Source organism: Heptranchias perlo, unplaced genomic scaffold (assembly GCF_035084215.1).
Source record: "Heptranchias perlo isolate sHepPer1 unplaced genomic scaffold, sHepPer1.hap1 HAP1_SCAFFOLD_56, whole genome shotgun sequence".
Lineage (NCBI taxonomy): Eukaryota > Metazoa > Chordata > Chondrichthyes > Hexanchiformes > Hexanchidae > Heptranchias > Heptranchias perlo.
In genome coordinates, this window is record NW_027139581.1 from 3,926,399 (window position 1) to 3,998,487 (window position 72,089).

A 72,089-nucleotide genomic window follows, 5' to 3' on the forward strand; every position below is an offset into this window, starting at 1 on the left:
AAATCAGTTTCTGGGTTGGACTTAACAAATGTGCGAAAGACAAAAAAGGATGGATTGAAGCAGATCAAGTAATGGTCAGTAAGGCTGCATGGGACCTGATATTACAATGGTCAGTAGTGATACATGGGACCTGATATACAATGGTCAGTAAGGATACATAGGGGCTGATAATACGGTGGTCAGTAATGATACATAGGGCGGATAATACAATGGTCAGTAAGGATACATTGGGTCTGATAGTACAATGGCCAGTAAGGATACATAGGGGCTGATAATACAATGGTCAGTAAGGATACATAGGGGCTGATAATACAATGGCCAGTAAGGATACATAGGGGCTGATAATACGATGGTCAGTAATGATACATAGGGCTGATAATACAATGGTCAGTAAGGATACATTGGGTCTGATAATACAATGGCCAGTAAGGATACATAGGGGCTGATAATACGATGGTCAGTAATGATATATGGAGGTTGATATCACAATGGTCATTCTGGATACATGGGAGCTGATAATACAATGGTCAGTAAGGATAATAGGGCTGATAATGCAATGGTCAGTCAGGATACATTGGGTCTGATCATACAATGGCCAGTAAGGATATAGGGGGCTGATAATACAACGGTTAGTATGGATACATTAGGGCTGATAATACAATGGTCAGTAAGGGTAAACGGGGGCTGATAATACAATGGTCAGTAAGGATACATGGGGGCTGATAATACAATGGTCAGAAAGAATATAGGGGGCTGATAATACAACGGTTAGTATGGATACATTAGGGCTGATAATACAATGGTCAGTAAGGGTACACGGGGGCTGATAATACAATGGTCAGTAAGGATACATGGGGGCTGATAATACATTGGTCAGTAAGGGTACATGGGGGCTGAGAATACAGTGGTCAGTAAGTATACATGGGGCTGATTACACAATGGTCAGAAAGAATATATGGGGCTGATAATACAACGATTAGTATGGATACATAGGTCTGATAATACAATGGTCAGTAAGGGTACATGGGGGCTGAGAATACAATGGCCAGTAAGGGTACATGGTGTCTGATAAGGTTATGGTCAGTCAGGATAAATGGGGCTGATAATACAATGGTAGGTACGGATAAATGAGCGATGATAATACAATGGTCATTAAGGATACACGGGGTCTGATAATGCAATTGTCAGTATGGATACAGGAGAATGATAATACAACGGTCGGTTATTATAAATGGGGCTGATTATACAATGGTCAGAAAGGATGCAGGTGGATGATAATACAATGGTCTTCAAGGATACATGGCTCTGATAATACAATGGTGAGTATGGATACAAGAGGATGACAATACAATGGTAACTAAGGATACCGAAGGATGATAATACAATGGTCAGTAAAGATACATGGGGGCTGATAATACAATTGCCAGTAAGGATACATGGGGGCTGATAATACAGTGCTCAGGAAGGATATCTGGGGTTGATGATACAACGGTCAGTAAGGATACATGGGGCGGATAATTCAATGGTCATTTAGGATATCTGGGGTTGATAATACAACGTTAAGTAAGGATACACGGGGTCTGATAAAACAAACTGCATTAAGGATATTTGGGGCTAATCATACAATGGCCAATGTTGATACATGGGACTGATAATACAATGGTCATTAAGTTCCAGAGGGGTTGATAATACACTGGTCAGTAAGGATACCTGGGGACTGATAATACAACGGTCTGTGTGGGTACACGGGTGTTGATAATACAATGATAAATAAGGGTACATGGTGTCTGATAAGACAATGGTCAATCAGGGTAAATGGGGCTGATAATTCAATGGTCATGATGGATACATTGGTGCTGATAATACAATTGTCAGTGAGGATACATGGGGTCTGATAATACAATGGTCAGTAAGGATACATGGGGGCTGATAATACGATGGTCAGTAAGGATACATGGGGGCTGATAATACAATGGTCAGTAAGGATACATGCGGTCTCATAATACAATGGTCAGTAAGGTTACATGGGGTCTGATAATACAACTGTCAGTGAGGATACATGGGGTCTGATAATACAATGGTCAGTAAGGATACATGGGGGCTGATAATACAATGGTCAGTAAGGATACATGGGGGCTGATAATACAATGGTCAGTAAGGATACATGGGGTCTGATAATACAACTGTCAGTGAGGATACATGGGGTCTGATAATACAATGGTCAGTAAGGATACATGGGGTCTGATAATACAACTGTCAGTGAGGATACATGGGGTCTGATAATACAATGGTCAGTAAGGATACATGGGGGCTGATAATACAATGGTCAGTAAGGATACACCGCGGCTGATAAAACAATGAGTAAAAGGGCTGTCAAAGGAAGCGTGGGACTGATTTGTGACAAAAAGGGAGATCTTCTTGTGGAGGCAGTGGGCATGGCTGAGGTACTAAATGAATGCATCGCATCAGTCTTCAAGTGAGAAGAGGATGCTGCCACTGTCACAGTAAAGGAGGAGGTAGCAGCGATATTAGATAGGGCAAAAATAGGTAAAGAGGAGGTACTTGAAAGGTTGGCAGCTCTCAAAATAGAAATATCACCCGATCCTAACCAGATCCATCCTGTGTGGCTGAGGGAAGGAAGGGTAGAAATTGCAGAGGCTCTGGCCACAATCTTCCAATCCTCCTTCGATACGGGGCAATGCCAGATTATTGGAGTAACGCAATTGCTATACCCCTGCTCAATAAAGAGGGGAGAGATAAACCCGGCAATTATAGGCCAATCAGCCGAACGTCAGTGGTGGGGAAACTTTTAGAGACAATAATCCACGACAAAATTATTTTGCACTTGGAAAAGAATGGCCTAATAAGTGAATGTCAGCACGGATTAGTCAACGGAAAATCGCGTTTGAATAAATTGATTGAGTTCTTTGATGAAGTGATGGAGAGGGTTGATAAGGGCAGTGTGGTAGATGTTGTAAATATGGACTTTCAAAAGGCTTTTCATGAAGTAAACTTAACAGACAAAATTGAAGCATATGGAATTAAAGGGACAGCGGCAATGTGGATAAAATATTGGCATAGGGTCAGAAAGCAGAGAGTAATGGAAAACGGTTGTTTTGCAGGCCGGAGGGAAGCATACAGTGGTGTTCCCCAGGGGTTGGTGTTAGGACCATTTTTTTTTATTCGTTCACGGGATGTGGGCGTCGCTGGCGAGTCCACATTAATTGCCCATCCCTAATTGCCCTCGAGAAGGTGGTGGTGAGCCGCCTTCTTGAACCGCTGCAGTCCTTGTGGTGACGGTTCTCCCACAGTGCTGTTGGGAAGGGAGTTCCAGGATTTTGACCAGGCGACAATGAAGGAACGGCGATATATTTCCAAGTCGGGATGGTGTGTGACTTGGAGAGGAACGTGCAGGTGGTGTTGTTCCCATGTGCCTGCTGCTCTTGTCCTTCTAGATGGTACAGGTCGCGGGTTTGGGAGGTGCTGTCGAAGAAGCCTTGGCGAGTTGCTGCAGTGCATCCTGTGGATGGTACACACTGCAGCCACAGTGCGCCGGTGGTGAAGGGAGTGAATGTTTAGGGTGGTGGATGGGGTGCCAATCAAGCGGGCTGCTTTATCTTGGATGGAGTCGAGCTTCTTGAGTGTTGTTGGAGCTGCACTCATCCAGGCAAGTGGAGAGTATTCCATCACACTCCTGACTTGTGCCTTGTAGATGGTGGAAAGGCTTTGGGGAGTCAGGAGTTGAGTCACTCGCCGCAGAATACCCAGCCTCTGACCCGCTCTCGTAGCCACATTATTTATATGGCTGGTCCAGTTAAGTTTCTGGTCAATGGTGACCCCCAGGATGTTGATGGTGGGGGATTCGGCGATGGTAATGCCGTTGAATGTCAAGGGGAGGTGGTTGGACTCTCTCTTGTTGGAGATGGTCATTGCCTGGCACTTACCTGGTGCGAATGTTACTTGCCACTTATGAGCGCATGCCTGGATGTTGTCCAGATCTTGCTGCATGCGGGCTCGGATTGCTTCATTATTTGAGGGGTTGCGAATGGAACTGAACACTGTGCAGTCATCAGCGAACATCCCCATTTCTGACCTTATGATGGAGGGAAGGTCATTGATGAAGCAGCTGAAGATGGTTGGGCCTAGGACACTGCCCTGAGGAACTCCTGCAGCAATATCCTGGGGCTGAGATGAGTGGCCTCCAACAACCACTACCATCTTCCTTTGTGCTAGGTATGACTCCAGCCACTGGAGAGTTTTCCCCCTGATTCCCATTGACTTCAATTTTACTAGGGCTCCTTGGTGCCACACTCGGTCAAATGCTGCCTTGATGTCAAGGGCAGTCACTCTCACCTCACCTCTGGAATTCAGCTCTTTTGTCCATGTTTGGACCAAGGCTGTAATGAGGTCTGGAGCCGAGTGGTCCTGGCGGAACCCAAACTGAGCATCGGTGAGCAGGTTATTGGTGAGTAAGTGCCGCTTGATAGCACTGTCGACGAAACGGTCCATAACTTTGCTGATGATTGAGAGTAGACTGATGGGGCGGTAATTGGCCTGATTGGATTTGTCCTGCTTTTTGTGGACAGGACGTACCTGGGCAATTTTTCACATTGTCGGGTAGATGCCAGTTTTGTAGCTGTACTGGAACAGCTTGGCTAGAGGCGCAGCTAGTTCTGGAGCACAAGTCTTCAGCACTGCAGCTGGGATGTTGTCGGGGCCCATAGCCTTTGCTGTATCCAGTGCACTCAGCCGTTTCTTGATATCACGTGAAGTGAATCGAATTGGCCGAAGACTGGCTTTCGTGCTATATGTGATCTACATTAATGGCCTGGACTTAGGTATACAGGGTATAATTTCAAAGTTTTCGGATGATATGTAACTCAGGAATGCAATAAGCAATGTGAAGGCTAGTAACAGACTTCAGGAGGACATGGAAAGAGCCAGAGGCGACATGAAGAAAGATTGTTTTAATGCAGATATTTGTAATGATGTGGAATGCACGGCCTGAAAGATGGTGAAAGCAGATTGAATAGTAACTCTCAAAAGAGAATTGGATAAATACTGGAAAAGAAAAAAAAATAGAGGCTCGAGGGGCTGAATGGCCTCCTCATGTTCCTCTGTTCCGAAGCTAACTCCACTTGCCCATGATGCCTGTAATAGCCATATTATCATTGTTTAATGATAAAACCGATGTAGAGCCACAGTTATTTTCCAACAATGGTAACTTATTTTAACCCTGGCCAATGGTTTTCCTCTTGAACGAACGATTGACTTGGAAATGTGACACACACTGACCGCCCATTATTCTCCTATCATTGGTCACCGCCCACCAGCCGCCCTCCTGTGTCCATGAAGATGAGTCTGACGGACAGATTAATCCCATTTTAAATGATCTTCCTCCACATTTACCAGGAATACAAGTGTCTGCCGCCTTCCACAAAGAGGCGCGAGGCATTGTCTGTGACTCCGTGCAGTCGCCTCGATGGGAAGTTTAAACCAAAGGGAAGCAAGTCTGAAACTGCAGATAAATCCTTGTGACTGTAGTGCCTGGATGTCTGTCCCATTCACCAAACACCTGGGTTCGGGTAAAGATACATTGATCACCTATTCCTCTATTACCCGGATATTCTTGAGGCTAAGATCCTGCCCAGGTTTGGCTGCTCCCTCGGGAGCTCGTTTGCACTGTCGCTCTATGCTTGGCCATCCGTTGCCAACCTTTGCCCTTTCTCCCCCAGTCTCCCCTCTTCCACTGTTTAAGTTCCCCTGGCTCCAATGGTGGGTGCATTATTGCCCTAACTACAAGTTCAAGCTGCAAGTTTAAAGTTACCTGGGCCCACTGCCCATCCCCCGACCATGCCTACTCTTTGTTTTCATCACTGAGGCTGGATCTTTGCTCAAATTTGAATTCCAAATTCCTGGCCTTCTCTGCCGTCAAGACGACGCTTCTCCACTGGACTACACTGCAAGACTCAGCTGCTGTGACTCTGATCTGCTATTCAGTTGCTTAAGTTTTCAGGTAACTTTGTCCAGACACACAGCCCAACCCCCACCACTGCTGTTATCTGCTGAGCTGATGACTGTCCCATTGGTCCTACTGGTTTTTCAGTTTTATTTTACTGAAGTGAGAATTCCTGGCCAGAAATTCACTCTCCTGGGCCGTAGTCCATCTCTCCACCGCTTCTGGATCTTACAATGACCTCCAACTTCGCCACCGTTTTTCTGCCCCGCCATCGATTCTGCACACATCCGGGCTCTTCATTCTCACGGAAATACCTCCAGCAGTGCCTTCTCTGGTACTTCAAACAGCTTCTGGATTCTCTCTCCCTCCACACCTGTCTCCGAACCAGGACATCATTTCGTCGATGCTCCAAGCTGACTCCATCCTATCTACGTCACCTTTATCCCACCACAGGATCACTGACTATAACTTTGTTCTCCCTCCTATTGTCGCCTCTATTCTCTGTTTATTACCAGGACATTTCTATCCCAATCTTGCTCTGTAACCGCGCCTATGTAACTTGAGTTTCCCTGTGTCCATTCACGTGTGTGTTTTTGCTGCCGCTCCAGACCCGAGCCCATCGCTTCTATTTCCCCTTTTTTCTTCTTTTCTCTTTACCCCTCCTAGGCCCCTCCCTCCTGTCGTCATGCCTCCTTTCATTTCTCTCCTCTCGGCTACTCTGCCCCCCCAATCCCTATCCCAAACCTTCAGCACTCCTCCACCTTCCTACTCTCCTACCGCCATCCCAGGCTTGACTGCCTCTTAGATAATCCCACAGCTTCCTTCTGTGCCTCTCTTGACATCCTCTGAAGGGCCCATTGAGACACTCGTCGCTACCTCCTTTTGAGCAGCAACCCCAACTGCCCCTTCCGACTCTCTCACCGACCTTCCAACCCAACGTATCCGCTGTGGGCTACCCTTCCTGTCCCACTCACCCCTCCCAGCGCTGACACTGTCGATTCTACCAGTGGATCAGCTATCGCCGCCCCTCTCCGCATCTCCCTCCAGAATGTCCGTTCACTTGTGATCAAAGCCCTTGCGATCCATGATCTTACTGTGGATGATTGCATCGATATCATGGCCTTGACAGAAACCTGGCTGACGGGTGATGACACTTTCCCCCTTAATTGAGCCTGACGCCTGGTTATATCTATCACTTGACCCGCCCAGACCGCCGCGGTGGCGGTGTGCATCTTATCACCAAATCACTCCAATGTCTGACCCCCTACTCCACTGGCACCTTCTCCTCCTTTGAGCATCTCACGTTGTTCCGCTCCTCTCACCTCTCCTATAAAATCCTCGTTCTCCACAGCCACGCAAATCCCACGCCAAGTTTCTCACCGAGATATCTTCACTGCTTTCCTCCCTCAGCCTCTGCACCGAGCGACTTCTCATCCTCGGTGATTTCAATCTCCATCTCAACTCATCATGTTCTCTCTTCTCTGAGTTCACTGCCCTCCTATCCTCCCTTAATCTCTCATATGAACATACGAACTGGGAATCCATGAGTTGCTGGGGGCCGTCAGCAGCAGCAGCAGAATTATATTCCAGCACAATCTGTAACCTCATGGCGCGGCATATTCCTCACTCGTAAGAGGACATTCGGCCCCTCGAGCCTGATCTGCCATTTGATAAGATCATGGCTGATCTGATTGTGACCTCAACCCCACTTTCCCGTCTGCCTACAATAACATTTGACTCCCTTGATAATCAGGAATCTATCTCACTCAGCCTTAAAAATATTCAATGACCCTGCCTCCCCCGCTCTCTGGGGAAGGGAGTTCCACAGACTCACGACCCTCTGAAAGAAAAAAAATCTCCTCATCTCCATCTTAAATTGGTGACCCCTTATTTTTAAACTGTGGTCCTAGTCTCTCTAGTCTCTCCCACAAGGGGAAACATCCTCTCAGCAGCTGCCCATTCCAGTCCTCTCATGATCTTATGTGTTTCAATGAGATCACCTCTCAGTCTTCTAAACTCCAGTGTATACAGTCCCTACTTGTCCAACCTATCCTCATAAGATAACCCCCTCATCCCAGGAATCAGTCGAGTGAATCGCCTCTGAACCGCCTCCAAAGTAATTATGTCCTTTCTTAAATAAGGAGACCAAAACTGCACACAGTATTCCAGATGTCGCCTCACCAATGCCTGTACAACTGTAGCAAAGCATCTCCACTTTTATTTTCCATTCTCCTTGCAATAAATGACATCATTCCATTTGCCTTCCGAATCACTTGCTGTACCTGCATACTGACTTTCTGTGATTCTTGTACTCGGACACCCAGATCCCTCTGTACCTCAGAGTTCTGCAATCTCTCTCAATTTAAATAATATACTGCTTTTCTATTCCTCTTGCCAAAGTGGACAAGTTCACATTTTCCCACATTATACACCATCTGCCAGATTTTTGCCCACTCAACATAATTAACCTATTTATATCCCTTTGTAGACACCTTATCTCCCCTTCACAACTTACTTTCCTACCTACCTTTATGTCATAAGCAAATTTAGCAACTACACATTCGGTCCCTTCATCCAATTCATTGATATAGATTGTAAATAGTTGAGACCCAAGCACTGATCCCTGTGGCACTCCACTCCTTGTAACTTGCTATCCTGAAAATGACCCATTTTTGTCTACTCTCTGTTTCCTGTTAACTAACCAATCCTTTACCATAAGGTCGCTCACCGTCCATATAAATTCCCCATTCAATTTCATAGCCACCGCCTCGACCTTGCCAGCTCACGTGACCTCTCTTCTCCTATCGTGTCAATCACGGATACGGCCATCTCTGACGACGAAGTTGTATCCCTCTCCAACCGGATCGCCCTACCCCCTCCCAACTGCACTTCTTTCTGTGTTCGTCCCTGGAACAAACTCTCCCCCAAATCATTTACAACGGCATTTCCATATTCACAACTGTCTAGCCTTTGCCCCTCCAATCACACCCTCACCTCCACCTTTGATGCCCTTGTCCCCATTAAAACCATTATTCTCTCTCACCCGGGTCGCGCGCCCTGGTACGGCCCCCGTCACCACTCCCTTAGGTCCAGTGGACGCAAACTTGAACGTTTCTGGTGGACAACTGGTATAGTCATAAAGAAAATATAGGATCAAATATAAGAGTAATATGGGACATGACATGTGGTAAGTGTAACATGGTTGAGAGGAACAGGTGACTTTGGACCTTGGGTTCCGAAAGCTCTCCACCACTGGGGTTTCCCTCCCCTCATGCCTGGGTCTGATGTTGATAATTTATTGAGATTGATTTTCATGTTTAGTTAACAACTCGATTAACATTGCATCATGCGACTACCCAGGATGGTAGAAGGTCAACTAGATAGTCCTTGGTCTTTCTTTCCTTTTGGAATTTTTATGTTCTTTAAACCACAAGGCCGCTTTGAAAATGGGAACCGCCTCTGGAAACTTGTCACGCTGCAATTGCACCCACCCACCAGCAGTGGCACTGCAGGGCCTTCACTGGCAAGAGAGTGTAACTGCATCGTGCCAAGTTACGTCGGCGTTTCCCATTCCAAATGTGGTACAATCACATTGTTAGTGATATTCTTCGGCTCAAATTTGATGATTCTGAGCATATTGGCATGCAAACTGTAAATCAGCGATCTTGATTATTACATGTCTGTTTAACCATGTAAGTAAACAAAAAACATTAAAAAATCACAATGAACATGTCTGCTTTGGAATACACAGAGGAAGTCCCGCTCACCCATCACCATTGTCCTCGCTGTCCCACATTGTTTCCCAGTTCCCCAACGCCTCCAATTTAAAATCCTCATCCTCTTCTTTAAAACCCTCCATGGCCTCACTCCTCCCTATCTCTGGAACCTCCTCCAGCCCTTCAACCACCTGAGATCTCTGCGCTCCTGCAATTCTGGCGTCTTATCCACCCCCACACTTTTCTTCCAACCATTGGCGGTCGTGCCTCCAGCCTTCAAGGCCCCAAGCTGTGGAATTCCCTCCCAAAACCGCTCCACCTCCTTCAAGACCCTCCTCGGAAACCCCCTCTTCGCCCAAGCTTTCGGCCGATCCTCATAATACCTCATTCTGTAGTTCAGTGTCCATTTATATTTGATTATGCATCTGCGAAGCGCCTTAGGTGAAGAAGTTTGCAGATGATATAAAAATTGACCGTGTTGTTGATAGTGAGGAGGAAAGCTGTAGACCGCAGGAAGATATCAATGGACTGGTCAGATGGGGAGAAAATTGACAAATGGAATTCAATCTACAGAAGTGTGAGGTAATGCATTTCGGGACAGACAAGGCAAGGGAGTACACAATAAATGGGAGGATACTGAGAGGTTTAGGGGAACAAAGGGACCTTGGAGTGCATGACCACAGACCCCTGAAGTAGCAGGATAGGTAGATAAGGTGGTTAAAAAGGCATATGGAATACTTTCCTTTATTAGCCAAGGCATAGAATTGAAGAACAGGGAGTTTATGCCAGAACTGTATAAAACATTGGTCAGGCCACAGCTTGAGTACTGCGTATAGTTCTGGCCACCACGTTACAAGAAAGACGTGATTGCACTCGAAAGAGTTCAGAGGAGATTTACGAGGATGTTGCCACTTCTGGAGAATTTCAGCTATGAGGAAAGATTGGAAAGGCTGGGGCAGTTTTCTTTGGAACAAAGGAGTCTGAGGGGAGATTTAATTGAGGTGTTTAAAATTATGACTGGACTAGATAGAGTGCATCGGGAGGACCTATTACCCTTAGCAGAGGGGTAATTGACCAGGGGACATAGATTTCAAGTGATTGGTAGAAGGATTAGAGGGGAGCTGAGAAGAATCTTTTTCACCCAGAGGTTGGTGGGGTCTGGAACTCGATGCCTGAAAGGGTGGGAGAGGCAGAAATCCTCAACTCATTGAAAAATTACTTGGATTTGCACTTGAAGTGCCGTAACCTACACGGCTATAGACCAAGTGCTGGAAATTGGGATTAAGCTAGATAGCTCTTTTTCGGCCGGCACGTACAAGATGGGCCGAATGGCCTCCTTCTGTGCTGTAACTTTCTCTGTTTCCATGATTCAGCCCCTCGTATCAGTTACAAAGGAACAGTCGGAAGCCTCGTCAGACCCCTTCCCTGTTACACAGGAACAGGAGGATGCCCATTAATCCCCTTCAACTTGTTATACAGGAACAGGAGGAGTCCACTCTGCCTCTCAAGCCTGTTACACAGAAACAGGAGGAGGCCATTCAACACCTCGAGCCTTTCCCGCCACTTTATTAAATCTTTGCCGATCTGTATCTCACTCCATTTCCCCGCCTTAGCTCCATATCCCTCGATCCCCAGGTCAAATAAAAGGGGAGGTTTTATTCCTTACTACTTTGTACTGAAAACAGAATCTGATCCTGTTCAGAAACTAGAAACCAGGGAAACAGACAGACTAAGTGAGTGGGCAAAACTGGGGCAGAATTGATGTTTAATGTGGGCAAGTGTGAGACCATTCGCTTTGGGTCAGAGAAAAACAAAGGAGAATATTTTCTTAATGGGGAGAGATTAGGAACCGTGGATGAGCAGAGAGATTTAGGGGTTCAAGTACACAATTCACCAAAATTAATCAAAAGCCCATTGGGCTGTTGGCCTTTATCTCAAGAGGGCTGGAATACAAAGGGGTGGAAATTATGCTTCAATTGTTTGGAGCTCTGGTCAGACCCCATCAGGAGACTGTCTTCAGTTCTGGGCACCGAACCTCAGGAAGCATATATTGGCCTTGGAGGGGGAGCAGCGCAGATTCACCAGAATGATACGGGGGCTTAAATCGCTGCATTATAAGGACAGGTTGCATAAAATTGGCTTGTATTCCCTAAAGTTTGGAGGCTTGTGCGGAAAACTGATCGAGGCGTTTAAAATGATCGGGGGATTAGATCGGGGAGATACGGAAAAACTATTTCCTCTGGTGGGGGATTCCAGAGCAAGGGGGCTAATCTTAAAATTATAACTAAACTGTTCAAGGGAGATGTCAGAAAGCATTTCTTCACACAAAGAGCAGTAGAAATCTGGAACCGTCTCCCCGAAAAGGCTGTGGATGCTGGGGGTCAATTGAAGCTTTAAAGACTGAGATTGATAAGATTTTTGTTGGGTGAGGGGATCAAAGGAGACGGAACAAAGGCGAGGAAGTGGAGTTGAGGTCCAGATCAGCCACCATCTAATAGAATGGCGGAACAAGCTGGAGGGTCTGAATGGCCTCCTTCTGTTCCTATGCTCATGAGTGATTAAAGTTAGAGGTACGGCAAGCAACACAAGTGGGGTCTAATCGCGTCGACACCACCCCCGCAACAGCTTGTTACAACAACAATTTGCACCTGTCCTCGATCCCTTCTGAAACTACTGACCTTGTCTCTCTTCCCATTGGGTATTTTGACAGCTGATTTTCATTTGTCCCTTTCCGTAACTAATTTAATCCTAACTATATTATGATCACTATTTCCCAGATGTTCTCCCAATGAAACACACTCCACCTGCCCTACTTCATTCCATAGAATTGGATCCAGCCCTGCTTCCTTCCTCTTTGGGCTAGAAACATACAGATTAAGAAAGTTCTCCTGTTCACATTTTAAGTATTCTTCACCCTCCTTTCCCGTTACGTTGGTTTCCCCCAGTCTTCTCTGTTTCTGTGGAAATAGTTCCAATATCTAACCCGAATACAGTTTCCCTTCCTGGGCTTCATTAGAGTGAATCTGCACTGTGCTCTCTATGGCTTTAATGTCGTTTCTATAATGGGATGCACAAAGCTGCACACAATACTCTGGAAATGTAGGCCAACCCATGTTTTGTACAAATTTGTCATTGCTTCTTTATATTTGTACTGTTTGAGCTACTTATAAAATTCAAAATGCTGTTTGCATTTGTTTATCATTTATGGAGCTGCCGTCACAATTCCATGGAATTACACATTTAAGTACTTAATTCTCACTTTTATTCAACATCATTCGGCGTCTTTTCATTAACTGTATACACAAATTCATTGATTTGCTTCAAATATGTATCACTTAGCATTAAAATGCAGCTTCCTCGTGTCTGCTCAATCCAGACAAGCCTTCTACATCGTTCTTTAATGTTGTTATAGTCTTCCTCATATTTTGCCAAACCCTGCTTTTGTTTCCCAGCAAAATTAGAGATTGTCCTCCGTCAGTCTAAGTCCAAATCATCTCGACAAACCGTGGGACTTAGTGGGGTTTGGCACATGGACAGTCCTTTTTTAACCCGAGCACTGCAGCCTGCTCCACTGTTTTCGATCCAATGATGGATTCTAAGAGTCTCTCCACAAATAAGGTTAGAACCTCTGGTCGACACGTATCCAATGGATTTCTCTCTCCCTCCCGTACCAATAACAACAATCTAATTTCATACCAAGTCAACACAATGTCAGAACATACGGGGTCTTTCTCAATCAGCCCCAGGGAGCAGTGATATCGCAGATTGGATGGCAAAAAGTGAAACAGTCCCTAACCGAAGAGAATAACTATTAAAGCTTCATCCTTGTCATCAGCCAGGGTGCAGTAAAATCAGTTATAACCAAAGAGAAAAAAGACAAATAACGAATAAATCATCATCTTAGTCACTGTAGCTGGTCTCATCTTAGATAGCAGACTCCCTAAAGGTTGTCTCACAAAGGGACAAACTTATTTCAATGTGTTGTCTGTAGACAAACCAACTTATGTTGTTCTAACAAAAAGATTTCTCCGAGTAGTTGCCGAAATTAATGTATCTCATCAAATCCGCCTATTACATAAATCTCTTTCTGGTACAAGAATATTAGCCCAGTAATTACTTTTGCTCATACAGTGGACAACTAATGAACACATTCCAATAAAAATCAACAACAACTTGCATTCACAGACCGCCTTTAATGTAATAAACATTCCCAAGGGGATTCACAGGGGCTGGAAGTAAAACAGGCACAAACGGAATCAGGAGGTATGATGAAATCTTTCGGCAAGGAGGGTTTAAGGGGAGTGTAAAACGAGAGACGGAGGGGATAAGGTTGGTTTTAGTTGTGTGAAGGAATGGCCACCAATGGTGGGATGAAGACAGAGGAGGATGGTAAAGTATAACAATAACTACCTGGATTGATAAAGCGCCTTTTGCATGGACAGAAATTAAAGGTGCTTCACAGAGATATAATCAGACAAAAATGGTCCCTAGCCAAAGATGGGGATATTCGCAGAGGGACAAAAGCTTGGAGCAAGAGATGGATAGAACGAAAGAAAGAAAGTTGCATTTATACAGCGCAGTTCACAATCTCAGTATGTCCCAAAGTGCTTTGCAACCAAAGAAATACTGCTTTAATGTGAGAAACACAGCGGACATACTGCACACAGCAAGATCCCACAAACAGCAATGTGAAATTGAATAGATCATCTGGTTTTAGTGATGTTGGTTGAGGCATAAATATTGGCCCAGACCACCGTGGAGAACTTCCCTGCTTTTCTTCGAATAGTGCCATGGGATCTTGTACATCGACTTGAGGGGACAGACTGGCCCTCGGTTTAACGTCTCATCTGAAGGACAGCACCTGTGACAGTGCAGCATTACCTCAGTACAGCACTGAAATGAAGATATTGTGTTCAAGTCTCTGGAGTGGATCTATGAACCCACAACCTTCTCAACTTCTAACTCAGAGGCAAGAGTTCCACCCACTGAATCACAGCTGATACCTGAAAGTGAGTAATGGAGATGGGGGGAGTGAGGGAGCACATTCTGGGGCGTGGCTGTGGCTTAAGAATAAGCTGCCAATAGTAGGCCAAAGAGACTGTGGATACACAAGCAGCCAGGGGTGGAGGAGAAGAGAGAGGGGCTGTAAAGCTGGGGGCGGTTGCAGAGATAGGGAGGGGTGAGGCTCTTATGTATTTAAGTTTCTAAGAAAGAAATAAATAAATACTTCGGAGACTGGAAGCCAATGCAGCTCAGTGAGGTCTTGGATGATTGGTGAAGGAGTTAGTGAGGGAATGGTTACAGACAGCAGAGTTTTGGATGAGTAGAAATTTTTGGAGATGCCGGAGAGGAGAACAAAGGCCAGAGAGGGTAGATAGGCATGGTAAGGGTTTTAGTAGCAGATTGGCAGGGCGAGTGGAACGGGAGTTATTCCGGACCCGGAAGTAGGCGGTCTTTGTGATCAAGAGGATATGGGGTCAGAAGCTCAGCACGGGGTCGAATACGACGTCAAAGTTACGATAAGTGAGGAATCTCAATGGGGCACTTTCAGTCTCCGTCCCTTAATATCACCCACAGTCATTTCTAGGCTGCAATCCTCAACCTGCCCTTTAAATCTCCTCGGGTTAGAGACTCAGAATTCATATTATAACTGGGAAACTGCAGGAAAAGAGTGAAACGGGCCTGGTTGAGACACTGGATTTAATGTACACTGCGGATAAATCGGTATAAATCATAAATGAATCGCTAAGAGTTAATATGTCCAATACAATTATATGAAAACTGTAAATGAAGCCGCTCATTATTGTTGGATCAGTCCTGACTGAGCACAGATTTTAACTTTATTCCTGAGAGAGGTCTCATTAAGATAATGTCCTGGACTTTGAGATGTTTGTGTTAAATCCACCGCATTATTTATATCGGAGTCAAAGCTGCAGATATAATGTGTTTGTTTAAGTGACTGTAACTAATAGCAATGATCACGAGTATAACCGTGTCAGTGGAGTCTTGTCCCCTGTATAAATCAGGGTTCATTGGAATGTATCAGCTCAGAGTACCTGCCGGACTTCTGGTTTCCAGAACAACGGAAGTGACTGCTTCTCACAGAAATGGAATATCCAATAATTTATCAGATAGAAGATATTTACTATCCTGCCCTTGCAGTAATTGGAGTGCCGGGTAAGCTGTTATCTCAGCTGTTAATGGTGTAAATCGGTGTTAACTGTGCTGCTGTACTTAGCAAAATATGTTTGCTCCCTGAATGTCTCACACAGTCGCCTGTTCTGTTCTACCAGTTGACTGATGGAGTCTCTGCTCTTTCAGTTACAGGACTGAGCAGGAATGATCTTTGTGTATCCAACCATGACCTTGTCACTGGATAATTGTCTGCACTAAGTGTGCTGTTCAATAATGGCATCTCTTCAATTGTAAACTTTCGGTCTTGTAGCAATTCCATTATATCTACAATGAACTTTTTATGTCCAACCCTGGCATTGTCACTGAATTATTCTCTGTACTAAATGTATTGGAATCAGGTGTCTGGGCTAAGAGCTGGTATCAGACCATCAGGAGCTCGGAACAGTTTCATGTTGTGGAACGAACGTGTCCTGCAGATTTTTTTCAAAAATGTGTTTTGAGTGATTGATAACGAGACAGCTCACGGTCTCAGTGTTACAAGGAGGCAGCGCAATGTCCTCCCTCCCCAGTTTCATGGTTCAGCTTAACTGGGATTTCAATGTATTTATTGGTTCTCACTCTTATGAAATATTATTTCATTGTGTGTATCTGGCGCAGCTCCAAAGTTCTGGCTACTGAACTGAGTTTGCTGCTGACTCTTTCACATCTCCTTCTCTGTGTCACGGTGGATGAGTTTATTGTAAAATGCAATGTTTTGAGGGTATGATAAATCAGTTTGCACTGTATCCATTGGAATCCTGAGCCCTTCTATTTATCTGTCGATTCTTTGCAGCAGCGGTGATGTTGGCGTTTTGTGAATTGAACAACAGCTCCATCTAATGGTGTACTTTATAATTACAATTGTAAACAATTTTACAACACCAAGTAATAGTCCAGCAATTTTATTTTAAATTCACAAGCTTTGGGAGGCTTCCTCCTTCGTCAGGTGAACGATAATTACAGGAGAAGGAATTTCAATTATTGTGAGGTCTGTCTGGAAGAGACATTTGATTCTGTTTCTTCCATGATTTGCAGATGAAGTTAACAGTGTAGGTGTACAGGTGGAGACTTGGATCTTCTGTAGAAACATTAAACTATTCCACAGAGGATTCACAATTTAACAAACTGACACTGAGAATCGGATCCGTGGAACAGAATGCGCTGCAGGATGTTAGGATTGAATCGGATGTGAAAAGGGGCATTGAGAAAGAGTAGAGATTGCAGAATAATAGATAGAGAAGCGATAGAGACAGAGACGGAGACGTAAAACGAGAGGGAGGGGGAGAACGAACGTGAGAAGAGAGAGAGAAAGAGAGAGAGAGAATGGGGAGAGACAGAGATAAAGCGGCCATGCGGTGAATCATTCATCGGAATGAACTGTTGAAGCTTCCAGTACAATTATGAAGAGGAAATGTGACTTGAGGATGTCAATAAGAAGTTGTCAGATTGTGAGAGTTTTATTGCACTCTCGCTGGGTGTGTTTATCGTTATCAGGGCATCAGTCTGTTTTGGTGATTATTACTTTTCCTTATTCACTGACTGAATAAATAAACATAATTCAAATGTATTTAAAGAATAGAATTAGTGATTTCTTGATCCTAATGAATTATTAGGATACTGTATTCAAAAACTCAGAATCAGCAGAATTCACTGAAGAACGTGGTTGATTTAATTCATATATTTTAATTTAGTTTTAATTGAATGTGCAAAGTAAATTTAATGAACACATTTTATATCCAACCAGCTGTTCCCTGACACCAATAACCACTGAAGTGAACCGTTCAATGTATTAGTTGGATTGTGTTAGTGGGACCGATAGATTAGATTTCCTCTCACACTCTGCTGCAGTCTCTCCCTGTGAATCCCAGCCTCTCCAACCACCACATTGAATCCTCTGTCTCCTCATCCATTGCTTCAGTTTATCCGCGTTCTCACACAATCTGCTCCTAACTCCCCTCCTGCTCCGACATGTCCTTTTCCTTGTCTCCCTCCCAATCTCACTCATTGCCTCTGTCTCCAGCTGCCTCTTCCAATCCGATCCGAAGCCTCAAACTCACGGCCACCGCTTTCGGCCTTTCCCCGTTTTGTGCCAGCCTCTGTCGGTTCTCTTAACCCAGGGCAACAAACCAGCTGCACCTCCCTTGTCCCCTTACCTTCCCGGCCTTCGCTCTCTTTCCCGTCAATCTGGAGCCCAAATTCGGCTTTAACCCGGATTCCCGCTCGGTAAAACTCCTTCTCCCTTCCCCACCGGCACTGCGCTCTCACTCGGCCCTTCCAGTAGATCCGGTGCTCATTTATTCACTTTCTTTATCGCTCTCACAATTCGTTATTGATAATTGAGTTTATAAACATCTCTCAGCCTGAAAGCGCTGTCCAGGTTAATGAATCAGTTTCCACCGTTCGATGCAGCAACAAAGCTGGAAATTTAACCTCAGATCCTGTCAAATTGCTGCTTTGGCTCCAGGTCTGATCAGTAATTTCTCTGCTTCCTTTTCTCTCTCTTACAGTTAACTTGTTGGCGATTGTGATCCTGTCCCGAGGAAAGTGCGGGCTCTCCAAGTGTATCAGTCGCTACCTGCTGGGAATGGCAGCGGCCGATCTCCTGGTCGTTATCACTGATCTGATATTGACACGGGTTGGTCTAAGTTATTTCCCCAATTCATTCTTGTTCATTACTCCCGTGTGTCGTCCGATTATGTTCTTGGGTTCTGCAGCCACAGTGGTTTCTGTCTGGCTCACAGTCGCTTTCACCTTTGATCGATTTGTGGCCATTTGTTGTGAGAATCTTAAAAGAAAATATTGCACCGAGAAAACGGCGGCTGTAGTTATAGGAACAGTGAGTGTGTTGGGCTGTTTAGAGAGTGTTCCCTGGTACTTTATATATCAACCTTACCTTATAATTGATAATGTTCCCCGGTATTGTGTCTTTAAACTGAACTTCCGCACTTCCCCAGTGTGGGCCGCATATGAGTTCGTTCACCTCATTTTAACCCCTTGTGTCCCGTTCTTTCTGATTTTGCTGCTCAATGTTCTGACGGTCAGACGTATTTTAGCAGCCAGTCGAGTCCGCAGGGGACTCCGGGGCCGCAGCAATGAAGAGAATCAGAAGGATCCAGAGATGGAGAACCGAAATAAATCCATCATTTTACTCTTCAGTATATCGGGCAGTTTTATCCTATTATGGGTGACCCAGGTTGCAAATAACATTTATCGGCGAATTTCAGACACTCGGTATTATAATCCCTACACTGACCCTCGTTATATCACAGAAGCCACATCACGAATGCTGCAGATTCTCAGTTCCTGCACAAACACGTGTATTTATGTCCTGACCCAGGCTAAATTCAGAGAGGAGCTGAAGAACGCGGTGAAATACCCACTCAATCTAATTGTTAAATTCGTTAAATCGTAGAAAGGGCTGAAGGGTTTCAAGCACAATAACTATTTCTAGCCATTTCATACTCCACCCCCTGCACTACCCACCGGATGGAAAGTACATTTTATATTCGCTGAAATAATCTTGCATCTGATTCTGATGTTACATTATATTGATAATCTGCCCCATTGAGGCGTGATTCGCTCTGCAGACAACGCATGAATTGTTGCTCCAACAGGCGGCACGAAAGAGCTCAACTGGACTTCAACGAAATGGCCGCCCTGCAAAATGGGCAAACCTGTCAATGAAAGTAGCTACTGTGGGCCTGATCAGAATGGGTGCACTCCACATAAATGGAGAGATAGACAGAGAGAGATAGACAGACAGACCAACAAACAGATAGATAGATAGTTAGATAGATAGATAGATAGTTAGATAGACTGATAGATAGATAGACAGATAGATAGATAGATAGATAGATAGATAGATAGATAGATAGATAGATAGATAGATAGATAGATAGATAGATAAAGGCATGGAGAGGAAGAGACAGGGTTACACATAGAGATAAACTTACATATAGAGGCAGATAGAAAGGGGAAATGAGAGACAGTTAGAGCCATAAACAGAGAGAAAAGCAGATCATTGAGAAAGACCTAGTGAAGAAAGAGATAGAAAGGAAGACGTGGAGAAAAAGAAAGTGAAAGTGACCGAAGAGCAGAAAGCGGCAGAGAGAAAAGGACAGTTAACAAGTTGAAGAAAGACGGAAAGAAACAGAGTAAGAGATTTGGATGGAGAAACATCTCGAGACAATCAGAAAGAAAAATAAATAAACAGAAAAGAGGGAGAGAGGGAGAAAGAATAAAGGGCAGAAACAGAGAGGGGACAGGAAGATAAATAGAAAAGACAAGAGAGATGGAAAAACATGAAAGGAGAAAAATATAATGAGAAAGAAATACAGGGAGAAAAAGCACAAACAGGAAAGGAGCATGTATACATTAGAAATCAGAGACAGGAAATTAATAACACAGATTAAGAGAAAGAGAGGGAATTTACCAGCGATAGCTAGTTGAGAGAAACAGGTGGACAAATGGAGAAAGAAACTCAGAGGTGCAGAAGGAAAGTGGACAGGAAGTGAGAGGCACACAGGGAAAATTGCAAAGAGAGATTGAAACAGGGCGATAGAGACAAAAGAAGTGAAACAAAGAGAACTGGAGACACAGAAAGAATCAGTGCAGGAGAGAGACAGACTGCAAAAGAGACAAAGTGAGACAACAAAAGAAAGAGGCGGATATTTGCTGGTCTACAAATGGACAATGTAATTCATTAAAACGCAATTTGTACAGTGCCCTTTATATTAACACATCTCAAAACACTTTGCACAATGAATTAATTCTGAACTGCGGAGACAGCTATGTAAATAAATATGTTTATGAATATAATTACTATATATGTATCTGAACAGAAGAAATGGGTATTTTTATGTTGAAAAAAAATCCAATTTTACTGTTACTTTTTCTTCATTTGTATAAAAGATAATGTTGGACTTATTTGCAAGAATTAATGATACATTTACGTAGTCTGCGAACAACGAAATTAAAGTTGATTGTGAATTCATAAAAAAGAAGGAAATGGAGAAAGTGAAGAGAGAAATAAAGAAAAGGAGAGACAGAACAGAGAGAGTGAAAGGCAGAGCGAAAGAGAGAGAAAGAGTTGAAAAGGGGGTGAGAAGGCGAAAAAGACAGATAGACAGAGAGAGTGGGGAGAGAACGAGCGAGAGGGACAGCGAGGCAAATGGAAAGAAGAGATAAAGATGGAAGACATAAACATAGAGATATAAAGAGAGAAGCAAAGGGTGACAGAGAAAAAATGTAGAAATGGAACAGTGATACAGGGATAGAAATTAAAAGAGGGTGAAGTAACAAGAGAGAAAAATGCCAGAAAGAAGACTGAGAAAGATAAATATATTGACAGAGAGACAGAACCAGTGAAAGGCAGACAGATAAAAAAAACAGCAAGGTAGAGACAGGAATGTGATTAACACACAGAGAGCACGAAATAATCATAAAACAACTCATTGTAATCAGCTTGGAGTGGGTGAGTGCAGAAGCAGAACAGCAGCAGATGAAGCAGGCGAGCCAGTTAATGTCTGTTCTGGGGGAACAGGTTTTGGGTTTAATTTTGACAGTTGCAAATATGATACCTGGAGGCTGCACAATAAAGTCACTCAGTCTTGTGTAACTGACCCTGCCCTTTATTTACAGCAGGAGTTTTACCAGCTGCTCTGTACAGTGTGTAACTTTCCCAGTGACCTGCTGTATTCTGTATTAAATCAGCCTGTACTCTTACCCCTTCTGCTGTGTTAGTAAACTGGACAGGGTCCCACAGCACTGTAACAAAAAGCAAAATATTCTAAATCTGAAAGAACAAAGGTTATCGTTTCGGGCGTGGAGAATCTTCTTCATCAAAATTCATCCAATCAGAAAAATAGACGTGGGCTATCTACACGTATATAAATTTTTAAAAAACAATATTTAAGTATGCAAAAAGCACAAAGCAAGAGAGGAATCATGGGTAGAGGGGTGTATCAGATAATCTCAGTCAAATGACCCCATGCAGAATGAGAAAGATAGAAAGTCTTGCATGTCTATAGCGCCTTTCCCAGTGTCACGTTGTCCCAAAGCGCTTTGCAATCAATGAAATACTTTTAACTGTACTCACGGTTGTAATGCAGGCAGCCAATTTGAGCACAGCAAGCTCCCATAAACAGCAATGAAGAACATGATGAGATAATCTGTTTAGATGTTGGTTGAGTGATAAATATTGGCCAGGACATCGGGGAGAACTCCACTGCTCTTCTTCGAATAGTACCATGGGATCTTTTACATCCACCGATGAGGTCCTCAGTTTAACGACTCATCCGAAAGACGGCATCTCCAACATTGCAGCACTATCTCAGCACTGCAATGGAATGTCAGGCGAGATTTTATGCTCAAATCCCTGGAGTGCAAACTGTGCCCAGGCAAGGACCATTTTTTACCAATCAATATGTGAAAGTTAAGCGTCCAGCAATCAGGCATCAGCTCATGTAACCTGAACTCCAGGTTACAACAATTCTCTCAAAATGATTGCTGATTTTATTTTCATCCGCCATTTGCGGAGTGTCCATAAAATAAGGTAAACGGAATAAAATGAAAACAAAAAAGATTCTTCATGATAACATGAATCAATACCACCAGTGGTAATATAGGGAATGGCATCAAACAGGGAATGGGAGATGCATGTTACAAGGGTACTGTAGTAATCATGGGTGACTTTAATCTACATCTTGACTTGGCCAAACCAAATTGGTAATAATACTGTGGAGGATGAATTCCTGGAGTGAGTCTGAGATGGTTTTTTAGACCAGTACGTTAAGGAGACAACTCGGGAACAGGCTATCCCTAATTGGATATTGTGCAATGAGAAAGGGTTAATTAATGATCTTGTTTGCGTGGTCCTTTTGGAAAGAATGGCCATAACATGATAGAATTCTTCATTTAGATGGAAAGTGAAATAGTCCAATCGAAACTAGGGTCCTAAATCTAAACAAAGGAAACTACGAAGAATGAGGAGTGAGTTGGCTGTGATAGATTGGGGATTACCATGATTGTGGTTAGGCAATGGTTAACATTTAAGGAATGAATGCATGAACTGCATCAATTATACGTTCCTTTCTGGCGCAAAAACACAAAAGGAAAAGCGGCCCAACCATGGCTAACAAAAGAAATTAAGCATAATTTTAGATCCAAAGAGGAGTCATAGAAAGTTGCCAGAAAATGTTTCAAGTCTGAGGATTGGGACCAGTTCATAATTCAGCAAAAAAGATTAAAAGGGGAAAATAGAGCATGAGATTAAACTTGCAAGCAACATAAAAGCAAACTGTTAAAGCTTCTACAAGTATGTAAAAAGAAAAAGATTAGTGAAGACAAATGTAGGTGCCTTACAGTCAGAAACGGGAGAATTTATAATGGGGAACAAGGAAATGGCAGAGCAATTAAACAAATACTTTGGTTCTGTCTTCACGGAAGAGGACACAAACAACTTCCCAGATATGCTCGGGAACCAAGGGTCCAGTGAGAAGGAAGTGTTGAAGGAAATTGGTGTTTGTAAAAGAATAGTGCTGGAGAAATTAATGGGACTGAAAGCCGACAAATCCCCAGTGCCTGATAATCTGCATCCCAGAGTATTAAAATAGTTCGCTATGGAAATAGTGGATGCATTGGTTGTCATCTTCAAAAATTGTATAGTTTTTGGAGAAATGCCTGCAGATTGGAGGGTGGCAAATGTAACCACACTATTTAGAAAAGGAGGGAGAGAGAAAACAGGGAACTACAGACCGGTTAGCCTAACATCAGTAGTAGGGAAAATGCTCGAGTCTGTTGTAAAGGATGTGATAACAGGACACTTCGAAAATATCAATGGGATTCGACAAAGTCAACATGGATTTATGAAAGGAAAATCTGGTTTGACAAACCTACTGGAGGTTTTTGAGGGTGTAACTGGTAGGATAGATAAGAGGGAACCAGTGGATGTGGTGTATTATGATTTTCAGAAGGCCTTTGAGAAACTCCCACATAAGAAGTTCGTGTACAAACTTAAATCACATGGGATTGGGGTTAATATACTGGCATGGATTGAAAATTGGTTAACAGACAGGAAACAGAGAGCAGGAATAAATGGATCTTTTTCGGGGTTGCAGGTGGTAACTAGTGGGGTACCGCGGGGATCCGTTCTTTGGTCCCCTGATTTGGATGAGGCAACCAAATGTAATATTTCCAAGTTTGCTGATGATACCAAACTAGGTGGGATGGTGAGTTGTGAGGATGATGCAAAGAGGCTTCAAGGCGATTTAGACAAGTTGATGGAGTGGGCAAATACACGGCAGATGCAGTATAACGTGGATAAATGTGAAGTTATCCACTTCGGATGGAAAAACAGAAAGGCAGAGTATTATTTAAATTGTGATAGATTGGGAAACGTTGATGTACAAAAGGACCTGGGTGTCCTTGTACACCAATCACTGAAAGCAAGCATGCAGGTGCAGCAAGCAGTTAGGAAGGCAAATGGTATGTTGGCCTTTATTGCAAGTGGATTTGAGTACAGGAGAAAAGATGTCTCACTGCAGTTTTCAGGGCCTTGGTGAGACCACACCTGTTTGTGTGCAGTTTTGGCCTCCTTACCGAAGAAAGGATATACTTGGCATGGAGGGAGTGCAGCGAAGTTTCACCAGATTGATTCTTGGGATAGCAGCACTGTCGTATGAGGAGATATTCGGTCGACTAAGCCTGTATTCACCATAGTTGAGAAGAAAAAGAGGGGATCTCATTGAAACGTATAAAGCTCTGACAGGGCGAGACAGGCTGGATGCAAGGAGGATGTTTCCCCTGGCTGGGGAGTCCAGAACGAGGGGTCACAGGCTATGAAACGGAGCAGGACATTTAGGACTGAGATGAGGAGCAATTTCTTCATTCATAGGGTGGTGAACCAATGGAATTCTCTACCCAGAAGGCTGTGGAGGCCATGTCACTGAAAATATTTAAGAAGGACATTGATAGATTTCTAGACACAGAAGGCATGAAGGGGTATGGGGAGAGAGCGGGAATATGGTATTGAGATAAAGAATCAGCCATGATCATATTGAATGGCGGAGCAGGCTCGAAGGGCCGAATGGTGTACTCCTGCTCCTATTTTCTTTGTTTCTATGTTTCGATGTAAAAAGGAAGAGAGTAGCAAAAGTAAACGTTGGTCCCTTGCAGGCTGAGACAGGAGAAATTATAATAGGTAATCAGGAATTAGCAGATACGTTAAACAAATATTTTTTTTCTCTGTTTTCACAGTGGAAGGGACTAAAAGCATAACAAAAATAATGGGGAACCAGGGGGTAAATGAGAGGAAGGAACTTAATACAATTAATATCACTGGAGAAAAAGTACTGGACAAACCAATGGGACGAAAAGCCGACAAATCCCCTGAAACTGATGGCCAACATCCGTGAGTTCGAAAAGAGGTGGCTGCAGAGTTAGTGGATTCATCGGTTATGATCTTCCCAAATTCTCTAGATTCTGGAATGGTCCCAGTGGATTGGAATGCAGCAAATGTTATCCCGCTATTCAAGAAGGGAGGGGGAGAAAAACAAGGAACGACAGGCCAATTAGCCTGACCTCTTGCCGTCGGGAATATGCTGGAATCCATTATTAAGGAAGTGGTAACAGGGCACTTAGAACATCATAATATGATTCGGCAGAGTCAACATGGTTTAATGAAAGGGAAATCGTGTTTGACAAATTTATTAGAGTTTTTTGAGGATGCAACGAGCAGGATAGATAAAGGGGAACCAATGGATGTCGTACATTTGGATTTTCAAAAGACGTTCGATAAGATGCCACATCAAAGGTTGTTGCACAATGTAAGGGTTCATGGAGTTGGGATTATCCATTAGCACGGATAGAGGATTGGTTAACGGACAGAAGATAGAGTACGGATAAATGGGTCATTTTCAGGTTGGCAGGCTGTAACTGGTGGGGTGCCGCAAGGATCGGAGCTTGGGCCTCAGCTATTTACAATCTATATCAATGGCTTAGATGAACAGACCGAGTGTAATGTATCCAAGTTTGCTGATGATGCAAAGCTCGGTGGGAAAGTAAGCTGTGAGGAGGACACAAAGAGTCTGCAAAGGGATATAGACAGGCTAAGTGAATGGGTAAGAAGGTGCCAGGTGGAGTATGATGTGGGGAAATGTGAGGTTTTACAATTCGGTATGAAGAATAGAAAAGCAGAATATTTTTATATGGTGAGAAACTAGTAAAAGTTGGTGTTCAGGGAGAATTGGGTGTCCTCGCACAAGAAACACAAAAAGTGATTCTGCAGGTGCAGCAAGCAATGAGGAAGGCAAACGGCATGTTGGCGTTTATTGCAAGGGGGTTGGAGTACAACAGTAAGGAAGTCTTACTACAGTTGTATAGGGCATTGGTGAGACCTCACCTAGAGTACTGCGCAGAGTTTTGGTCTCCTTATCTAAGGAAGGATATACTTGCCTTTGAGGCGGTGCAACGAAGTTTCACTAGATTAATTCCTGGGGTGAGAGGATTGTCTTGTGAAGAGAGGTTGAATAGAATGGGACTATACTTTCTGGAGTTTAGAAGAATGTGAGGTGATTTCATTGGAACACATAAGATTCTGAGGGTGCTTGACAGGGTACATGCCGAGAGGCTGATTTCTCTGGCTGGAGAGTCGAGAACTAGGGGGCATAGTCTCAGCGTAAGGGGTCGGCCATTCAAGACTGAGATGAGGAGGAATTTCTTCACTCAGAGGGTTGTGAATCTTAGGAATTCTCAACCCCAGAGGGCTGTGGATGCTGAGTCATTCAATATATTCAAGACTGAGATCGATAATTTTTCGACTCTCGGGAATCAAGGGATATGGGGATCGGGCGGGAAGTGGAGTTGAGGTCCAGGATCAGCCATGATCTTATTGAATGGCGGTGCAGGTTCGAGGTGCCGAGTGGCCTACTCCTGCTCCTATTTTATGTTCTTATGCTCTTAAATTGCTTAATGCTTTATTTAAAACATTTAAATAAGTGATTTGATTCCCAAACAGAATTAAAACGATGGGATTCTTGTCATTCTCCAGTGATTTGAACCGGCCATTCCATATCCAGACCCAGTGCTACCATAAGGCTATCAATGTCTATTCATAGATTTCCAAGTGTCTTATATATAATTCGTGTTCGAGAGAATGTTCCAGTCACGTTTTCAACATTGGAATCTGTGTATTCAGAGAGAAAAATCCACGCGGAAGACCAGGATTCAATTCACCGACAGGGAGGTTACACTTTTGCTGTCTTTAACAGATTCACTTTCATTTCTCTTGTAATTTACCTGTAATATTGGATGCGGAAAATACACTGAAAGACAAACTCGGACCATCCCACTTTCCACAATTTAATTTCACTGATATTCCAGCGATTTTAAAAGCTGCTCTCTGCCTCACCCTTCACCTCGATATCAGAACCAACAGTTCATCTGTTTTTTGGTGGTGTTGTTTGAGGAAAGATTATCGTCCAGGTTTCCAGCCATGCGCACAGCAAGGTCCCAAAAACCGCAATGACAAAGTAACAGGTACATAATGCAGATGGGAAACGAGTGGAACTGAGCAGTATGAAAGTGTAACGGGATTAAATTAAAGAGCTGCCTGGAGTGGGGTTCACCCGGTTGTGAACCAATTGGATCTTAAGTCCTGAACCGCTCGGCCTGGTGCTTAATGACACTTTATTTATCTTTCCACGGGCCACTGGTGAAAGAAGATGAACGACCACTTTTCCATCTCTTTGTTGGATCATGTCCAGAGTCAAATTATGTGAGGAACGCGGGAGAGAGTGAGGGAGAGAAAGAGAGACAGAGACCCCTTCAGAAAAACGGAGAAAATGTGTGGCGCGCGCACATACCAACACACACACAAACAGACAGAAACACATCGGGTGACTCAAACACACAGAGAGAGACAGACTATCGGTCATTTGGCACATTCTTTGTTCTATTTCTGTCGTCGATTTCGTGAAATCTTGCAGATCAATTCCAATGAGCATAAAACTCGAAGTGTTCAAAGCCGTGCATTTTTAATTCACTGAAGAATGAGAAGTTTGCTGCATGTTAAACCGCTGATAATGGCATCCGCAGTCGGCAGGATCCGTACCTTCGCGGAAAGATCCCAATGGATTTCTGATCCATCGCCTGAACCACTCGGGGATACTCAGCACCATCTCAACACATCGACAAGCATGGAGGCGTGGGGTTAAAATATTAGACTAAAAATCCAACGGGTTTATACCCGCGTGGGTTCGAAACCCATTTCTGATAACAGTTATTTCCGTTCCATTTTGATGTTGCTCATTGAAACACTTGTTCCATCTGCCTCATGCACCTGTTACTCTGTCATTGCTGTTTGTGGGGCCTTGCTGGTCGCAAATTTCCAAACCTGGACGATAATGAACACCACCAAAAAGCAGATGAACTGACCATCCTTTTCATTGCTGTATGTGAGATCTTTCTGGTGAATCTCCTCTGCGCCCTTTCCGATGTCTTTGTCTCTCTGTCTCTCCCTGTCCCTCACCACAACACGAACGAGGAACTGGCACAGGACGGAAAGTGAAGCTTTTGAAGGCAGCAAAAGTTCCACTTTCGGTCGGGGAATTGAACCGCGGGTGTTCGAGTTACAGGCGAGGATACTCGCCACAATACTAACGAGGAGTTGGTGTAATCTGGTGATGGACACTCACCACAGATGGCGTTGGACACCCTTCAAATTTCAGTGAATCTATTTTGAACATTTATTTGATGACAATTTGCGAAACTTCCTTCTTCAACTAACACCACCAAAACGCAGATTAACTGGCCATTCATTTCATTGTTGTATGTGGGATATTTCTCGTAAACCTCCTCTGCGCCCTCATCAGTGCCTCTCTCACTCTCCGTCTCTCTTCCTGTGTCTCGCTCTCTGTTTCTCTTTCTTTCTGTTTCTCTCTCTCTCTCTGTTTCGGGCTGCTGAATCAGCCCGGGATTGCTCACAGCTCGATTCTGCGTCTTCATTTCTTGCACATTATTCGGGTTCTGCCATCGAGGTGAAGAGTGAGGCAGAGAGCAGGTTTTAAAATCGCTGGAATATCAGTGAAATTAAATTGTGGAAAGTGGGATGGTCCGAGTTCGACTTTCAGTGTATTTTCCACATCAAATATTGGAGATAAATGAAAGTGAAGCTTTTAAAGGCAAAAACACCGGGATTTCGACATTGGAGAATTGAACGCTGATCAACCGCGTGACAGATGGGGATATTCAGCACAACACGAAGGAGGAACTGGCGTGAGCAGTTGATGGACACTCCCCACTGTTTGCGTTGGACACGCTTCAAATTTCATTGAATCCATTCCAACCATTTATTTGATGACAAACAAAACCGTAGAAGAAGTGACTCTCAAGCACATTACACATAGAGCAACATTATGAAAGGACCAGGATGGCCGAGTGGTTAAGGCGTTGGATTTAAGATCCGATGGTTTTATACCCGCGTGGGGTCCGAACCCCACTCCTGGTAGGTGCGGTTTGCGTTACATTTTGATACTGATCATTGACTCTCTTTTGCCATTTGCATCACAGAATCAGAGAAAGGTGACAGCACGGAAGGAGGCCTTTTGGTCCATCGTGTCCGTGCCGGCTTTGTGCAAGACCAATCCAGCTAGTCCCACTCCCCCGCGCTATCCCTCTAGCACTGCAACCTTTTTCCTTTCAAGTACTTATCCCGTTCCGTTTTGAAAGCCATCATTGAATCTGCCTCCATCAGCCACTCGGGATGCTGAATTAGCCCGGGTCTCTTCACAACGCGACTCTGCCTTTCATTTCTTGCTCATTATTGTGGTTCTGACATCGAGGTGACGCGGAGAGTGAGATTTAAAATCGCTGAAATATCAGTGAAATTATATTGTGGAAAGTGGGATTGTCCGAGTTCGTTCATCAGTCTTTTTATCACACGTCCAATGTTCGAGATAAATGATATCTTTAAAGGGAGGAGAAGTTCATCGTCCAGGTGTATTTGAAGCCAGGTCTACCATGTAATAGGTCGGGATACCCACCACCAGACAAACGAGCAACGAGCGTGAACAACCGACCCCCTCACCGACGGTTGATACCCACACCAGTTCTGCGGCTCGGTGTCGCAGAGCGCTGGATTATTACGATTTTAAGTGAGCAGCATTGTGCTTTTAGCAAGTAGTCGTGGCCGAGTGGTTAAGGCGATGGACTAGAAATCCATTGGGGTTTCCCCGCGCAGGTTCGAATCCTGCCGACTACGGTTTAGAGTTACCATTTTATCCTTTTATCTCTGCGTTTCAACCGATCCGAGTGTGTGCAAAATGAAAATCCATTGTCAAGAAGTCGGAGCAGGACATTCGCGGACTCATCATACAATCTGGAATAGTCAACATGGTTTTATGAATGGGAAATCGTGTCTGACAATTTTATTAGAGTTATTTGAGGAAGTAGCGATCAGGGTGGATAAAGGGGAACCAATGGATGCAGTATATTTGGATTTCCAAAAGGCATTCGATAAGGTGCCACAGAAAAGGTGATATCCCTGCTGCTTGTTATTCTCCACGCTTAAACACACCCGTGCCTTCTGCCGCTTCCTGCCACTGCTTCTGACCTTTACCACGCAGAGAATAACAGGCACAAGATAAGAGCTCATAGATTGGGGGTTTGCTCACTAACAGAAAACAAAGAGTTGGGATTAAAGGGTCATTTTCAAAATGGCAATCGGTAACTGATGGGTGCCGCAGGGCTCAGTGTTGGGGCCTCAAGTATTTACAATATATATCAATGACTTGGATGAAGGGACAGATGCATTGTGGCCAAATTTGCTGATGATACGAAAATAGGTGGAAAAGCAAGTTGCGAGGGTGACACACAGTATCTACAAAGGGATATTGACAGTTTTAGCGAATGGGCAAAAATTTGGCAGATGGAATATAAGGTGGGAAAATATGAATTCATCCACTTTGGCTGGAATAATAAAAAAGCAAAATATTATTTCAATGGAGAAATACTACAAAATGCTGCAGTACAGAGGGATCTGGGTATCATCGTGCATGAAACACAAAAATTCAAAATACAGGTGCAGCAGGTGATCCAGAAGGCAAACGGAATATTGAGAGAAAGACAGAGAAACCATTGACCATTTTACGATTCAACCGGAGCCGTTTTCCTGGGAGTCGGTTTTGAAACAGGACACAGGGACAATGTGTTCCAATCTGTTTCCTTCTTTGACCCTGTGATTTTCAAATCTGCGGGGATTGGACAGATGGAGGGAGAGAGAGTGACACAGACTCTGACAGACCGAGAGAGTCTCTTTCTGAGTGTCTCTCTTGATCATTCTTTTCCTCGCACCCCACATCACTTCATTCTGGATCTCAACGAACATGTGAACAGTGAGTCTTCTTTCAACAGTGGCCCGTGGAAAGTGAAACAAACTGTCATCAAATTGATCATTTCATTAATATTTGAAGCTGAAAACAGGTACGGACGCGGATCGAACCCGCGCGGTTTTGATTCGCAAACCGACGATTTGCCACTTAGCCACCGCACCCCTCGAGCGATAACGGGATAATAATGCTCTTCATCGGGTGAAGTCAGATCAACAGCTTTTCGCAACTGATTGCGACAATCGACTGATTGAGGAGCATTGGATTTCGACTTTTCCGCCTGAAGTCATAATTTCATGACAGTTCATTTAACGGGCCATTGTGGAAAGATTCACAGAGAGAGAGATAGAAAGAGACAGAGAGAGAAAACGAGGGAGAGAGATGGAGACATGGGGAGAGAGAGATAGAGAGACCTTAATAGAGAGTTTTAAAATCGTTGGAGTATCAGTGAGATTAAATTTTGGAAAGTGGGATGGTCCGAGTAAGTCTTTCAATGTTTTTTCCACATCAAATATTTGAAATAAATTCCTTTCTGTATGTCTCTCTCTCTATTTAGAGCGGCTGAATTAGCCCGGGTCTGCAAACAGCTCGATTCTGCGTATTCATAACTTGCACATTATTAGTGTTCTGAAATCGAGGTGAAGAGTGAGGCAGAGAGCAGGTTTTAAAATCGCTGGAATATCAGTGAAATTAAATTGTGGAAAGTCGGATGGTCCGAGTTCGACATTCAGTGTATTTTCCACATCAAATCGTGGAGATAAATGAAAGTGAAGCTTTTAAAGGCAGAAACACCGGGACTTCGACATTGGAGAATTGAACGCTGATCAACCGCGTGACAAATGGGGATATTCAGCACAACACGAACGAGGAACTGGCGTGAGCAGTTGATGGACACTCCCCACAGATGGCGTTTGACACGCTTCAAATTTCATTGAATCCATTCCAACCATTTGTTTGATGACAAAGGAAAGCGTAGAAGAAGTGACACTTAAGTACATTACACATAAAGCAAGATTGTGAAAGGACCAGGATGGCCGAGTGGATAAGGCGTTAGATTTAAAATCCAATGGGTTTCTACCCGCGTGGATTCAAGCCCCACTCGTGGTAGATATTGTTTCCGTTATATTTTGATACTGATCATTGACTCTCTTTTGCCATTTGCATCACAGAATCATAGAAAGGTAACAGCACGGAAGGAGGCCTTTTGGCCCATCGTGTCCGTGCCGGCTCCATGCAAGACCAATCCAGCTGGTCCCACTACCCCGCCCTATCCCCCGAGCACTGCAATTTTTTTTCCTTTCAAGTGCTTATCCCGTTCCGTTTTGAAAGCCATTATTGAATCTGCCTCCATCAGCCACTTCGGGATGCTGAATTAGCCCGGGTCTGTTCACAACGCGACTCTGCCTTTCATTTCTTGCTCATTATTGTGGTTCTGACATCGAGGTGACGCGGAGAGTGAGATTTAAAATCGCTGAAATATCAGTGAAATTAGATTGTGGAAAGTGGGATTGTCCGAGTTCGTTCATCAGTGTTTTTTCACACGTCCAATTTTGGAGATAAATGAAAACTTTAAATGTCGTAGAAGTTCATCGTCCAGGTGTATTTTAAGCCAGGTCGACCATATAATAGGTAGGGATACCCACCACTATACAAACGAGTAACTTGCGTGAACAACCGACCCCCTCACCGACGGCTGACACCGACACCAGTTCTGCTGTTCTGTGTCGCAGAGCGCTGGATTATTACGATTTTAAGTGAGCAGCATTGTGCTTTTAGCAAGTAGTCGTGGCCGAGTGGTTAAGGCGATGGACTAGAAATCCATTGGGGTCTCCCCGCGCAAGTTCGAATCCTGCCGACTACGGTCCAGAGTTTTCTTTTCCGACCTTTCATCTCTGCGTTTCAACCGATCCGAGTGTGTGTCAAATGAAAATGCTCGAATCCATTATTAAGAAGTCGGAGCAGGACATTCGCGGACTCATGATCCAATCTAGAACAGTCAACATGGTTTTATGAATGGGAAATCGTGTCTGAAAATTTTATTGGAGTTCTTTGAGGAAGTAACGATCAGGGTGGATAAAGGGGAACCAATGGATGCAGTATATTTGGAGTTCCAAAAGGCATTCGAAAACGTGCCATATAAAAGGTGGTATCCGTGCTGCTTGTTATACTCCACGCTTACACACACCCGTGCCTTCTGCCGCTTCCTGCCACTGCTTCTGACCTTTACCACGCAGAGAATAACAGGCACAAGATAAGAGCTCATAGATTGGGGGTTTGCTCACTAACAGAAAACAAAGAGTTGGGATTAAAGGGTCATTTTCAAAATGGCAATCGGTAACTGATGGGTGCCGCAGGGCTCAGTGTTGGGGCCTCAACTATTTACAATATATATCAATGACTTGCATGAAGGCACAGAGTGTATTGTTGCCAAATTTGCTGATGATACGAAAATAGGTGTAAAAGCAAGTTGCGAGGGTGACACAAAGGGATATTGACAGGTTCAGCGAATGGGCAAAACTTTGGCAGATGGAATATAAGGTGGGAAAATGTGAAGTCATCCACTTTGGAAGGAACAATAAAAAAGCAAAATATTATTTCAACGGAGAAATACTACAAAATGCTGCAGTACAGAGGGATCTGGGTGTCATCGTACATGAAACACAAAAAGTCACCATGCGGGTGCAGCAAGTAATCCAGAAGGCAAACGGAATATTGGACGATTGAGAGAAAGACAGAGAAACGGACACTCACACAGAAAAGCTGAGAAAAAATGAGACACACACACATTACACCCAGAGGCACGGTCGTTCTTGGTGCCCGTCTGTTGCAGCGCGATGGATGGTTGCAATTTTAAGTGAGCAGCATTTAGCTGAGCTCTCGCAGACGTGGCCGAGTTGTTTCGGGCGATGGATAAAAAATTCAATGGGGTCTCCCCGTGCAGGTTCAGAGCTTTGTTTTCAGACCCTTCACGTCTGCGTTTCAACCGACATGTGTGTGTCTGTCTGTCAGTGTGTGTACCTGTGTGTTTGAGTATCTATCTGTGTATCAGTGTCTGCTGAGTCAGTGTGTGTGTATTGTGTCTGTCCGTGTGTGTCTCACTTATTCAACGCTTTTCAGAGTGTCTCTCTGTCACTCTTTCCCCCGCTCCCCACATCATTTCATTCTGGACTTTGACTAACAAAGAGATGGAATATGTGAAAGACAAGCCTTCTTTCAACACATTGTGAGCTCGTTGCCAAGACTGATGCCCACTGAGCGACGGCTGATAACTATACCAGTCATGCGGCTCTGCGTCAATTGTTTGTCCGATTACGCTGGTGTGAAGCGCCTTGGGGCGTTTTGCTGCGTTAAAGACTCGATATCAATGCCAATTTTTGTTGTGGGCAATTGTGATAGCATCAAACTGAGAGAGTCGAGGGGAGAGCTGCAGCGCCACCACTGGAGACGATTGGTATTGCAGGCATCTCCTGTTTTGTGAGTTTCACCGGCCTCCCTCTTCTCAGACCCCTTGATCACCTTGTCCGGTTCCCGGTTTGGGAACCTCTGCTCTGCTCAGCTCTCTGGTGGGGTGGGGCTTGAAACCACAATCTTCAGACTCAAAGGCCAGAGTGGAGCAGATTAGAGAGATCTGAGATTCGCTGGAATATCAGTGCAATTAATTTCGGGAAGGTGGGAACATTTTATCAATAGATTTTCTGCATCCAATTTTGCAGATAAATGGCCAGAAACATAAAAGTGAGACTTTTAATGCCACAATTGAACCTCGGTCTTCCGCGTGCTCCCACTAACGGAGAACTGATGCACGAAGTGAATGTCCTCTCACCACAGATGGTCTGAGACATGTTGTATGTTCCAGTCAATCTTTTTAAACTGTTTATTTGATGATAGTTTGTTTAACTTTCCATGGGTCCCTGTTGAAAGAGTTCTTACATTTCACAATTCCATCACTTTGTTGGTCAAGGTACAGAGCAAAATGATGTGGGGAGCTGGGGACAAAATGACAGGGAGAAAGAAAGACTGTGAGACACTCAGAAAAGCGTGGAAGTGACACTCAGGCACGTTGCACACAAACTTTCCACGGGCCTCTGTTGAAAGAAAACTTACCTTTCACATTTCCATCTCTTTGTTAGTCAAGGTGCCAGAATAAAGTGATGTGTGGAGCGCGGGAAAGAGTGACAGAGAGAGAGAAAGGCAGAGAAACGGAGTCCCACTCAGAAAAGCTTAGAACGAGTGAGACAAACATACACATTACACACACAGGCCGAGTGAACCTTGGTGCCTGTGTGTTGCAGAGCGATGGGTCGTTGCCATTTTAAGTGAGCAGGTTTTAGTTGAGGTTAAATCGTTGTGCTGAAGGCAATGGACCAGAAATCTATTGGGGCCTCCGGCAGCTTCGAATCCTGCCGACAACGGTTCACAGCTTTCTTTTCAAACCTTCCATATCTGCGTTTAAACATACACGTGTGTGTCTGTCTGTCAGTGTGTGTAACTGTATGTGTGATTATCTATCTGTGTATCAGTGTCGGTTTGTACATGGCTGCGTGTGTGTAATGTGTCTGTGCGTGTGTGTCTCACAGCTGAGTGCAGTGGATACAACAAAAGCTCCGGGCCCCGACAACATCCCGGCTCTCGTGCTGAAGACTTGTGCTCCAGAACTAGCGGCGCCTCCAGCCAAACTGTCCCAGTACAGGTACAACACTGGCATCTACCCGACAATGTGGAAAATTGCCCAGGTATGTCCTGTCCATAAAAAGCAGGACACAACCAATCCGGCCAATTACCGCCCAATCTGTCTGCTCTCAAACATCAACAAAGTGATGGAAGGTGTCGTCGACAGTGCTATCAAGCGGCACCTGCTCACCAATGCTCAGTTTGGGTTACGCCAGGACCACTCGGCTCCAGACCTCATTACAGGCTTTGTCCAAACATGGACAAAAGAGCTGAATTCCAGAGGTGGGGTGAGAGTGACTGCCATTGACATCAAGGCAGCATTTGACCGAGTGTAGCACCAAGGAGCCCTCGTAAAATTGAAGTCAATGGGAATCAGGGTGAAAACTCTCCAGTGGCTGAAGACATACCGAGCACAAAGGAAGATGGTTAGTGGTTGCCAAAGGCCAATCATCTCAGCCCCAGGACACTGCTGCAGAAGTTCCTCAGGTCCATCCACCATCCTAAACATTCACTCCCTCCACCACTGGCGCACAGTGGCTGCAGTGTGCACCATCCACAGGATGCACTGCAGCAACTCGCCAAGGCATCTTCGACAGCACCTCCCAAACCCGCGACCTCTACCACCCAGAAGGACAAGGGCAGCAGGCGCATGGGAACAACATCACCTGCACGTTCCCCTCCAAGTCACACACTATCCCGACTTGGAAATATATCGCCGTTCCTTCATCGTAGCTGGGTCAAAATCCTGGAACTCCCTTCCTAAGAGTACTGTGGGAGAACCTTCACCACACGGACTGCAGCGGTTCAAGATGGCGGCTCACCAACACCTTCTCAAGGGCAATTAGGGATGGGCAATAAATGCTGGTCTCTCCAGCGACGCCCACATCCCATGAACGAATAAAATAAAACAACGCGACTGTTTATTTCATTTCTTGCTCATTTTTGTGGTTCTGTTATCAAGGTGACGCAGAGAGGAAGGTTTAAAATCGCTGGAATGTCAGTGAAATTACATTGTGGAAAGTGGGATTGTCCGAGTTAGTTTCTCAGTGTTTTTTCACGCATCCAATGTTTGAGATAAATTGCAAGAGAAATGAACGTGAAACTTTTAAAGGCAGCGAAAGTGCAACCTCCCCGTTAGAGAATTGAACCCCCGGTCACTTGCGTGATAAGCGGTGATACTCACCAGTACACTAACGAAGAACTGGTGTGGGTCAGTAAAGGACACTCACCACAGATGGCGTTAAACATGCTTCAAATTTCAGTGAATCTATTCTAACCATTTATTTGATGACCTTTCGTCTCTGCGGTTCAATCCACACGTGTGTCTGTCTGCCAGTGAGTGTACCTGTGTGTGTGTGTGTGTGTGTGTGTGTTAGTATCTGTCTATGTATCAGTGTCTGCGTGTGTACATGGCTGTGCATGTGTGTGTCTAAAATGAAAATGCTAGAATCCATTATTAAGGAAATTATCCTTCCTCCCTCAACTAACACCACCAAAACGCAGATTAACTGACCATCCATTTCATTGTTGTATGTGGGATCTTTCTGGTAAACCTCCACTTGGAGATAAATTGCAAGAGGAACGAAAGTGAAGCTTTTAAAGGCAATAAAAATGTAACCTCCCGGTCGGGAAATTGAACCCTGGTTTCCACGGGACACTGTTGAAAGAAGACTGACCTTTCACATTTCCATCTCTCTGTTTGTCAAGGTCCAGAATAAAGTAATGTGGGGAGAGCGGGAGGGAGTGACAGAGAGAGAAAGACAGAGAAAGAGAGACCCACTCAGAGAAGCTTAGAAAAAGTGAGACACACACACACACACACACATTTCGACACATTACACACGCAGGCATATATATATATATATATATATATACACACAGGCACATTACACACGCAGGCATACACACATATACAAACATTTTTATACTCGAATTTTTGGAGCAAAACCAGACGAAAGTTCAAGTTTATTGGAAAGCTTTGCGCACAAGGGGAGAGTGGGAAACTTCCTCAAGCTCGCACCTCACTCTCAAAGGAACATCAGCACTAAACATACACACAGGCACATTGCACACACCGGCATTTATATGTACACATACACACAGGCACATTACACAAAGAGGCATAATCGTTAAATCTCTCTCTCTCTCTCTCTCCCTCTAAGTTTCAACGTGTGTCTCACGATCAGTCTTTGTGTGTGTGTCTCTCTCTGTCTCCGTCTTTCTCTCTCTGTCTCCGTCTTTCTCTCTCTGTCTCCGTCTCTCTCTGTCGCTCTGTCTCTGTCTCTTTGTCTCCCACCCTCCCTCTCTCTCTCTGATTCTCTCTCTCTCTCTCTCTCTCTCTCTCTATCTCTGTCTGTCTGTCTGTCTCTCTCTCTGTCTCTTTGTCTCTCCCCTCCCTCTCTCTAATACCCGCAGATCTGAGAATCACAGGGTCAAAGAAGGAAACAGATCGGAACACATTTGTGCTCTGCAACAGACGGGCCCCAAGAATTCAGTCCCCAAACAGTCTCCGCTCAATAATATTCTGAAAGTGACAATCGCCTGTTTCATTCTTTTTCTGTTCTATTTTTCTCTGTCGTTTTTGAAGAAGAAGCGAGGCAAAGAAGTAAAATTTGTAATTGGCGTCTTAAAAATGCTTCCTCCCCGTCGGGGAGCTAAATCCCTGGCTGAGGGGGGATATCTCACCACGATGGAGAATATCCAATTGGAAATGATTTTTCCGAAGCCTTTTAATCGCCCCACGTCCCCGTGTCTCGCCATCTCAGGGAGGAGGTCAAAGTCGCCTGAAAAACTTTGACCATTTAACGATTCAACCGGAGCCGTTTTCCTGGGAGTCGGTTTTGAAACAGGACACAGGCTCAATGTGTTCCAATCTGTTTCCTTCTTTGACCCTGTGATTCTCAAATCTGCGGGTATTGGACAGATGGAGGGAGAGAGACTGACACAGACTCAGACAGACCGAGAGAGTCTCTGTCTGTCCCAGTGTCTCTCTCTCTTTCTGAGTGTCTCTCTTGATCACTCTTTTCCTCGCACCCCACATCACTTTATTCTGGATCTTAACGAACAGAGAGATGGAAATGTGAATGGTGAGTCTTCTTTCAACAGTGGCCCGTGGAAAGTTGAACAAACTGTCATCAATTCGGTCATTTCGTTAAAATTTATAGCCTGAAGCAGGTACGGACGGGGATCGAACCCGCGCTCTTCGGTTTACGAGATCGACGCCTTTCCACTTGGCCACCGCACCCCATGAGCAAAACGCGAATGATAATGTTCTTCAGCGGGTGAAGTCATGTCAACAGGTTCATGCAACTGATTGCGACAATCGACTGATTGAGGAACAATGGATTTCAATTATTCCGCCTTAACGAATAATTTCATCACAGTTTATTTAACGGGCTATTGTGGAAAGAGTCAAAGAGAGAGAGAGATAGAGAGAGAGACAGATAGAGAGAGAGAGATGGACAGATGGAAAGATAGACACAGATGGAGACAAGGGAGCGGGGCGGAGCGGGGGGGCGGAGAGAGAGACCTTAATAGAGTTTAAAATCGTTGGAATATCAGTGAAATTAATTTGTCCAAACTGGGATACTGGGATGATCCGAGTTAGACTTTCAATGTATTTTCCACATCAAATATTGGAAATACATTTCTTTCTGTTTGTTTCTCTCTCTCTCTCTCTCCCTCTCTGTTTCGAGCGGCTGAATTAACCCGGGTCTGCTCACAGCTCGATTCTGTGTATTCATAACTTGCACATTATTCGTGTTCTGAAATCGAGGTGAAGGGTGAGGCAGAGAGCAGGTTTTAAAATCGCTGGAATATCAGTGAAATTAAATTGTGCAAAGTGGGATGGTCCGAGTTCGACTTTCAGTGTATTTTCCACCTCAAATATTGGAGATCAATTGCAAGTGAAAGTTTTTCGGACGGAGGGAGGTGCACAGTGGTGTTTCCCTTTAGGTCGGTATGAATGACATGGACTTGGGTGTACAGAGCAAAATGTTAAAAATTGCAGATGACACAAAACTTGGAAGTGTTGTGAACAGTGAGGAGGACAGTGATAGACTGCAACAAATATATATTCCTTAAGGCACAAAAACCCAACAGGAAAAGTGGTCCAACCGTGGCTAACAAGATAAATTAAAGATAGTATTAAATCAAAGGAAGAGGGAATAAAGTTGCCAGAAAAAGCAGTAAACCTGAGGATTGGGAGCATTTTAGAATTCAACAAAGGAGGACCAAGAAATTGATAAAGAGGGAAAATTCAAAATGTGAGTAAACAGAACGGACTCTGAAAGCTTCTCCAGGGATGTAAAAAGCTAAAGACGAGCGGTCGTGCTGGAAGGACCAGGATGACCGAATGGTTCAGGCTTTGGATTTAAGATCCAGTGGATTTATCCCCGCGTGTTTCCGAACCCCACTCCTCGCAGCTGTTACTTCGGTTACATTTTGATCCTGCTCATTGTCACTCTTCTTCATTTGCATGATAGAAATGTTACCGCACGGAAGGATCGTTGCAATTTTAAGTGAACAGCATTTAACTGAAACCAAGTCGTCGTGACCGAGTGGTTTCGGCAATCGACTGAAAATCCACTCGGGTCTCCCCGCGCAGGTTTGAATCCTGCCGACTGCGGTTCAGAGCTTTCTTTCTCAAAGCTTTCATCTCTGTATTTCAACCTGTACGTGTGGGTGCGTGTGTCAATTCTTCAACGCTTTTCAAAGTCTCTTTCTCCACTCCCGACATCATTCCATTCTGGACCTTGACTGACGAAGAGATGAAAGAAATGACACTCCGGCACATTACACACAAATTCAAAACGCAGGATAACCGAGTGGGAAAGAGTTTAAACGTAAGATTCAATGGGTTTTACCAGCGTGGGTTCAAACCCCACTCCTGATAGTTGTTATTACGGTCGTATTTTGACTCATTTTCACTCTTCTCCCATTTCCATCACACCGTCAGAGAAAGGTTATAGCACGAGATGGGGCCATTCGGCCCATCGAATCTGTGCCTCGTCTGTGCAAGATCAATCCAGCTCGTTCCTTTTCTTGTAGCCCTGCATTTTTTTCCTTTCAAGTCCTTATCCAATTCCCTTTTGAAGGCCATGATTGAATCTGCCTCCACCACCCCCTCAGTCAGTGCATTCCAGATCACAACCACTCGCTGTGTTAAAAAGCTGTTCCTCACGTCACCTTTGGTTCTTTTGCCAATCACCTTAAAGCGATGTCCTCTAGTTCTTGACCCTTCCACCAATGGGAACAGTTTCTCTCTGTCCACTCTGTCTGGACCCTTCTTGATTTTGAACACCTCGATCAAATCTCCTCGCAACCGTCTCTGTTCCAAGAATCACAACCCCAGCTTCTCCAGTCTATCCACGTAACTAAAGTCCCTCATCATTGGAATCGTTCCAGTAAATTTCTTCTGCACCCTCTCTAAGACCTTCACATCTTTCCTAAAGTGCGTTGCCCAGAACTGGACAAAATATTCCAGTTGTGGTCAAACCAGTGTTTTATAAAGGTTCATCATGACTTCCATACTTTCGTACTTGTGGCTCTATTTATAAAGCCGAGGATCCCGTTGCTATTTAAACGGATTCTCAACATACCCTGCCACCTTTAACGATTTGTGCACATAAACCCCCAGATCTCTCTGTTCCTTTATCCCTTTTAGCGTTGTGCCCTCCAGTTTACATTGCGTCTTCTCAGTCTTCCTACCAAAATGTATCAATTCGCATTTTTCTGCTTTAAATTTCATCTGCCACGTGCCCGCCCAAGCCACCAGTCTGTCTATTTCCTCTTGACGTCTATCACTGTCCTCTTCACTGTATACGACCCTTCCAAGTTTTGTGTCATCTGCAAATTTTGGAATTGTGCCCTGTACACCCAAGTCCAAGTCATTAATATGTATCAAGAAAAGCAGTGGTCCCAGCACTGACCCTGGGGAACACCACTGTACACCTTCCTCCAGTCCGAAAAACAACCGTTTACCACTTCTCTCTATTTCTGTTCCCCAGTCATTTCTGTATCCATGTTGCTACAGACCCCTTTATTCCATGGGCCGCAGTCTTGATGATAAGCCTACCATGCAGAACTTTATCAAACGCCTATTGAAAGTCCAGATACACCACATCAACCACATTGTTATCGGAAGAGATATTTCTGTGGAGACTTCGTTTTAGCAAGGAGACAATCGTCCGCCTCTGTGAGATGTCACAAGAGGAGCTTCAGCCACCTTCTATTTCCTGCAGGGCCTCGTCAGTGGCATGTGGGTCATTTCAGTCAGGCCCCGGTGACATGTGTAACATCACCCAGAGCCCTGTGAGAGTCTGAATTCATCAGCCCACAGGTTTACCCTCACCCAGAGCCCTGTGAGTGTCTGAATTCATCAGCCCACAGATACACCCTCACCCAGAGCCCTGTGAGTGTCTGAATTCATCAGCCCACAGATATACCATCACCCAGATCCCTGTGAGAGTCTGAATTCATCAGATCACAGAGACACCATCACCCAGAGCACTGCGAGAGTGAATTCATGAGGTCACAGGCGCGATATTCCGCAGGGTTTCCCAGTTCATCAACCTTGACATTCCCCAGATCGACAAAGGAATAGGTCTACCGTGTTCCACAGGATCGCTGGATTCCGCAAAGGGAGAGGTCTACCGTGTTCCACAGGATTGCTGGATTCCGCAAATGGAGAGGTCTACCGTGATCCACAGGATCGCTGGATTCCCCAAAGGGAGCGGTCTACCGTGTTCCAAAGGATCGCTGGATTCCCCAAAGGGAGAGGCCTACCGTGTTCCCCAGGATCGCTGGATTCCCCAAAGGCAGAGGTCTACCGTGTTCCAAAGGATCGCTGGATTCCCCAAAGGGAGAGGTCTACCGTATTCCAAAGGATCGCTGGATTCCCCAAAGGGAGAGATCGACAGTGTTCCACAGGATCACTGGATTCCCCAGAGTGCAGGGTGCTGTCGATGGTACCCATGTGATGTGGAAGGCACCCAATGAGGCACCTGTCACTAACATCAACAGGAAGGGGTTTAATTGGTTAAATGTGAGGATCCTTTGCGATGCCGACCTGTGGATCATGAGTGTAAATACAGATCACAAGGGAAGTGCCCATGATGCCTTCGTCCTTCGCCACTCAGACTTGCAATGATACCTTCACCGGAGAGCAGCAAGGATCTGGATGGATATCAGGTGACAAGGGATACCCGCTGAAGCCGTGGCTGATGACAACCTACCACAGGACCAATAGTACAGCTCAGGAGAGGAACAACCGTGCCCACGTGTGCTCGCGCCAAGTCATGGAGAAGAGAATCGGGGAGCTGAAATCACGCTTTCGATACTTGGACAGGTCGGGGGATCTTTGCCGTACTCACCTGTCAAGGTGTCCAGGGTTGTGGTTGTCTGATGCGCATTGCACAACTTCACCCTGCGGGAAGGACTGACCTTTGACCAGGAAGACGAGATGCCGCTGGGAATGGACGAGATGCAGGATGACAACCCGGATGTTGCTGGGGCCTTGTTTGGTGCCCACACTCCCACCCCCGAGGAAACCGTCGCTGCAGGGGACAGGACAGCGAGAGAGCACCCAGTGGCTGATGCTTTCAGACATCGATGAAAGTGAAGAATTGTCTCTCCGCCCCCTCCCGGGAAAGCAGATAACAGGACAAGCAAGATTGAAAGTGAAACAGTGAGCTGAAATTGCAGCATCAAAACATTAGTGCAAAACTTTACATTAACATTTTGAAGTCGTTAGTTATTGCAAAACTTTATTGTGAACATTGAGGTGTGTAGTGCAAAACTTTAAACAAAAAATACGTTTACTTATTAATTTTTTTGATTGAAAGCATTTGTGATGTTAACACGGTTTATATTCAGAAAATCTTCGAACAATTACAAATGACTTCTGACTAAGATTGAAGGGCAGCAGCAGCAGCAACAAAAATTATCACACAAACAATCAGGAGCGATTCATTACATAATAAAATATCAACAAGCGAATAAAAACAAACAATCAAAACATCAACCGAACAAACAGCAATAAGATTTACAGACGCCCCCTTGCGGCATGCTCGAGGGTCGCTGTGACACTCGGAACAAGAGAAGGTGAACTCTGTGCGAAAGGAGCATCCTATTTCCTCGTGGCCCCCATCCCTCCCTGTGATCGAGCCCCTCTTCAGCCAAGGGCACGAAATCTGTGTCTTACAAAATGGCTGTAATCAGGGAGTTCGGAACTGGAGTGCTGCTGTTCCATGGGGACATGAATAAAAGTAGCGTAAGGTGCAGGAATAGCTCCTGGCTCTTGGGCCTGTACTCTGTCTGCGGCAGGAAGTGGCACGGGGAGTGTCACGGGCTTCAGGTGCAGCACAGCCGTGCTCGCATTCAACTCCATGAAATGTACGAGAGCCTGGTGAATATTTGTCAGCTGGGCAATGTTCTGTCCAGTATGGGCCAGCTGGGCAATGTTCTGCCCAGTATGGGCCAGCTGGGCAATGTTCTGTCCAGTATGGGCCAGCTGGACAATGTTCTGTCCAGTATGGGCCAGCTGGACAATGTTCTGTCCAGTATGGACCAGCTGGACAATGTTCTGTCCAGTATGGGCCAGCTTGACACGAATGTTGTGTCCAGCATCCTTGATCTCCTGTCTCATGGAGACGAAACATTCATGGTAATTGTCGCTCTCATCAGCCGTCAATCGTCTCACTTGTTGACCGTTGATATCCTCACCCAATGCATCATGCACATGGCGGGGAGGGATGAGGGGGTGACGTCGACGTCGCCTCACGGGGGACTGGGGCGCATCTACCCCAACTCGCATCGGTTCCTCACACCCCGACAGGTCGGACTCAGCTGACGCCTGCCTGTGAGAGGGGGATTGTGCGTTTCTCGCACAGAGCCAGAGGGGCCGGGAGTTGGAGAGGCGGTGAGGTGAGGCTCGTCATCGTAAAGCGCTCCCCCCACATCAACACCCTGAGGGTGGCAGGTGGGGTCAGGAGCTGAAACACCATCACTCTCTGCAGACCGAACACCATCACTCTCTGCAGCCCAAACATCGTCACCCTCTGCAGCTCAAACACCATCACCCTCTGCAGCCCAAACAGCATCACTCTCTGCAGCCCAAACACCATCACCCTCTGCAGCCCAAACAGCATCACTCTCTGCAGCCCAAACACCATCACCCTCTGCAGCACAAACAGCATCACACTCTGCAGCACAAACACCATCACTCTCTGCAGCCCAAACACCATCACTCTATGCAGCCCAAACACCATCACCCTCTGCAGCACAAACACCATCACCCTCTGCAGCACAAACACCATCACTCTCTGCACAAACACCATCACTCTCTGCAGACCGAACACCATCACTCTCTGCAGCCCAAACACCATCACTCTCTGCAGACCGAACACCATCACTCTCTGCAGCCCAAACACCATCCCCCTCTGCAGCCCAAACACCATCACTCTCTGAAGCACAAACACCATCACTCTCTGCAGCACAAACACCATCACCCTCTGCAGCACAAACACCATCACTCTCTGCAGCCCAAACACCATCACTCTCTGCAGCCCAAACACCATCACTTTCTGCAGCACAAACACCATCACCCTCTGCTCACTCTCTGCACAAACACCATCACTCTCTGCAGCCCAAACACCATCACCCTCTGCTCACTCTCTGCACAAACACCATCACCCTCTGCAGCACAAACACCATCACCCTCTGCAGCACAAACACCATCACCCTCTGCAGCACAAACACCATCACCTTCTGCAGCACAAACACCATCACTCTCTGCAGCACAAACATCTTCACTCTCTGCAGCACAAACACCATCACTTTCTGCAGCACAAACACCATCACTCTCTGCAGCACAAACATCTTCACTCTCTGCAGCACAAACACCATCACTCTCTGCAGCACAAACACCATCACTCTCTGCAGCACAAACACCATCACTCTCTGCAGCACAAACACCATCACTCTCTGCAGCCCAAGCACCATCACCCTCTGCAGCACAAACACCATCACTCTCTGCCGCCGCCGACTCACCACCTTCTGCAGCCCGAGTGTCCTCAGACGGCTGTGAACCTGTGGGAAGGAAGAACAAAATGTTCCACTGGTGAAGCATGTTCATCGGTCACATCACAGACGCCCACACGCTGCACGAGCATGGTCAGACTCGAATCTCCTTTTCCCATCCTTCAGACAACACGCAGGTTTTAAACATGCAGCTGGCCAATAGAGGAATGTGAAACTCACCTTTCCTCGCTCCAGTGTCTGATCGGACACCAGGCACTAAACTGGAAGTGTTGCCCTGCAGCTGAGTGGCCCTTTCTTCATGCTCGGTCATCTCCCTCATAAAGGCTGAACCGCCGCCGGTCTTCGACCTCTCACGGTTGTCAAAAGCCATTTTACTCTCCAGGATATTGAACAATAAAAATCAGTTTGTGCTTGTTTGTGTGAGAGAGATAAGTTGGGGGTTTGGAGACAGGGTCTAATTCACTAATTGTAATTTAACACCTCAAATCTCTGGAGTAGGGATAAAAGATCTCTAAAAGCATTTAGTGAGGCCCGTCCACAATGGCAACTGAGTTTTACGACCAGTTGCCATTAGATTGAACCTTGACCACACCACCCAGAAACAACCTGTGTTTATGCATTAGTTAAACTCAGCTCATTTAAATCTGATCTTTTGAATTTCAAAAACTCTCTATACATCCTGGCCGACTGTATTAAATCATTGATTTTTTGCGGCCCTGTTCCGCTCTCCGTGACACGGTGCTGTTCGTGCTCAGAACCTGTGCCACCTCCTTCCACACCAACACGCTAACTTTCTGTGCCGCCCGAAACTTCCGTTCCCCAGAAGCCGCCGAAGCCTCACCTCAACCTCATTGAGGAGTGTGGAGAGGTCTTCATCACAACATTTGTTTCACCTCTTCTCATTCATCTTTTGCTGTTCCATCATTTTTCTCAGTGTAAAAACAGCCTTTTCAAAAACAGTTCATTAAATTTTACACTCCTTTTTAAAGACTGTTTATTTAATTTTCCACTGCTTTTTATAAACGGTTCATTTAAATTCGGCTTTTTATAAAAAGTTTATTTTTTTTATTCACATTTACACGAAGAACACTAACTTTCAATGAGAAGTCTGTTCACCTCTTTGAGCAATGAAGGCTGGAGCTGTGGGCGTGACTTCACTTCCTGACAGATTTTGTGGGCGTGTCTTCTCCTCTCACAGACATTTCCAGCCGCGGCAACCAACGCTGCTCAGAGGCTCGGGGGACAGAGCAGGTTTGGATTCATGGTCCAATTCAAACAATTCGACGCCGAAAAGCCCGCCGGAAGGAATTTCGTTAATTTAAATCGAAGGAGCGGCAATGATCGTCGATTCGACGCTCCGAGCGATTTCTGGCAAGATCTGCCTCATGGATCCTTCCTGACAATTGTATTATCAGACCCCATGTATCCTTACTGACTATTGTATTATCAGACCCCATGTATCCTTACTGACCATTGTATTATCAGCCCCAGTGTATCCTGACTGACCATTGTATTATCAGGTCCCATGTGTCCTGACTGACCATTGTATTATCAGTCCCCATGTATCCTTACTGACCATTGTATTATCAGTCCCCATGTATCCTTACTGACCATTGTATTATCAGCCCCAGTGTATCCTGACTGACCATTGTATTATCAGTCCCCATGTATCCTTACTGACCATTGTATTATCAGTCCCCATGTGTCCTTACTGACCATTGTATTATCAGCTCCCATGTGTCCTTACTGACCATTGTATTATCAGTCCCCATGTATCCTCACTGACCATTGTATTATCAGTCCCCATGTATCCTTACTGACCATTGTATTATCAGACCCCATGTATCCTTACTGACCACTGTATTATCAGCCCCAGTGTATCCTGACTGACCATTGTATTATCAGCTCCCATGTGTCCTTACTGACCATTGTATTATCAGTCCCCATGTATCCTTACTGACCATTGTATTATCAGTCCCCATGTATCCTCACTGACCATTGTATGATCAGTCCCCATGTATCCTTACTGATCATTGTATTATCAGTCCCCAAGTGTCCTTACTGATCATTGTATTATCAGTCCCCATGTATCCTTACTGACCATTGTATGATCAGTCCACATGTGTCCTTACTGACCATTGTATTATCAGTCCCAGTGTAACCTGACTGACCATTGTATTATCAGTCCCCATGTGTCCTTACTGACCATTGTATTATCAGCTCCCATGTGTCCTTACTGACCATTGTATTATCAGCCCCCATGTATCCTTACTGACCATTGTATCATCAGTCAACATGTGTCCTTACTGACCATTGTATTATCAGTCGCCATGTATCCTCACTGACCATTGTATTATCAGTCCCAGTGTAACCTGACTGACCATTGTATTATCAGTCCCCATGTGTCCTTACTGACCATTGTATTATCAGCTCCCATGTGTCCTTACTGACCTTTGTATAATCAGCTCCCATGTGTCCTTACTGACCATTGTATTATCAGCCCCAGTGTATCCTGACTGACCATTGTATTATCAGTCCCCATGTGTCCTTACTGACCATTGTATTATCAGCCCCCATGTATCCTTACTGACCATTGTTTCATCAGTCAACATGTGTCCTTACTGACCATTGTATTATCAGTCCCCATGTGTCCTTACTGACCATTGTATTATCAGACCCCATGTATCCTTACTGACCATTGTATTATCAGTCCCCATGTATCCTCACTGACCATTGTATTATCAGTCCCCATGTATCCTTACTGACCATTGTATGATCAGTCCACATGTGTCCTTACTGACCATTGTATTATCAGTCCCCATGTATCCTCACTGACCATTGTATTATCAGTCCCCATGTGCCCTGACTGATCATTGTATCATCAGTCCACTTGTATCCTTACTGACCATTGTATTATCAGCCCCCATGTGTCCTTACTGACCATTGAATTATCAGCCACCATGTATCCTTACTGACTATTGAATTATCAGCCCCCATGTATCCTGACTGACCATTGTATTATCAGTCGCCATGTGTCCTTAATGATCATTGTATTATCAGTCCGCATGTACACTGACTGAACATTGTATTATCCGCCGCAGTGTATATTTACTGACCATTCTATTGTCACTCCCATGTATACTTAATGACCATTGCATTGTCAGCCCCCGTTTATACTTACTGACCATTGTATTATCAGCCCCTGTATACTTACTGACCATTGTATTATCAGCCCCTGTATAATTACTGACCATTGTATTATCAGCCCCTGTATACTTACTGACCATTGTATTATCAGCCCCTGTATACTTACTGGCCATTGTATTATCAGCCCCCATCTTTACTTACTGTCCATTCTATTACCACTCCCATGTATTCTTACTGGCCGTTGTATTATCGCTCCCATATATTCTGACTGACTGTTGCATTACCACCTTCATATCTTCTTACTGACCATTGCATTATCTTTCCCATGTATTCTTACTCAGCATTGTATCATCACACCACATATATCCTTACTGACAATTGTTTGTATTCTTACTGACCATTTTATTTTCATCCACATACATTCTCACTGACAACTGTATTATCTGCATCGAAGTATCATTACTGACCATTGCACTGACACATCCCAGGTACTCTTACTGACCATTGTATTATCCCACCACATGGATTCCTACTGACCATTGCATTATCACACAATATGTGTCCACACTGACCATTCTGTGATCACCCCATTTTTACTGACTGACCATTGTATTATCAGCCCCAATGTATCCTGACTGACCATTGTATTATCACTCCCCGTGTATCCTTACTGACCAACGTATTATCAATCCCATGTATTCTGACTGGCCATTCTATTATGAACCTTCATGTATTCTTAATGACCATTGCATTATCACTCACATGTATTCGTACTGACAATTGTAATATCTGTGTCCAAGTACCTTTACTGACCATTGTATTACCACCACCATGTGTTCTTACAGACCACTCTATTATCAGCCCCCATGTATCCTTACTGACCATTGTATTATTTGCCTAAAGTATCCTAAATAAGCATGTAAATGGCAGATTCTATGTATTCTTACTGACCATTAAATTAACGGCCGCATGTATCCTTAATGAATATTGTATTATCAGCCCCGTGTATTTTTACTGATCATTGCATTATTACCACCGATGTATCCTTACTGCCATTGCATTATCACACCCCATGTATAATTACTGACCATTGCATTATCAATCCAATCTCTCCTTACTGACCATTACATCATCAGCCCCCAAGTATCCTTACTGCCCATTGTATTATAACCCCCATGTATCATAATTGACCATTGTATCATCTGCATCCAAGTATCCTTATCGACCATTGCATTATCACATCTCAAGTATCCGTACTCACCATTGTATTATCACCCCTACACATTATTGGTGACCATTATATTAACTGCCCCATTTACAGTTACTGCCCATGGCAGTATCACACCCCATGTATCCTTACTGACCATTGTAGTATAAACCCAGGTATTCTTACTGACTACTGTATTATCATTCCGCTGTGTTCTTACTGACCATTACATTATCACACAAATGTGTTCTTCTGACGATTGCATGAGCAAACCCCGCTAATGATCATTGCATTATCTGCATTCAAGAATCCTTAAAAAACATTCAGTTGTCACCCACATGTATCCGTAAAGGACATTGCATTTACACCAAATGTGTTCTTACTGACCATTGTATCATCAGCCCCCGTGTATCCTTACTGACCATTGTATTATCAGTCCCCGTGTATCCTTTCTGACCATTGTATTATCAGCCCCCATGTATCCTTGCTGACCATTGTATTATCATCCCCCATGTCTCCTTACTGACCATTGTATTATCAGCCCCCGTGTATCCTTACTGACCATTGTATTATCAGCCCCAATGTATCCTTGCTGACCATTATATTATCAGTCCCCATGTATCCTTACTGACCACTATATTATCAGTCCCAATATATACTGACTGACCATTACTTTAATCTATCCTTGTTGTCTTTTGCACTTTTGTTAACTCCACCCCACAAAACGTATTTGAAAAATTCTGAAATTGCCGGCTGAATTCACAGAAATAATCTGAACTCTGTCAGTGAAGCTGCTCTCTCTTCACATCAGTACTGTCAGACTGCGGGATTCATATTTTCTTTTTTTACATCATTTTCTTTAAGTAATATTCAGAACTTTCGGTAGCTTCACTTCACATCAGTAAAATGCTTGTTTACCTGTAATTTTCAATATGGAGTGACGGTGTTAAGGGATTTACCTAACCTGTTTGTTTACTGACCTCAATTAATGTCAATGTGTCGTTTAATTGTCTCACTGGAGAGTTCCCTCAGGCCATAAATAGGGACTGTTTTCAAGGCGTCACATCAGAGTGTTTGATGCAGCTTTGCCTCCAGTACAAACAGTGATCATTGGATCTCACAGATAATGAAAGAATGTTCTGTTATATTCCAATTCAGCTTCGGATTCTGTGGGCAATTATTGATGTACAACAGATTTACTATCCGCTCCTCGCTGCTGTTGGCGTTCCTGGTAAGTCATTATTTCAGCAGTTTATTCTGTAAACCATGTTTAACTGTATTTACTGTTCTTGTCCTTCAGACCCGGTTATTAATTGTATTCAGTGTAATCCTCTTGTTCAGTGTCTGGTAATGCACCTTGTTTCCTTCATTTAACATGTGAACAGTTCCCGATTCACTGCCCCAGTTCGATGAACACCATTTCCTTTTCATAACTTTCTTCAACTGATGGTCATTTTTTAGGATTTGCCTGTTATTTGAGTCTCGTACACAAGGAATGTTGGTGGAGGATTCTCTTTATTGAACAGTTTGCCGTCTGCTCTCTGCACTGAACCCTAGTATCGGATCAGAAATATTTGTTCATAGAGTAAGACAGCTGCCTGGAGCTGAATCATTATTGGATATTGTCCAATATTACAGAGTGCATTGGTGACCTATCTGTCAGCGCTGGTTTCCACAGATCAGTGTCATTAACTATAACCAGCAGACCTTAAAACTCCTGTTACCTGTGAACAAGTAACTTGAATTGTCTTTCCCAAGGGTTTCTAACTGTTTCAGCATTGTTTTTTCCAAGTTGTTTTCTGTTGAGGTTCTGATCAGTTGTTTTGAGAACCGAAAGCCAGTTCGAAGCTTTTCGAAGCTTCTACTCATCGTTGCTTTCATTCAGATCAGTTGTTGTTGAAAGCTGAAGCTTCTCAAAGTTTCTGCACATTGCTGCCTTTGCAGTTTAAACTTTCAATGTCCAAATGCAATGTCCAAAGGGGCAAAGTTAACTCTTTCATTCACGGTTCTCTCTCGTCTCCTCTTCAAATCTGCCGTCATCACCCCATCCTCAAAAATAATCCATGACCCCTCGGTCCTTGTAAATTACGGCCCCCATCTCCAACCTCCCTTTCCTCTCCTTCAACGTGTTGTCGTTTCCAAAATCTGTGCCCATCTTTCCTGCAAATGCATTAGAAACCTCTCCAATCAGGTTTCCACCGCTGGCACAGCACTGAGACGGCCCGAATCAAAGTCACAAATGACATCCCATGTGACTGACCGTGGAAAACTATCCCTCCTCTTCCTTCTCGGCCTGTCTGCAGCCTTTGACACGGGTGTCCACACCATCCACCTCCAACGCCTCTCGTCCGTTGTCCAACTGGGTGGGACTGCCCTCGCCTGGTTCCATTCCTATCAATCCAGGCTGAGCCAGAGAATCTCCTGCAATGATTTATCTTCCCGCACCCGCACCGTTATCTCTGGTGTCCCAAAAGGAACAATCCTTGACCTCCTCCTATTTCACATATTCAAGCTTCCCCTCGGTGACATCATCCGAAAACACAAAGTCAGATTCCACATGTAAATGACACCCAGCTGTTTCTCACCACCGCCTCTCTCGACCCCTTCACTGCGAATCCAACGTCCAGTCCTGGATGAGCAGAAGTTTCGTCCATTAGAAAGACTGAAGCCATTGTCTTCGAACCCCATCAAAAATTCCGTTCATTCGCTCCTGATTTCATCCAGTTCCCTGGTCACTGTCTGAGGCTGAACCGGACCAGTAGGCGTTCTATTTGACCCTGAGCTGAGCTTCTGATCCCATAATCCTCTCCATCACCAAGATCGCCGACTTCCACCTCCCGAACATTGCCCGTCTCCGCCCCTGCCTCAGCCCATCTACTGCTGAAATCCTGACCCATGGTTTTGTTACCTCCGGACTCGACTATTAACTTGAGCTCATCCAAAACTCTGCTGCCCACATACAAACTCGCACCAAGTCCCGTTCACCCATCACCCCTCTGCTTGCTGACCTGCATTGGCTCCCGGTCGAGCGAAGCCTCAATTTAAAAATTCCTAAACTCGGGTTACATAGAATTACATAGAATTTACAGCTCACAAACAGGCCATTCGGCCCAACTGGTCCATGCCGGTGTTTATGCTCCACACGAGCCACCTCCCATTCTACTTCATCTCACCCTATCAGCATATTCTTCCATTCCTTTCTCCCTCTTGTGCTTAGTTAACTTCCCCTTAAATGCATCTATTCTATTCGCCTCAACTATTCCTTGTGGTAGCGAGCTCTACATTCTAACCAGTCCCTGGGTAACTCAGTCTCTCCTGAACTGCTTATTGGATTTGTTGGTCATTATCTTATATTTATGACCACGAGTTTTGTCCCTCCACTCCACCACAAGTGAAAAAAAGGAGAGAAAAGAGTCCCAGCCTGTTCAGCCTCTCCTGATAAGTATATCCTCTCAGTTCTGGTATCATCATTGTAAATCTGTTTTGCACTCACTCCAGTGCCTTTAAACCATTGTTATTAATGGAGATCACAACTGTGCACAATACTCCAAGAGTGGACTAACCACTGGTTATAAATCACTGGTCAGGCCTCAGCTGTCCAATTGTCTCCAATTATGGGCATCACACTTTAGGAAGGATTTCAAGTCCTTGGAGAGGGTGCAGAGGAGATTAAGTAGAATGTTCCCAGGGATGAGCGACCAGGCTGCTGCTTTTACTCTCAGTCTGATGTACAATTCCCTGTTTTTCTCTTCCTTACAGTGAACTTAGTAACGATTGTGATCCTGTCTCGAGGAAGCTGCGGTCTCTCCAAATGTGTCACTCGTTACCTGGTGTCCATGGCAGCGGCGGATCTGCTGGTCGTTATCACTGATCTGATATTCAGGCAAATTCCTATTCTTTATTGGACTCAGTTTCAGTTAATTTGGGGATTTAAATTGTGTAATATCCACGCCGTCCTGCTTTACGCAGCCACAGACTGTTCTGTCTGGTTCACAGTCTCTTTCACCTTTGATCGATTTGTGGCTATTTGTTGCCAGAAGCTGAAAACAAAATATTGCACCGAGAAAACGGCGGCTGTGGTTCTGGGAACAGTGAGTGTGCTGTTCTGTGTGAAGAACACTTTCTGGTACTTTATGCTTGGAGGTGAATATTGGATAAGTAATTCTCCCTGGTTTTGTTTTGCATCACGTTATGTTCGTTATTCACAGGTGTGGACAGCAATTGAATTCCTTCATTATATTGCAACCCCATTTGTTCCATTTGTTCTGATTCTGCTGCTCAATGCTTTCACCGTCAGACACATTTTAGTGTCGAGCAGAGTCCGCAGGAAACTCCGGGCCCACAGCAGTGGGGAGAGTCCCAGTGACCCAGAGATGGAGAAGAGAAGGAAATCCATCATTTTACTGTTTGTTATATCGGGGAATTTTATCCTGTTATGGGCGGTGTTTCTGTTGTTTTCTGTTTGGAAACGATTATATGTGTTAGACTTTATTCCTGTGATTCTACCTAAATTTGTACAAGAACTGGGATTTATGCTCCAGCTCCTGAGTTGCTGCACCAACACGTGTATTTATGCCGTGACCCAGACTAAATTCAGAGAGGCGTTGAAGAATGTGGTGAAATATCCCTTTACTGGAATTGTTAAATTCATTAAATAATGAGAAGACTTTCCATCATCACAAGGTGTTGGTCTGGTGTTCTGCCCAATCCCCTCATCTCTGTGATACAAACACAGTGCGGCAGGTTTTCATCTTTCACCGCCCTGATTTAGTGACAAACAGGGACGGTGGAGGTGGGGAAGTCCGCGGAGATCAGTACCGCTTGATACCTGCTGGTTTTCAGCCCCGTTAAGTCCTCTGGTGCGGCCTGGGGCGGGTGGATGAAGCTCCCGTCCGCCAGGCTCTTGTTTCATGTGTTTGCACAAAGCGGGCGGGCGGGGCACACATGCAGCCCGTGGTGTGAGGACCAGAGAATCATATTTTAAGAATAATATTACTTCACCTTTGGAACAGGGGAACAGGAGTCGGCCATTTCAACCCTCGAGCGTGTTCCCCCATTCTATTCGATCAAGTTCGATCTGTATATTAACTCAATTTACCCGCCTTGGAATTGTAACACTTAATACACTCGACTAACAAAAATCGATCAATCTCAGTTTTGAAATTTTCAATTGATCCCCAGCCTCAACAGCTTTTTGGAGGAGAGGGTTCCAGATTTCCACTGCCCTTTGTGTGAAGAAAAGCTTTCTGACATCACCCCTGAACGGACTGCCTTTAATTTTAAGGTTATGCCCCCTTGTTCTGGACTCCCCCACCAGAGGAAATAGTTTCTCTCCATCAAATCATTTAATCATCTTCAATACGACCATTAGATCAGGCCTTAATCTTCTATACTGAAGGGAATACAAGCCTGGTCTGTGCAGTCTGTCTTCATAATTTAACCTTTTTAGCCCCGGTATCATTCTGATGAATCTTTGCTGTACCCCCTCCAAGGCCCATATATCCTTCCTGAGGTGCGCTGCCCAGAAGTGAATTCAGTCTCCAGATGGGGTCGAACCAGAGCTCAGCACAGCTTTAACATAACTTCCACCCTTTGTGTTCCAGCCCTTTTTGATCAGGCTCAAAGTTCCATTCGATTTTCAATTATTTTTTGTACCTGTCCTTCAGCTTTTCGTGATTTCTGGACTTTGACCCTGCAATCTCTCTGCTCCTCCACAGTCCCGAGCATCTCACCATTTAGATACCCTGATCTATCTTTCTTAGGTCGAAAGCGGATGACCTCACACTTTCCCACCTTGAACTCCATCTGCCACAGTTTTGCCCATTCATTTAATCTTTCAACGTCCCTTTGCAACTATCTGCTCCCATCTACAATATTTATTGTGCTTCCGAACTTACTGTCGTCAGCGAACTTTGATATACGGCTCTCTATTCCTTCATCCAAGTCATTTATAAACATAGTAAAAAGCTGAATCCCCAGTACAGATCCCTGGGGACACCACTAGTCACATCCTGCTGATTTGAGTCCATACCCATTATCCCCACTCTCTGTCTCCTACCTCCTAACCAATTCCCTATCCAAGCCAATGGTTTGTCTCCAATTCCATGCACTCTCGATTTTGTCAACAGACTCTTATATGGAACCTTGTCGAACGCCTTCTGGAAGTTCATATAAATAACATCCATAGACACTCCTAATCTACCACATTAATTAGCTCCTCAAAAAAATCAACTAGCTTCGTTAGACATGGTAGCAGGAGAGGTCGATAAGGTGGTTGAGAAGGCAGATGGAATGCTTTTCTTTTGTTAGCTGAGGCATGGAACATGAAAGCAGGGATGTTATGCTGGAACTGTATAAAACACGAGTTAGGCCACAGCTTGAGTACTGCGCACAGTTCTGGTCACCACATTACAGGAAGGATGTAATTGCACTAGAGAGGGTGCAGAGGAGATTTACAAGGTTGTTGCCAGGATTGGAGAATTTTAGCTGTGATGACAGATTGGATAGTCTGTGGTTGTTTTCCTTGAAACAGAGGAGGCTGAGGGGTGATTTGATTGAGGTGTACAAAATTATGTAGGGCCTAGGTAGAGTGGATCAGAAGGACCTATTTCCCTGAGTGGAGGGATCAATAACCAGGGGCATAGTTTTAAAGTGATTAGTAGAAGGATTAAAGCGAAAATGAGGAAAATATTTTCAACCACAGGGCGGTGGGGGCCTGGAACTCACTGCCTGAGAGGGTGGTAGAGGCAGAAACCCTTCACTCATTTGAACAATACCTGGATGTGCACCTGAAGAGCCGTGACTTGCAGGGCTACGGACCAAATGCAAGAAAGTGGGATTAGGCTGGGTGGCTCGTTTCTCAGCCGGCGCGGACAAGATGGGCCGAATGGCCTCCTTCTGTGCCGTAAATTTTCTATAATTCTATGATTCTAAGAGGTCCAGAATCAATTTACAGCTTATTGAGTTAGACTTGTCACTGTCCCGGACACTCCCTGTCCCTCAGTATCTGTGTCCGGGGAGAAGCTGATGGATTTGTGTGACCTTCTTCAGGTGAATCTTTGTGCTCATCGAGGTGATGGATGTCAGAGCCCGGAAATGGGACATTTAATCAGTCCGAGCACCTCTTGTCAGTATCCGGGACTCTCAGGTCAGGCACAGAGCAGTTCGCATACAGCAACGACAACTTGCATTTATGTCGCGCCTTTAACATAATAAAAGGTCCCAAGGTGTTTCACAGGAGCGATTATCAAACAAAATTTGACTCCGAGCCACAGAAGGAGATATGAGGACAGGTGACCAAAAGCTTGGTCAAAGAGGTAAGATTTAATGAGCGTCTTAAAGGAGGAGAGAGAGGCGGAGATGCGGAGAGGTTTAGGGAGGGAATTACAGGGATTCGGGTCAAGGCAGCTGAAGGCACGGCCGCCAATGGTGGAGTGATTTCGGACAAGGGCAGAAATCTCGGAGGGTTGTAGGGCTGGAGGAGGATACAGAGATAGAGAGGGACGAGACCATGGAAGAATTTGGAAACAAGGATGAGAATTTTAAAATCGAAATGTTCCCAGACCGACCAAAAGCAAGCACAGGGGTGATGGTTGAACAGGAATTGGTGCGAGTTGGAATACGGGGAGCAGAGTTTTGGATCAGCTCAAGTTTATGGAGGGTGGAAGATGAGAGGCCGGCCAGGAGATCATTGGAATAGTCAAGTCCAGAGGTAACAAATGCATGGATGAGGGTTTCAGCAACAGATGAGCTGAGGTGAGCTGGAGATGCGCAATGTTACGGTGGTGGAAGGAGGCGGTCTTGGTGATGGAGAGGATATTTTAGTAAATCTCTCTCTACACTGTCCCATCAAACACTCCCATGGCAGGTACAGCACGGGTTAGATACAGAATAAAGCTCCTTCTGCACTGTCCCATCAAACACTCCCAGGGCAACGACAGCACGGTTTACATTTTTTTTTCGTTCATAGGATGTGGGCATCGCTGGCAAGGCCAGCGTTTATTGGCCATCCCTAATTGCCCTTGAGAAGGTGGTGGTGAGCCGCCTTCTTGAACCGCTGCATTCCGTCGGGTGAAGGTTCTCCCACAGTGCTGTTAGGAAGGGAGTTCCAGGATTTTGACCCAGCGACGATGAAGGGACGGCGATATATTTCCAAGTCGGGATGGTGTGTGACTTGGAGGGGAACATGGAGGTGGTGGTGTTCCCATGTGCCTGCTGCTCTTGTCCTTCTAGGTGGTCAAGGTCGCGGGTTTGTGAGGTGCTGTCGAAGAAGCCTTGGCGAGTTGCTGCAGTGCATCCTGGGGATGGTACACACTGCAGCCACAGTGCGCCGGTGGTGAAGGAAGTGAATATTTAGGGTGGTGGATGGGGTGCCAATCAAGCGGGCTGCTTTGTCCTGGATGGTGTCGAGCTTCTTGAGTGTTGTTGGAGCTGCACTCACCCAGGCAAGTGGAGAGTATTCCATCACACTCCTGAATTGTGCTTTGTTGATGGTAGAAAGGCTTGGTGGAGTCAGAAGGTGAGACACTCGCCGCAGAATACCCAGCCTCTGACCTGCTCTTGTAGCCACAGTATTTATGTGGATGGTCCAATTTGATTCTGGTCAATAGTGACCCCCAGGATGTTGATGGTGGGGGATTAGGCGATGGTAATGCCGTTGAATGTTCAGGGGAGGTGGTTAGACTCTCTCTTGTTGGAAATGGTCATTTCCTGGCACTTGTCTGGCGCGAATGTTACTTGCCACTTATGAGCCCAAGCCTGGATGTTGTCCAGGGCTTGCTGCATGCGGGTTCGGCCTGCTTCATTATCTGAGGGGTTGTGAATGAAACTGAACACTGTGCAATCATCAGCGAACATCCCCAATTCTGACCTCATGATGGACTATAGTGGAATCAACGGATATGGGGATCGGGCGGGAAAGTGGAGTTGAGGAAGAAGATCAGCCATGATCATATTGAATGGCGGAGCAAGCACGAGGGGCCGAATGGCCTACTCCTGCTGCTATTTCTTATGTTCTTATCTTCTTATACAAAATCACAGATGGCGTAATGAATGTTGATTTCAGAGAGTAAGGATGGAGGAAGGAGGGAGAGTGTGTTGAATGGGGAATTTACAGCTGAGAATGGACAGGAGACGACCGAATATTCTACAGAAACACCAACAACTTGTATTTATACAGAGCATTTAACAAAGTAAAACATCCCAAGGTGCTTCACAGGAGTGAAATCAAATAAAATTTGATGGTAGAATTTGAAACTGGAGACATGAAACGAGAATTGTCTGTTCTGAAATTCTATCCTGTAATTAAAGTAGGAACTTTGGTAAACTCCTTTTACAGGATATTAGAAGGGGAGGATTTACAGATGGGAAACTCAAACCAAACATCACGTCAAGGTCTGACAGTCACTCGATTCATCAGGACCTGAATATCATCGGCCTTTGGATGTAGAAGGAAAAATCACCAATCACAGCAGTGAGAAACTGTACACGTGTTCTGTGTGTGAACGTCCTTTCAGCCAATCGTCCAGCCCATGAGACACAAACACAGACGTGCCGGGAATCAACAGTGTAAATCTGGGGACTGTGCGAAGGGGTTCAGTTGCTGGAAACTCATCGACCCAGTCACACGGGGAGAGGCCGTTCGCCAGCTGAGTGTGGGAATGGATTCACTCGCTCATCTCACCTACTGCCACACCAGAATCTTCGTAATGGGGAGAATCCGTTCACCAGCTCTGTGTGGAAAGGGATTCACTCGATCATCCCATTTACTGACACACCGGCAAGTCACACCGGAGAGAGACCGGTTAGAGAAAAAGTACTAGGTAAACTAATGGGTCTTAAGGCTGACTAGTCCCCGGGAACTGATGGCTTGCATCCAATGGTCTTAAAGGAAGTGGCTGCAGAGATAGTGGATTGGAAAACCGCAAACATAACGCCCCTATTCAAGAAGGGAGTGAGACAGAAAGCAGGTAACTATAGACCAGTTAGCCAAACATCTGTCATTGGGAAAATGCTAGATTCCATTATGAAGGAAGTAGTAGCAGGACATTTGGAGACTCATAATACAATCAAGGAGCGTCAACGTGGTTTTATGAAGGGGAAATCATGTCTGACAATTTATTAGAGTTCTTTGAGAATGAAACGAGCAGGGTGGATAAAGGGGAATCAATGGATGCAGTATATTTGGATTTCCAAAAGGCATTCGATAAGGTGCCACATAAAAGGTCACTGCACAAGATAAGAGCTCATGGTGTTGGGGGTAATATACTGGCATGGATAGAGGATTGGCTAACAAACAGAAATCAAGGATAAAAGTGTCATTTTCTAAATGGCAATCTGTAACTAGTGGGGTGCCGCAGGGCTCAGTGCTGGGGCCTCAAATATTTACAATATATATCAATGACTTCAATGAAGGAACAGAGTGTCTTGTGGCCAAATTTGATGATGATACAAAGATAGGTGGAAAAGCAAGTTGAGATGAGGACACAAAGTGTCTGTAATGGGATATTGACGGGTTAAGTGAATGGGCAAAAATTTGGCAGATGGAACATAATGTGGGAAAATGTGAAGTCATCCACTTTGGGAGGAAAGATAAAAAAACAAACTATTATTTGAATGGAGAAATACTACAGAATGCTGCGGTACAGAGGGATCTGGGTGTCCTTGTACATGAAACACTAAAAGTCAACATGCAGGTGCAGCAAGCAAACAGAAGATTGGCCTTTATTTCGAGGGGGATGGAGTATAAAAGCAGGGAAGTCATGCTACAACTGTACAGAGTGCTGGTGAGACCATACCTGGAGTACTGCGTACAGTTCTGGTGCCCTTATTTAAGGAAGGACATACTTGCATTGGAGGCAGTCCAGTCTGCCAGGATAAAGAGAGAGTTTTTGAAATAGAAAAGTTCAGATTTAAATGAGCTGAGTTTTACGAATGCATGAACACAGGTTGTTTCTGGGTGGTGTGGTCAAGGTTCAATCTAATGGCAACTGGTCGGAAAACTCAGTTGCCATTGTGGACGGGCCTCACTGAATGCTTTTTGAGATCTTTTATCCCAACTCCAGAGATTTGAGATGTTAAATTACAATTAGTGAATTAGACCCTGTCTCCAAACCCCCAATTTATCTCTCTCACACAAACAAGCACAAACTGATTTTTATTGTTTCATGTCCTGTAGTGTAAAATGGCTTTTAACAACCGTGAGAGGTCGAAGACCGGCGGCGGTTCAGCCTTTATGAGGGAGATGACCGAGCATGAAGAAAGGGCCACTCAGCTGCAGGGCAACACTTCCAGTTTAGTGCCTGGTGACCGATCAGACACTGGAGCGAGGAAAGGTGAGTTTCACATTCCTCTATTGGCCAGCTGCATGTTTAAAACCTGCGTGTTGTCTGAAGGATGGGAAAAGGAGATTCGAGTCTGACCATGGTCGTGCAGCGTGTGGGCGTCTGTGATGTGACCGATGAACATGCTTCACCAGTGGAACATTTTGTTCTTCCTTCCCACAGGTGCACAGCCGTCTGAGGACACTCGGGCTGCAGAAGGTGGTGAGTCGGCGGCTGCAGAGCTTGATGGTGTTTGTGCTGCAGAGAGTGATGGTGTTTGGGCTGCAGAGGGTGATGGTGTTTGGGCTGCAGAGAGTGATGGTGTTTGGGCTGCAGAGGGTGATGGTGTTTGGACTGCAGAGAGTGATGCTGTTGGTGCTGCAGAGAGTGATGGTGTTTGTGCTGCAGAGAGTGATGGTGTTGTGCTGCAGAGAGTGATGGTGTTTGGGCTGCAGAGAGTGATGGTGTTTGGGCTGCAGAGAGTGATGGTGTTTGGGCTGCAGAAGGTGATGGTGTTTGAGCTGCAGAGGGTGATGGTGTTTGTGCTGCAGAGGGTGATGGTGTTTGGGCTGCAGAGAGTGATGGTGTTTGGGCTGCAGAGGGTGATGGTGTTTGTGCTGCAGAGTGTGATGTTGTTTGGGCTGCAGAGGGTGATGGTGTTTGGGCTGCAGAGAGTGATGGTGTTTTTGCTGCAGAGGGTGATGTTGTTTGGGCTGCAGAGGGTGATGTTGTTTGGGCTGCAGAGGGTGATGGTGTTTGGGCTGCAGAGAGTGATGGTGTTTGTGCTGCAGAGGGTGATGGTGTTTGGGCTGCAGAGAGTGATGGTGTTTCAGTTCCTGAGTCCACCTGCCACCCTCAAGGTGTTGATGTGGGGGGAGCGCTTTACTATGAGGAGCCTCACCTGACCGCCTCTCCAACTCCCGGCCCCTCTGGCTCTGTGCGAGATACACACAATCCCTGAGTCCGACCTGTCGGGGTGTGAGGCACCGATGCGAGTTGGGGTAGATGCGCCCCTGTCCCCCGTGAGTCGACGTTGACGTAATCCCCCCTTCCCCCTCGCCCCCCATGTTGATGATGAATTGGGAGAGGACATCATCGGTCAACAAGTGAGACGATTGACGGCTGATGAGAGCGACAAGTGCCGTGACTGTTTCGTCTCCATGAGACAGGAGATCAAGGATGCTGGACACAACATTCTTGCCCAGCTGGCCCATACTGGACTGAACATTGCCCAGCTGGCCCATACTGGACGGAACATTGCCCAGCTGGCCCATACTGGACTGAACATTGCCCAGCTGGCCCATACTGGACAGAACATTGCCGAGCTGACAAATATTCACAAGGCTCTCGTACATTTCATGGAGTTGAATGCGAGCACGGCTGTGCTGCACCCGAAGCCCGTGACACACCCCGTGCCACTTCCTGCCGCAGACAGAGTACAGGCCCAAGAGCCAGGAGCTCTTCCTGCACCTGACGCTACTTTTATTCATGTCCCCGTGGAACAGCAGCACTCCAGCTCCGAACTCCCTGATTACAGCCATTTTGTAAGGCACAGATTTCGTGCCCTTGGCTCAAGAGGGGCTCGATCACAGGGAGGGATGGGGGCCAGGAGGAAATAGGATGCTCCTCGAGTGAAGAGTTCGCCTCATCTTGTTCAGAGTGTCACAGCGACCCTCGAGCATGCCGCAAGGGGGCGTCTGTAAATCTCATTGCTGTTTGTTCGGTTGGTGTTTTGGTTGTTTGTTTTTATTCGCTTGTTGATATTTTGTGATGTAATGAATCTCTCCTGATTGTTTGTCTGATAATTTTTGTTGCTGCTGCTGCTGCCCTTCAAACTTAATCAGAAGTCATTTGTAATTGTTCGAAGATTTTCTGAATATAAACCATGTTAGCATCACAATTGCTTTCCAACAAGAAAATTAATAAGTTAACGTAATTTTTATTTAAAGTTTTTCAATACACAGCTCAATGTTCACAATAAAGTTTTACAATAATTAACTGCCTCAAAATGTTAATGTAAAGTTTTGCACTAATTTTTTGATGCTGCAATTGAAGCTCACTGTTTCACTTTCAATCTCGCTTGTCCTGTTATCTGCTTTCCTGGGAGGGGGCGAGGAGGCAATTACCCATTTTCATCGATGTCTAAAAGCATCAGCCACTGGGTGCTCTCCCGCTGCCCTGTCCCCTGCAGCCACGGTTTCCTCGGGGGTGGCGGTGGGGGAACCAACAATGGCCCCAGCAACATCCGGGTTGTCATCCTGCATCTCATCCATTCCCAGAGGCATCTCGTCTTCCTGGTCAAAGGTCAGTCCTTCCCGCAGGGTAAAGTTGTGCAATGCGCATCAGACAACCACAACCCTGGACACCTTGACAGGTGAGTACGGCAAAGATCCCCCGACCTGTCCAAGTATCGAAAGCGTGATTTCAGCTCCCCGATTCTCCTCTCCACGACTTGGCGTGAGCACACGTGGGCACGGTTGTACCTCTCCTGAGCTGGACTATTGGTCCTGTGGTAGGGTGTCATCAGCCACGGCTTCAGCGGGTAGCCCTTATCACCTGAAATCCATCCAGATCCTTGCTGCTCTCCGGTGAAGGTATCATTGCAAGTCTGAGAGGCGAAGGACGAAGGCATCATGGGCACTTCCCTTGTGATCTGTATTTACACTCATGATCCACAGGTCGGCATCGCAAAGGATCCTCACATTTAACCAATTAAACCTCTTCCTGTTGTTGTTAGTGACAGGTGCCTCATTGGGTGCCTTGAACGTCACATGGAATCCGTCGACAGCCCCTTGTAATCTGGGAATCCAGCGATCCTGTGGAACGCGGTAAACCTTTCCCTTTGAGAATCCAGCGATCCTGTGTTACGCGGTAGACCTCTCCCTTTGGGGAAATCAGCGATCCTGTGGAACACGGTAGATCTCTCCCTTTGGGGAATCCAGCGATCCTGTGGATCACGGTAGATCTCTCCCTTTGGAGAATCCAGCGATCGTGTGGAACGCGGTAGACATCTCCCATTGGGGAATCCAGCGATCCTGTGGAACACGGTCGACCTCTCCCTTTACCGCGCTGGGGACATGTCAAGTTTGATCAACTGGGAAACCGCGTGGAATATCGCGCCCGTGACCTCATGAATCCACTCTCGCAGGACTCTGGGTGATTGTGTATCTGTGACCTGATGAATACAGACTCCCGCAGGGCTCTGGGTAATGGTGTATCTGTGACCTGATGAATTCAGACTCTCACAGGGCTCTGGGTGATGGTGTATCTGTGGCCTGATGAATTCAGACTCTCACAGGGCTCTGGTGATGTTACACATGTCACCAGGGCCTGACTGAAATGACCCACATGCCACTGACGAGGCCCTGCAGGAAGTAGAATGTGGCTGAAGGTCCTCTTGTAACATCTCATAGAGGCGGCCGATTGCCTCCTTGCTAAAACGAAGTCTCCACACAGATATCTCTTCCGATAACAATGTGGTTGGTGTGGTGTATATGGACTTTCAATAGGCGTTTGATAGAGTGCCGCACGGTCGGCTTATGATCACGATTGCGGCCCATGGAATAAAAGGGGCAGTAGCAGCATGGATATAGAATTGACTTTGGGACAGGAAACAGAGAGAAGTGGTGAACGGTTGTTTTAGGACTGGAGGGAGGTGGATAGTGGTGTTCCCCAGTGTGGGTCCTGGGACCACTGCTTTTATTGATATATATTAATGACTTGGACTTGGGCGTGCAGGGCTCAATTTCAAAATTTGCAGATGAAACAAAACTTGGAATGGTCGTAAACAGCGAGGAGGATAGTGATAGACTTCAAGAGGATATAGACAGGCTGGTGGAATGGGCGGACACGTGGAAGGTGAAATTTAATGCAGAAAAATGCGAAATGATACATTTTATTGGGAAGAATGAGGAGACGCAATATAAACTAAAGGGCACAAGTCTAAAACGGGTCGAGGAACAAAGAGATCGGGGGCTTTATGTGCACAAATCTTGAAAGGTGGCAGGGCATGTTGAGAAACCGTTTAAAAAAGCAATGGGATCCTTGGCTATATAAATAGAGGCACAAGTACAAAAGTATGGAAGTCATGATGAACCTTTATAAAACACTGGTTTGACCACAACTGGAGTATTGTGTCCAATTCTGGGCACCGCACTTTCGGAAAGATGTGAAGGCCCTGGCGGGGGTACAGAAGAGATTTACTCGAATGATTCCAGGGATGAGGGACTTTAGTTACTTGAATGGACTGGAGAAGCTGGGGTTGTTCTCCTTGAAACAGAGAAGGTTGAGAGGAGATTTAATCGAGGTATTCAAAATCATGAAGGGTCCAGACAGAGTCGATAGAGAAGAAGTGTTCCCATTGGTGGAAGGGTCAAGAACTAGAGGACATGGCTTTAAGGCGATTGACAAAAGAACCAAAGGTGAAAAACTTTTTTACACAGCGAGTGGTTCGGATCTGGAATGCACTGCCCGAGGGGGTGGTGGAGGCAGATTCAATCATGGCTGAAAAAATGCAGGGCCACGGGGACAGTGACGAGCTGGAATGTTCTTGCACAGGGCCGGTACATACTCGATGGGACGAATGGCCTCCTTTCGTGCTGAAACCTTTATCTAACGGTATGATGTAAATGGGAGAAGAGTGACAATGAGCACTGTCAAAATGTAACCGAAATAACAACTCGCTGGAGTGCGGTTCGAACCCACGAGAACATAAACCCAGCGGATTTTAAGTAAAACGCTTGAACCACTCGGCCACTCTGTTTACTGTGTTTTTATATAATGTGCTTGAGTGTCATTTCTTCCATCTCTTTGTCAGTCAAGGTCCAGAATGAAATGATGTCGGGAGCAGGGAAAGAGAGACACTCTGAAAAGCGTTGAAGAAGTGACACATTACACATACACATACACGGACAGGTACCCACATGTGTAGGTAGAAACGCAGAAATGAAATCTTTGGATAGTAAGCTCTGAACCGTTGTCGGCAGGATTCAAAGCTGCGCGGGGAGATCCCAATGGATTTCTAATCGATCGCTTTAACCACATGGCGACGACGACTTGATTTCAGTTAAATGCTGCTCACTGGAAATTGCAACGATCCCTCCGTGCTGTAACCTTTCTCTGATGCAAATGGATGAAGAGTGACAATGAGCAGTATCAAAATGAAACAGCTACGAGGAGTGTGGAAACACGCTGATATAAAACAATTGGATTTTAAATCCAACGCCTTAAGCACTAACGATCGTTAGTCTTTAGCTTTTTCCATACCGACAGAAGCTTTTAGAGTCCGTTATGTTTCTTGCCAGTTGACTCTCATTTTCTATTTTCCCTTTCATCATCAATTTATTGGTCCTCCTTTGTTGAATTCTAAAATGCTCCCAATCCTCAGGTTTACTGCTTTTTCTGGCAACTTTATTTGCCTCTTCCTTTGATTTAATACTATCTTTAATTTATCTTGTTCGCCACGGTTGGACCACTTTTCCTGTTGGGTTTTTGTGCCTTAAGGAATATATATTTGTTGCAGTCTTTCACTATCCTCTTCACTGTTCACGACACTTCCAAGTTTTGAGTCACCTGCAATTTTTTAATTTTGCCCTGCACACCCAAGTCCAAGTCATTAATATATGTCAAAAAAGCAATGGTCCCAATACCGACCTAAGGGGAACACCACTGTACACCTCCCTCCGTCCGAAAAACTTTCACTTGCAATTGATCTCCAATATTAGATGTGGAAAATACACTGAAAATCTAACTCGGACCATCCCACTTTCCACAATTTAATTTCACTGATATTCCAGCGATTTTAAAGCCTGCTCTCTGCCTCACTCTTCACCTCGATTTCAGAACCCGAATAATGTGCAAGTAATGAATACGCAGAATCGAGCTGTTTGCAGACCCGGGCTAATTCAGCCGCTCTAAACGAAGAGAAAGAGAGAGAGAGACAGACATACAGAAAGAAATTTATTTCCAATATTTGATGTGGAAAATACATTGAAAGACGAACTCGGACCATCCCAGTTTCCTGAATTTAATTTCACTGATATTCCACCGATTTTAAAGCTCTCTATTAAGGTCTCTCTCTCTGCATCTCTCTCCCCGTATCTCCATCTGTCTCTATCTCTCTCTCTCTCTCTCTCTTTCTGTCTGTCTCTTTCTATCTCTCTCTCTGTGACTCTTTCCACAACGGCCCGTTAAATAAACTGTCATGAAATTATTCGTTAAGGCGGAATAGTAGAAATCCATTGTTCCTCGATTAGTCGATTGTCGCAATCAGTTGCATAAACCTGTTGATCTGACTTCACCCGCTGAAGAGCATTATCATCGGGTTTTTGCTCGTGGGGTGCGGTGGCCAAGTGGAAAGGCGTCGGTCTTGTAAACCGAAAAGCGCGGGTTCGAACCCCGTCCGTACTTGTTTCAAGCTTGAATTTTTAATGAAATGACCGATTTGATGACAGTTTGTTCAACTTTCCACGGTCCACTGTTGAAAGAAGACTCACTGTTCACATTTCCATCTCTCTGTTCGTTCAGATCCAGAATAAAGTGATGTGGGGTGCGAGGAAAAGAGTGGGAAAGAGAGACACTCAGAAAGAGAGAGAGACACTGGGACAGAAAGAGACTCTCTCGGTCTGTCTGAGTCTGTGTCAGTCTCTCTCCCTCCATCTGTCCAATACCCGCAGATTTGAGAATCACGGGGTCAAAGAAGGAAACAGATTGGAACACATTGAGCCTGTGTCCTGTTTCAAAACCGACTCCCAGGAAAACGGCTCCGCTAGAATCGTCAAATGGTTCAAGTTTTTCCGGCGAGTTTGACCTCCTCCCTGAGATGGCGAGACACGGGGACGTGGGGCGATTAAAAGTCTTCGGAAAAATAATTTCCAATTGGATATTCTCCATCGTGGTGAGATATCCCCCCTTAGCCAGGGATTCAATTCCCCGATAGGGAGGAAGCATTTTTAAGACGCTAACTACAAATGTTACTTCTTTGCCTCACTTCTTCTTCAAAAACGACAGAAAAATAGAACAGAAAAAGAATGAAACAGGTGATTGTCACTTTCAGAATATTATTGAGCGGAGACTGTTTGGGGACTGAATTCTTGGGGCCCGTCTGTTGCAGAGCACAAATGTGTCCGATCTGTTTCCTTCTTTGACCCTGTGATACTCAGATCTGCGGGAATTAGAGAGAGGGAGGGGGAGAGACAAACAGAGAGAGAGAGAGAGACTGAAACAGAGAGAGAGAGAGAGAAAGACTGATCCTGAGAGACACCTTGAAATATTGGGGGGAGAGGGAGAGAGAGAGATTTAACGATTATGCCTGTGTGTGTAATGTGCCTAAATATGTGTGTATGTCTCACTTTTGCTGAGCTTTTCTGAGTGATTCTCTGTTTCTCTGTCTTTCTCTCTCTGTCACTCCCTCCCGCTCTCCCCACATCACTTTATTCTGGACCTTGACGAACAGAGAGATGGAAATGTGAAAGGTCAGTCTTCTTTCAACAGTGGCCCGTGGAAACCAGGGTTCAATTTCCCCACCGGGAGGTTACATTTTTATTGCCTTTAAAAGCTTCACTTTCATTCCTCTTGCAATTTCTCTCCAAGTGGAGGTTTACCAGAAAGATCCCACATACAACAATGAAATGGATGGCCAGTCAATCTGCGTTTTGGTTTTGTTAGTTGAGGGAGGAAGGATAATTTCCTTAATAATGGATTCTAGCATTTTCATTTTAGACACACACATACACAGCCATGTACACACGCAGACACTGATACATAGACAGATACTAACACACACACACACACACACACACAGGTACACTCACTGACAGCCAGACACACGTGTAGATTGAACCGCAGAGATGAAAGGTCATCAGATAAATGATTGAAATAGATTCACTGAAATTTGAAGCATGTTTAACGCCATCTGTGGTGAGTGTCCTTTACTGACCCACACCAGTTCTTCGTTAGTGTACTGGTGAGTATCACCGCTTATCACGCAAGTGACTGGGGGTTCAATTCTCCAACGGGGAGGTTGCACTTTCGCTGTCTTCTAAAGTTTCACGTTCATTTCTCTTGCAATTTATCTCTAATATTTGATGCGGAAAATACACTGAAAGGCTATCACGGACCACGAGGCACCGGACACAACAAAGGCAAACCAAGCCCAGTCGACAATGCAAAGTCCTCCTCACAAACATCTTGGGACTTGTGACAAAATTGGGAGAGCTGTCCCAAGAATAGCCTGACATAGCCATACTCACAGAATCATACCTTTCGGCCAACGTCCCAGACTCTTCCATCACCATCCCTGGGTGTGTCCACTCCCACCGGCAGGACAGACCCACCAGAGGTGGGGGTATCGTGATATGCAGTCAGGAGGGAGACCTCAGCATTGACTCCGGACCACATGAAATCTCATGGCATCAGGTCAAACATGGGCAAGGAAACCTTCTGCTGATTACCACCTACCGCCCTCCTTCAGCTGATGAATCAGTCCTCCTCCATGTTGAGCACCACTTGGAGGAGGCAGTGACGGGAGCAGGGGCACTCTGGGTGGGGAACATCCATGTCCATCACCAAGAGTGGCTCGGGAGCACCACTAAATTTAGCGAATTGTAATGAACTAAATGGTTGAAATAGAGTCACTGAATTTTGAAGCGCATCTAACGCCATCCGTGGTGATTGTCCTTGACCGACTCACGGCAGTTCCTCGTTAGTATCGTCTGTCTAGCGGGAGACCGGGGATACCCAACTTTAACTGCCTTTAAAAGACAGAGAGACAATCTGAAAAACGTTGAAGAAGTGAGACACATTACTTACACACATATAGAGCGACCTACACACCCAGACACTGATACACAAACAGGTACACACACTGACAGACAGGCGCACCCTTCACCTCGATGTCAGAACCACAATAATTTGCAAGTAGTGAATACGCAGAATCGAGCTGTGAGCAGACCCGGGCTAATTCAGCAGCTCGAAACAGACAGAGAGAGAGAGAGAGATACAGAAAGAAAGAGAAACAGAGAGCGAGACACAAGAAGAGAGATGGAGAGTGAGAGAAGCCTTGATAAGGACGCAGAGGAGGATTAGCAGAAAGATCCCACATACAACAATGAAATGGATGGCCAGTTAATCTGCTTTTTGGTGGTGTTAGTTGAGGGAGGAAGGATTACCGTTCAGGTTTCCAAATTTGCGCACAGCAAGGTCCCATTAATAGTAATGAAAAAGTACCAGGTACATAATGCAGATGTAAAAAGTGTGTCACTGAACAGTATGAAAGTGTAAATTAAAAAGCGACCAGGAGTGGGCTTCAAACCGCAGAACTGGTCGAGGTGTCAGCAGTCGCTCAGTGGGCAGCACTCTCGGCAGCCAGCACACAATCTGCTGAAAGAAGACTTGTCTTTCACATTTCCATCTCTTTGTCAGTCAAGATGAAATGATGTGGGGAGCGGGGGAAAGAGAGACAGAGAGAGAGAAAGACAGAGAAACACTTTGAAAAGCGTTGTAAAAGTGAGACACACACACACTCGTGCAGATTGAAACGGAGAGATGAAAGGTTTGAAAAGAAAGCTCTGAACCGGAGTCGGCAGGACTCGAACATACGCGGGGAGAATCCAATGGATTTCGGGACGACGACTGAACCTGTTCTAAATGCTGCTCACATTAAAATTACAAAGACCCATCGCTCTGTAACAGACGAGCATTAAGAATCGGGCTGCCTGTGTGTGTAATGTACCTGTATTTGTGTGTCTCACTTTTTCGAAGCTTTTCCGAGTGAGTCTCCGTTCCTCTGCCTTTCTTCGCTCTGTCACTCTCTCCCGCACTCCCCACATCACTTTATTCTGGACCTTGATGAACAAAGATATGGAAATGTGAAAGGTAAGTCTTCTTTCAACAGTAGCCCGTGGAAAGTTAAGCAAATTGTCATCAAATAAATGGTTAAAATAGATTCACTGAAACCTGAAGCGTATCTGACGCCATCTGTGGTGAGAGTCCTTAATTAGCCCACGGCAGTTCCTCGTTCGTTTTGTGGTGAATATCCCCGCCTGTTATGCGAGAGACCGGGGCTTAATTCCCCGACGAAATATATCAAATCTTATTGCATTTAAAAGCTTCACTTTCATTTCTCTTGCAATTTATCTTCAACATTGGATGCGTGAAAAAACACTGATAAACTAACTCGGACTATCACACTTTCCACAATATAATTTCACTGATATTCCAGTGATTTTAAACCTTCCTCTCTGCGTCACCTTTATGACAGAACCACAATAATGAGCAAGAAATGAAAGAAACAGTCGCGTTGTTTTATTTTATTCGTTCATGGGATGTGGGCGTCGCTGGAGAGACCAGCATTTATTGCCCATCCCTAATTGCCCTCGAGAAGGTGGTGGTGAGCCGCCTTCTTGAACCGCTGCAGTCCGTGTGGTGAAGGTTCCCCCACAGTGCTGTTAGGAAGGGAGTTCCAGGATTTTG

General features: G+C 45.1%; 1 protein-coding gene and 6 non-coding genes across 7 annotated transcripts; 6 read left to right on the top strand and 1 right to left on the bottom strand.

The window, feature by feature from the left end:
* Positions 1–15,782: 15,782 nt before the first annotated feature.
* On the top strand, positions 15,783–19,261 carry LOC137315762 (probable G-protein coupled receptor 139). Its single transcript, XM_067980253.1, has 2 exons — positions 15,783–15,852; positions 18,357–19,261. The coding sequence occupies exons 1-2, from the start codon at positions 15,783–15,785 to the stop codon at positions 19,259–19,261; spliced, it is 975 nt and encodes a 324-aa protein (XP_067836354.1).
* A 10,008-nt stretch (positions 19,262–29,269) lies between these two features.
* Positions 29,270–29,353, top strand: trnal-uaa (transfer RNA leucine (anticodon UAA)). The gene has a single exon. It is a non-coding gene; the product is annotated as a tRNA-Leu (tRNA).
* Positions 29,354–30,024: 671 nt separating this feature from the next.
* Positions 30,025–30,106, top strand: trnas-aga (transfer RNA serine (anticodon AGA)). Its single transcript has one exon. It is a non-coding gene; the product is annotated as a tRNA-Ser (tRNA).
* A 2,150-nt stretch (positions 30,107–32,256) lies between these two features.
* trnal-uaa (transfer RNA leucine (anticodon UAA)) lies at positions 32,257–32,339 on the top strand. The gene has a single exon. It is a non-coding gene; the product is annotated as a tRNA-Leu (tRNA).
* A 672-nt stretch (positions 32,340–33,011) lies between these two features.
* trnas-aga (transfer RNA serine (anticodon AGA)) lies at positions 33,012–33,093 on the top strand. Its single transcript has one exon. It is a non-coding gene; the product is annotated as a tRNA-Ser (tRNA).
* Positions 33,094–39,075: 5,982 nt separating this feature from the next.
* trnat-cgu (transfer RNA threonine (anticodon CGU)) lies at positions 39,076–39,147 on the bottom strand. Its single transcript has one exon. It is a non-coding gene; the product is annotated as a tRNA-Thr (tRNA).
* A 28,808-nt stretch (positions 39,148–67,955) lies between these two features.
* Positions 67,956–68,027, top strand: trnat-ugu (transfer RNA threonine (anticodon UGU)). The gene has a single exon. It is a non-coding gene; the product is annotated as a tRNA-Thr (tRNA).
* Positions 68,028–72,089: the final 4,062 nt, after the last annotated feature.

Coding starts and splice junctions, on each gene's coding strand:
- LOC137315762 (XM_067980253.1), top strand. CDS start 15,783: ATGGAATATCCAATAATTTATCAGATAGAAGATATTTACTATCCTGCC. Junction 15,853..18,356: donor TGCAGTAATTGGAGTGCCGG/GTAAGCTGTTAT, acceptor TCTCTCTTACAG/TTAACTTGTTGGCGATTGTG.